Here is a 70,524-nt window from a genome sequence, read left to right on the forward strand (position 1 = left end):
GGTGGCACTCTAGTAAGGAAGCCTTACGCGCTAGGTTGCCCTAAGAGTGAGTGATAGCAGCGCTAAGGCACTCCCTAGTAAACCTAATTATGGTTAGCGGAAATAGTGGAAACCCTAGAGTATATAAAGGGTATTATCAAACCGAATAACCTTAGCCTACATTGACTTGAGCATCGGAGTGCAAACGACCTCTAGGGTGCCCCTTTGTCCTTGTGATTTCAGGTGTTTGATCGAAGAAGGGTACAAATGAAGGTAGGAATATTTGGGCGTGTGATCGTCGTAGGCGCACGAAGATAATCGGGTCAACCGGCAGGAACATTTGGCGCCCACCGTGGGGCATAATCTAAAATGCTGTCTCATCCACAAGAACAAGAAAGATCAAGAAAGATGAGAAACATGAGGCAAGGATCCGTTGCACCGAATGGAGGCGAAAGCCTCACTCTAAAACAGATCATGGAAACGATGCAGGCTCTCCAAGAAATGGTGGCTACATCAAGAGCATATCAAGAACCCATCCAGATTGATATGGCTACATCGTTGGTAAGGAATGAAGAATTGCAGAGAGCCAACGAGGAATTGCGTAAGGGGTTGCGGAACCAAGGGGGGGAACATGAGATAGAAGATCAAGAAGCCATGACACCACCCAGGGATTTCCCAATGCCATTTTCGCAGGCGACCATGGACGCCGTGGTTCATCAGCTTCCCTTATGGCCATATAACGTCATTCGCGCAGCTGTCCAAGTTGTTCAGGGAGCAGTACATCGCGAATCGGGCTCCCTCACCTATCTCTTACGATCTCTTTGACGTAAGACAATATCAGGGAGAGTCCTTGAATGAATTCCTCAACCGTTTTGGGGCACAGGTGGTGAGGTTAAACACTAAGGATGAAACAATGATGGTGCATGCATTCAGAAAGGGCATCGTTCCAGGGCCTTTCAGCGAATCACTCATCAGAAACCGCCCCAAAACTTTCATCGAGATAAGGCGTCGAGCGGTGGCTCACATTGCTACGGAGGGAGAAGTCAATGAGAAGCGCATGTGCGTTGTTCCCACGCGCCCACGAGAACCGGGTCGACCTCAACCCCTGAGGGTACATGAGGCAGCGACAGAGAAGAGGGCCCCGGTGAAGTAGCAGCCTTACGCTACCAGGAAGCCCCAAGTTAGGGAACGCACAAGGGAGAATGTACAACCAAGGCACAACTTTGTGGTGGAATTGAAGGACCTGATCGCTGTCCCCAATATAGCAGAGAGATTGAAGGTGCCCGCTAAGTCAGACAAAAAGCTAGAGCCTAACAAGAACGCTTGGTGCGAGTTCCACCAACCATTTGGCCACCTCATACGCAACTGCTTGGCGTTTGGGCACCAGTTAGATGAGCTGGTGAAGAACGGTTTCCTGAATGACTACTTGGCGGAGTCACAGGGAGCCCTGAACTCAACTGTATCAGGGGAGGATCAGGGGCACGACATACCGTGCATGGCGAGGTCCATACTATTGCGGGGGGTTTTTCAGGAGGAGGGTGCACCGCTTCTTAGCGAAAGAAGTATGCACGAGCAGTGATGTCGGTACAAGCGCAAGAGGCAGACGACGCCCTTGACATCGACCTTGTCTTCACCAAGGCCGACCTCCGAGATGTCGTCCCCCATGACAATGACCCGGTGGTGATCTCAGTAGTAACCGCTGCGACGAAGGTACACCGTGTACTGGTGGATCAAGGAAGCTCGACAGACGTGATGTTCTGGACGACTTTCAACAAACTGCAGTTGTCCCCTGACCTGCTAAGGCCTTATACCGGCTTCTTGTACAGTATCGCGGGAGACCAGGTGGAGGTGCGTGGGCATTTAGAGTTGAGGACCACCTTCACAGATGACGCTGCGCCCCGCACGGAGAACATCAGGTACCTCGTCGTCAATAACATACTGCTGGGTAGACCTACGCTGAACAGGCAGAGGGCGGTGGCGTCGACAAGGCACATGAAGATGAAGCTGCCCGACTTGGGAGGAAAGGTGAATACCATCAAGTCAGATCAAAAGGAGGCTAAAAGGTGTTATGAGAACAACCTCAAGACGAAGAGAGGGGTGTTCATGGTTACTTCCAGGGAACCAATTGAAGAAGGGGTCGCCCCATCAGAGATCGCCCGGGAGAGACGACCCGAACCAGCAGGGGAAGTCTTGGAGAGGAAGATTGGAGGTAAGACGTTCAAGCTTGTCAATTCGCTAAGCCAAGCATCACCGGACTAGATCGCCGAGGTCATAACACGACATCTGGATTCCTTCGCATAGTCCGCCTTGGACATGCCAGGCATAGACCCAGACTTCCTATGCCACCGCCTCACCATGTACCCCAAGGTCTGGCCCGTCCTCTAGAGAAGAAGGAAGTTCAACGGAGAGAGGTGGCAGGTCATAAAAGAAGAGACGAAGAAGCTGCTGAGCGTCGACCACATAAGGGAGATCCAGTACCCTGAGTGGTTGGCCAACGTGGTCTTGGTGAAGAAGGCCAACGGGAAGTGGAGGATGTGTGTCGACTTCACCAACCTCAACAAAGCATGCCCGAAGGACTCCTATCCTCTACTAAGCATAAACGCCTTGGTAGACAGTGCCTCGGGCTGCAAGATGCTCAACTTACTGGATGCTTTTTTCGGGTACAACCAAATCAAGATGCACCCTAGGGATGAGTGCAAGATAGCGTTCATGACCGAGTTGCCTTGCTACTATTACACAGTGATGCCCTTCGGGCTGAAGAACGCAGGCGCCACCTACCAGAGGTTGATGGACAGAGTGCTCGCGCCCATGATAGGGCGAAATGTGCAAGCCTACAGGACGACATGGTGGTGACCTCGCATGTGAAAGATCAACATGTGGCTGACTTGGAATAGCTATTTACGACAATAGCTAAGTACATACTAAAGCTGAACCCCGAGAAGTGCTTGTTTGAGGTGGAAGCAGGTAAATTCTTGGGTTTCTTACTTACCGGGCGTGGGATAGAGGTGAACCCCAAGAAGTGAGTCGCAATCCTTGCGATGAGAAGCCCAATCCCAGTGAAGGAGGTGCAGCAGTTGACAGGGCGGATGACCGCTCTCTCCAGATTTGTATCAGTTAGAGGAGACAAGGGTCACCCTTACTTCCAGTGTCTGAGGAGGAACAACAGGTTCATCTGGACTAGGGAGTGCGAAGAGGCGTTCCTCAAGATGAAGGAGTACCTAGCCAACCCCCAGTGTTGTGCAAACCGTAGCTGGGCACTCCGCTCAGCCTGTACTTCGCTGTGACGGAGTGGGCGATCAGTTCGGTACTTGTGCAGGAGCAGGACCAAGTTCAGAAGCCTATATACTTTGTGAGCAAAGTATTGCAGGGGCCTGAGGTGAGGTACCAGGCCCTAAAGATGGTGGCCTTTGCAGTGGTGTTCTCAGCTAGGAGACTTCACCATTATTTTCAAAGCTTTACAATGGTGGTGATGACAGACCTGCCTATCCGCAAGGTCCTGCAGAAATCGGATGTGGCGGGAAGGATGGTACATTGGGCAGTGGAACTCTCGGAGTTCGATGTCCAGTACGAGCCCCGAGGCCTTATCAAAGGCCAAGTGTACGCAGATTTCGTGGTAGAGCTCTCCTCGGCAGATGCACCCCAAGAGGAAGCCAACTTCCGGTGGGTGCTCTCTGTAGACAGGTCCTCTAACCAACAAGGCAGCGGGGCAGGTGTCATCTTGGAGGGACCAAACGGGACGCTAATCGAGCAGAATCTACGGTTTTCCTTCAAGGTCAACAACAATCAGGCAGAGTACGAAGCCCTCATCGCTGGCATGCTGCTAGCCAAGGAGATGGGTGCGCAAAGTCTGTTGTTGAAGAGTGACTCCCTCTTAGTCACAGGTCAGGTGACTGGAGAATACCAGGCCAAGGTCCCTTAGATGGCCGCATACCTAGGGTATGTCCAGGTCCTGAAAGGGTCATTCACGAGTTGGTGCACGTCCCAAGAGAGGAGAATGCCCGAGCTGACTTGCTAGCTAAGCTCGCTAGTTCAGGCAAAGGGGGCAGACAGAGGACGGTCATACAGGAAACCCTGAAGGCACCTCGAACTTTCACCGCAGATAACTAGGTGGGGGAGCACCAGGTCAGCACGACAAGAAGAGGGGCGAGGAGTCATCGGTCACTGACTCAAGAGACGCTGCGACCCCCAGGTAAGCCTATATCCAACCTTGGGGGAGGACTCAATGCAGGTTTGCCGGGTCGAAGGAGGAGATACCTGGATGACGCCCTACAAGCGCTACCTGGCTGATGGGATGCTCCCGTTGGAACCCACAAAATCCAGGAAAATCAAGAAAAATTCTGCGAAGTACACTCTCATTGGTGGAGAACTGTTCAGACATGGGTTCACTCACCCAATCTTGGTATGTGTAACCAGAGACCAATGCGCACGTATAATGGCAGAGCTCCACAAAAGGATATGTGGAAGTCATATCGGTGGTCGATCTCTAGCATCGAAAGTTGTTCCCGCCGGTTGAACAGGGTCGTCTTTATGCGTGGCTTGTCCTCACGAGCTAGGGCACCTTCGTTCTGCTCCGTCTGTGAGTACCTGAAACGAAGTGAACAAAGGGGCGCCCTCGCGGCCGTTTGCACTCTGACGATCAAGTCAGCTAGCGAGAAACATCAAAGGTGACACACCTCCGTATCGAACACCGTGACTGGATGTTCTGAAGGTGGTCAAAAATACTGGGTGACTAAAGCTGTGTTGCCCTAATTGTCTGTGCGTATAGTGGGTGCGCCAACAAGACAACTAGGGCGCACGGACAACTAAAGCTGTGTTGCCTTAGTTGTCTTGTTGCCGCACCCACTGTACGCACAGACAATTAGGGCAACACAGCTTTAGTCTCTCAGTATTTTTGACCACCTTCAGATCATCCAGTCACGGTGTTCGATACGGAGGTGTGTCACCTTTGATGTTTCTCGCTAGCTGACTTGATCTTCGGAGTACAAACGGTCGCGAGGGCGCTCCTTTGTTCACTTCTTTTCAGGTATCACAGACGGAGCATAACGAAGGTGCCTTAGCTCGCGAGGACGAGCCAATCGCAAAGATGACCCTGGTCAACCGGCGAGAACATTTGGCGCCCACCGTGGGGCTGATATAAAACATCAGTCCCACTACACAAGTTTTTCAGTTCCAGTTCTCAAAGCCCAAATAAGTTAAGAAGGTTTCCAGAAAGTCACGAAGATGAGACCTGCGCGCTCTAGGAGTGAAGAGATGACCATGCAAGAACTAGCGGGCATGATGCAAGGGCTGCAGGAAGCGATGGCAGCATCGAAAGCGGAGCAAGAGCGCATGCAGGCAGATCTCGCGGCTTCTCAGGCGAGAAACGATGAGGTCCACCGTGCCAACAAGGAGTTACACCGTGGATGGCGCGACGTAGACCAGCCCGAGACTGCCTCCCCGCCTAGAGAATTCACAACACCATTCTCACAGGCGATCCTAGAGACAGCGATCCCCAACACGTTCACGGGGCCCAAGGTAACCTTCACAGGGATGGAGGATCCTGAGGCGCACCTCACTGCGTTCCACACACAGATGATGTTGGTTGGCGGTTCTGATGCCGTAAGGTGCAAGCTCTTTATGAGCACTTTGACTGGGATGGCTATGGATTGGTTCATCTGCCTCCCGGAGGGTCACATCACGTCTTTCGCACAGCTCTCACGACTATTCAGAGAGCAGTATTTAGCCAACAGGGCCCCAGCCCCAGTTTCGTACGACCTTTTCGACGTGAAGCAATACCAAGGGGAAAACCTGAAAGAGTACATAAGCCGCTTTGGGGCACAGGTGGTGAAGGTGGGTACCACAAACGTGCCCTGGATCTTTTAGTAAATCGCTAAACCGCAGCCGCCCCAAGACCTTCGCTGAAGTAAGGCGTCGAGCGGTAGAACACATTGCCTCAGAGGGCGAGGTGATGGAGATCAAGCTCAAGAGGACATGGAGGCCAATCAACAAGATCAAGAAGAGGTAGAGGCACAAATGGAGGACGCCCATGGAGGTCAAAGCCCTCCTCAAAGGATTACAAGAAGCATGTTCAAAGCTTTAGGAGCTAGGGGACATTTATTTTCTCGTTTTGTAATTTCTTTAGTTGAAGGTGCTTAGAGGGAAACATTAGAAACCTCTTTTGTTATAGCATCTTTTAGGCTTTAGTTAGGAGCTTTAGGAGGGGTGTGTATTAGTAGATAGGTGTAGGAGTAGAATAGGAGGTGCCAAAGTGAAGGAAGAGGTCACACCTTCCTCATGCATGGTTTAGGCGCCGGTTTTAAATAGGTTTAGGAGGGAATTTTGAATTCTCTTAGCTTTGATTTTCAGCACCTTAGGCTATAAATAGAGGTGCTCTCTTTGTATTTTTCAGATTTGAATTTATCTAAAGAAACTATACTCAAAATTGGAGTGAGCATTGGAGAGCTTTTGAGCCTTCTTCTCTAGTCTTATCTTGAAGGATCATGGTTTCCTCAAGTGGCGGCTTGCACACTCATCTAGGAGCATCCATACTTCTAGTGGCGTGATCATCCAACCTTTCTTCCATCTTCATGAGCATTCTCTTCTCCTTCCTTTCTTCTCTTGTTAATTTCCTTGTCTTAGCTTGTTTCCTAGTTGTTTTGGTTCGGCAATTTCAGCTTGTTAATGTGTAGCTTTGGTTCATTTGTGTTCTTGGCTGTTCTTCATCTTTTCTTCTTCAATTCCAGCATTTTGATTCGGTACCTTGCTGTTTTGTTTTGTTAATTAGTGTTTTTGCCTTTCCTCCATTTATTTTGGTTCAATTTGACAATATGTGGAACATCCAAATGAGTTTGGGATTTGGTACTAGTTTTTGGTGAGTTCTTGTCTTAGAACATTGATCCAACTCTAAGAAAAGTGCCTAAATAATGTCCAGCTCAAGGTGATTCCTAAGAATGTCAAGAATCACTCTCTATATGGCTAGTGGAATCACATCACGAGGTGTACGACAAGTGCACGACTGCTGCACCTGCGCGACCAAGAGCGCAGATACGCACACAACTCGCTAGGGTCCACGAAGCTGCCACAGAGAGAAGGAACCCAGACAGGAAGTGCACCTACGAGACAAGGAGGACCCAGCCTAGGGGTCGGGCAGAAGGGAGGAAAGAGGGAAATAGACCACTAAGGCACAACTTTTTAGTGGAACACAAAGACCTCATCGTTGTGCCCAATATAAGTATGACAAGATACTGGGACCTCACAAGGAATCATGGTGCGAATTTCACGAAGCATTTGGGCACCATATTAACAACTGCTTAGCTCTGGGATATCAGTTGGATGAGCTCGTGAAGAATGATTTCTTGAAGAATTATCTCGCTGGATCCACTGTGACCCCAGACGCGGCAACACCAGAGGAAGGTCAAGCGCATGAAGTCCCAACTCATGGAGAAGTACACACCATCTCTGGCGGCTTTTCCGGGGGAGGACCCACTGCCTCTCAACGAAAGAAATACGTAAGGTCAGTAAATTTGGTTGCAGAAGAATTTTCGGACGACCCATGGGAGTCAGACCTCGTTTTCACGAGAGCTGACCTGCGGGACGTCGTCCCACATGACAATGACCTGGTGGTCATTTCGGTAGTCACAGCGGGAAGAAAGGTACATAGGGTCCTCGTCGACCAAGGCAGTTCTGCAGACGTCCTGTTTTGGTCGACCTTTAACAAGCTACAATTATCCCCTGACCCGTTGAGACCCTATACGGGGTGCTTGTATGGGTTTGCAGATAACCCAGTAGAAGTACGTGGCTATTTAGAAATGAGGACAACGTTCATTGATGGAGTGGCATCACGCACCGAGGGCATTCGATACTTAGTGGTTAAGGCCAACTCAGCTTACAACATTTTGTTAGGCAGACCCGCCTTGAACAGATTAAGGGCGGTGTCCTCCACACGCCACATGAAGATGAAGTTACCAGACCTTAGCGGCAAGGTGATAGTCATCAAGTCAGACCAAGAAGAGGCCCAAAAGTGCTATGAGAATAGTTTGAAAACAAAGAGAGGCGTAGTTATGGTGATTGAGCGACCACCTGTCTCAGATTCACCTACAGAATTAGAATCGTGGGAAGAGGCGACGCCCGCAGAGTCCACGCCAGTCGAAGCCACCTTAGGGGCGACACTTATAGAAGACACACATGCAGAAGGAAAAAACGGCGAGGCCTCGCCGATGGAAGAAGTACACGGAAAGGCCTCGCCCGCAGATGAGGTACCAAGGATTGTATGGGCTTACCACACCACGCCTCAATCCTCCACCATGGAGACGCCCTTCAGCTTAGTATATGGATCGGACGCCACGGTCCCAGTGGAGATCCACGAGAGCTCGCCTCGTTTCCTAGGTTTCGTGGCGAAAGAGCCCAACGAAGAAAGTAGGGTGAACCTGGACCTGATAGTTGAAGCTAGAGAAGAAGCGAAAATTAAGGCTAAGGCCGTGAAGAGAAGAATGGAGCGTTAGTGCAGCTCCTAGGTGAAGCTGCGACAGTTCCAGGTTGGTGATCTGGTCATGAGGAAGGCCCACCCCAAGTGGACTGGGCCGTTCAGGATAACCAAGGCCAAAGGGAATGGTTCGTGTAAGCTAGAGACTTTAGAAGGGGCCCCCATCCCACGTAGCTGGAATGCGGCGAATTTAAAGTTTTATTTCAGTTGAAGTTTGTAAAGGGGACACTCTTTTTCCCTCCCGAGGGTTTTTTTTAATGAGGTCACCCAAATAAAGAAAAGAGAAGTTTAAGATATTTTCGCTCTAGTTTTCTCTCGTTCGAATGTAAGATCAAAGGTTAAAGAAACAAAGACGAAAACTTGAGGCGCCACCAAGATGAGACGTCGCCAAGATCAGTCGTCACCAAAACCAGTCGTCGCCAAGATGAGGCGTCGCCCAGATGAGGCGATGCCAAGATAAGGCGTTGCCAAGATAAAGCGTTGCCAAGATAAGGCGTCGCTAAGACAAGGCGTCGCCAAGATAGCGATGCCAAGACAAGGTGTCACTAGAGCAGGGCGTCGCCACCAGATAATTGAGCAGAAGTCGAGTTCAGAGCAAGATAACAGGTATGTCTAGTATGAGTTAAAATCCGGGAGCCTAGTCCTTGAGCAGGGGTTAAGGGATTCCTTTGGAACGCCCCCTCCTCAGGTATGAACAGCTGGCCCCGGTGTCAGATACTAGGCATAAGTTAAAAGCTTGGGCACTTAGTCCCTGAGTAGGGGTCAAGGGATTCCTTCGGGACGCCCCCTCCTCAGGTATGAACAGCTGGCCCCGGTGTCAGATACTAGGCATAAGTTAAAAGCCCGGGCGCTTAGTCCCTGAGCAGGGGTCAAGGGATTCCTTCGGGACGCCCCCTCCTCAGGTATGAACAACTGGCCCAGTGTCAGATGCTAGACATAAGTTAAAACCCGTGTGCTTAGTCCTTGAGCAGGGGTTAAGGGATTCCTTCGGGACGCCCCCTCCTCATGTATGAATAGCTGGCCCTGGTATCAGATGATAGATACAAGCTAAAATTTGGGTGCCTAGTCCCTGAGCAAGGGTTAAGGGATTCCTTCGGGACGCCCCCTCCTTCGGTAGGAATAGCTAGCCCCAACGTCTGATGTTCAGAACATTTCGGCTTGGTGTTTTTAGACACCCTGAGCATGATACCGCGCTGCGGTAGCAGGCCTCTCCTCAGTCGTGGACACCAAACGCAAAAGGATAAGGGCGGAGTTGCCCTGGTGTTTTACACACTCCATGGACGATACGATACTATTGTTTAGATCTCTCCATGGGCGTGGGCACCAGAGCGTGACTTTTTCCCCAAAGTATTTAGACACACTGAGGACACCCAGAGCAGGTCCCTCCTTAAATGTAGACACCCAACACATGAACAGATATAGTCCTCCCTCGCCTTTGAGCGATGCTGAGGCCATAGTGGAGACCAAATCCTTCCTTGCCTTTGGAAAATGACGAGGCAGGCGACGTTTTCGTGGGGAAGATTCCTCGCAGATACGAAGGCCAAGTAAGTTTCTTGGTGGAAAGACCAAGGGAAGGGTACGCATCACGTCTCAAAAGGAGAGAGTAGGAGATGAGATCATGTACTACTTAAAGAGCTAAAGTCGAACACGATGAAGGGGAGTATCGAAGGTAACACATGCGATACGGAAAAGAAAGCAGAAGCAGACACAAGTATGCAAAGATAAAGCAGATAACATTTAAGCATAAATCAAGAGTAATAATTATAGGTAAGGTTCATGACAGTGGCAAGTTAAGCAAAAGGCAATTATATACACGTCAAATATTGGGTTGAAACTTGAAGTAAGACTATTCTTCGGGGGCCTCCATGGGCACTATTTTGCCATCAACCACTTCGCTCAGAGGGCTGCAACCAGAAACGTCAATACCAGGATTTGTGCAGGCAGCTTGGACCAGAGCCTCTGCGAACCCTTCGGTGAAACTGGTGGCGGCCTCCCTTAGCAGCTTCTCCTCCGCAACCTTGAAATCGGCGGCTTGAACGGTCATCTCTTGGTCTTTGGAGGCCAAGGCAGAAATCAACTCTTGGACCTTGGCTTGGAGGGAGGTATTCTTAGTGGTTAACCTGGAGCATTCGTCAGTCTTGTCCGCGAGGGCGACCTTAGTCTTTCCCAACGTCTGCTCCCGATCCACGCATTGGTCCTCGAGTTTCTTCTGGTACGTTTTATAGGTCTCTGCCGCCGCCTCAAGGTCAGCGATTTTTGAGCAAAGGGGGACCACTTCACCAAGGAGCTCTACTTGGGATTGAGCCACCTCGTGCAATCGTTTATTGACCTCCTCCCTCGCTTCCCTCGCCACCCTCAGTGAGGCTTTGTATGCTTCCTCCTGACGCCCCCAGTGGGTGGCTAGCCTCTCCTTCTCCTCCTTTAGCTTCTCCTTCTCCTCTTTTAGGGAAGCAACTTCCTTCTTCAGTGCTTGGAAGGCAGAGTTTTGAGCATCTTTGGCCCTGGACTATTTGTGCCAGGCGTAGGCGCAAGACATGAAGGCCCCCATGTAGTAGTATAAACTTTCTCTCTGGGCCCCTTCAGCTTGATTAGCCGGGGAGTCCCTGGCCAGGAACCCCCTCAACGAATCTTGCATAGGAATAGGGAGCTCTGGGGCAGGCGGAGGAATGGTCGTGGCCTCAGTCTCAACCTCCGGGTTCGCCGGTTTAGGAGGGGAAGTGGCACTAGGGGGATCCTCCCTCAAAGACTCGGCCCCATGAGAGGAAGAAGGGGCTGAGGTGACTTGTTGAGGGGCATGCTTAATTGTCCTTTGACGCTTGAAGACCTGCCCCTCAGCAGAATCTTCATCATCATCAGTGACCACCACCACCCTTTTCCCTTTGTCAAGAGGGGCTGAGGGAGCAGCAGCCTCGGCCAGCGCAAGAGGCATGGTCGCAATGGGAAGTGGGGAGCTTGGAGGCTGGTGGGGAGAAGCTTGGACTGATGGGGTTGACGAAGTCGTGGCAGATTGAGATTGGGGGTTGGGAGAAGCTGAGGGTGCAGCAGAAGTCGGAGGGGCAAATGCCAAGGCCCCGTCCTTCGGCCTCAGCAACTGAGCCATCCGCAACCGTCGCTGCCTATCCATCTTAGAATCTGCACCAAGGAGACAAACATGGCAGAGGTTAAGCACAAGCTAAAACTAAAGCACGAAAAGAGCAGACAAATCATGTATCAAGCAAGAATCCAACGGAGGCAGAGACTAGAAGGTCATAGGGAGAGACACTCATACTTATGTATTGTGCTAGAGCTTCAGCGTTGTACTCTAGGCATATTAGGGTGGCGGTGTCAAAACCCCCCACGCTGGTCAAAATTTTACAAGCCTCTCGGTCGTTTGAGGGCAGTTCGTCCAATGACTTGGGCTTCACAGTCTTTACCTCCTTCACTCAGTATAGAGGAAAGCCGTCGAGGGCAGAGGGGTCGTAATCGGAGCAACAAACCTTGAAGAATTTGCCTTTCCACCCCTTAAAGGATTGCTGGAATAGGGATAGAAGGACCCTTCCAGGGATATTGCTGAGGCTCACCCAGAGGCTCTTCCCCTGTTTCTTCACTACGAAGAAATGTAGGAAGACGTCAACAGAGGGTGCACACCCGAAGAACCCACACAACACACCAAAAGCCTCGATGAAGGACCAACTGTTGGGGTGCAGCTGGGCTGGGGCGATGTTGATCTCTGTCAGCAACTCCCTCTCAAATCGGGAGAAGGGAAAGCGCATCCCAATACGCTTGAAGACCACTTGATAAAAATAAAAAAGGGGACCCCGTTGTTAGCCCGTTCATCCCCGCACACGGGCTCCCCTAGAGTGCAAGGAAGGACTGTGATGTCGTTATCATGCCTTTTCGCGAAGGCGCGATGATCATAGGTGCTTGGCTCCCATATATGGTCCCTCCAAGCTTTGGTGGAGACCAAGTCCGAGCACTCGTCGAGCAGGTCGTCTGGAGCCCATGTATAGAGGGCCATATGGTTGACGAAGGGGGGTGGAGGGTTGGCCGTTGTTTTAGTGCGTGCCATTGAGGAACAAACTGAAGAATGAAGAAGAGGAAAGGTTCAGCAAATAAGGGCAGGAAGAAAAGGGGGAAGAAACCCTAAGGAAACCCCTACCCACGCGAGAAGTTCAAAAGGGAGGGGGGAGGGGGGAGAAGCAGAAAGGTCATACCTTTTTGGAAAATACAAGGAAAATAAACAGTCCCAGGCAGTTATATCAGTACGGAAGCTATAGGGAGAGCCAGTAAAGGAGAAAGGTCATACCTTTTTGGGTATCTGAAGATTCAAAGATCAAAAGTGCAAGAGAGAGCGAAGGTTGCAGAGAGAGTTGGGGAAGATGAACAGTGGAGAGAATGCGGAGAGTGAATGAAACAGTGGTTGGGAGCGCGCGTTTTGAAAGATGTAACGTTAACCTGAGGAGTGCGAAAGGCGCTAGGTGATGGCCGTGCGATGAAACTGCGTGTCAAAAGATTAAAGCGCAACTAAAGACGTCACATCTTTAACGCAGAAAACGTCACGTCAGACTCTCAGGGAGTGTCAAGTCAAACTAAACAAGGGAATGTCACGTCAGCAAGAATGCCACGTAGGTAATGGGCGAGGCCTTAGTCTTCTCGCTGAAACAAGTGTCAGCTCAAGACTGGGGGGCTTGTGTACCGTCCCGTCCCCGGGCGTTGACCAAAAGTCAAATTCAACGTGTGGTAGGACCCCTCGTGGGACCCAAGGAAGAAAGTCAACAGATTGACTGCCTGAGGCATCGCCGGGTTAATGCGTCGCCAATAGGGAGCGTCGCCTTGCTAAGGTGTCGCCTAAGAAAGGCGTCGCCAGGTTAAAGCATCGCCAAGTAAAGGCGTCGTCGGGTTAAGGCGTCGCCAAGACAAAAGCACCAAGCTAAGACACCACAAGGAGGCTTTGGGCCTCGGTAGTTCAGAACGGTAACAAAGAGAAGAGAAAGGTGGCCTCAGGGCCATAAGTTCTAGTACCAGAAGGGGGTAACCTGACTCATGAAGTATCCACGCCACTGTTGGGAGACCCTAGGACAAATACGACCCATGAGAGGGCCACGACCAGGGGAGAACCACGTGCGTGGTACGAGAGAAAGATAGATACACCCCTAGGGCAAGTGACTCGGGATTAGAGCGCATGAGTTGGCGCCCAGAAAGTCCCCTCACACGCCAGATGCACTTCAAGGAAGGAGGACTCACACAATGGATTAACCCTAAGCTGGGTTACGACGCTGTGAGGCCCTCCGCATAGAGTAACGATCAAGTCAGAAGGACACGTGGCAATTGGCACGTGCTCATTAAATGTTTCAGTGAAAGTTTGCCAAGGTACGGACTAATTCAGTTAAGATTCGAACGTTCCAAGGAATTTTTTTAGACGCTTTCAATGCGCTTTAACGCGTTTTAAATGCGAAAGGTGTATAAAAGGAGACCTTGGGACGTTTGAAAAGGGGGGAAGTTTTAACCTAATTCTCGCAAGTCTTACACAGAACACAACCCTAGTTGCTTTTGCTGCGCACCCACTGTGAGCACAAGACAATTAGGGCAACACAGTTTTGGTTATTCTTTCGACCACCTTGAGAGGGTGTGTCACCTTTGATGTTTCTCGCTAGCTGACTTGATCGTCGAAGTGCAAACGGCCACGAGGGCGCCCCTTTGTTCACTTCTTTTCAGGTATCACAGACGGAGCATAACGAATGTGCCTTAGCTCGCGAGGACGAGCCACTCGCAAAGACGACCCTGGTCAACCGGCGGGAACATTGGCGATGACCTAACCTGGCGACGCCTCACCTTGGCGACGCCTAACCTGGAGACGCCTTCCCTTGGCGATGCCTTAATCTGGCGACGCCTTGTCCTGGCGACGCCCACACCTTGTGACGCCTACACCTTGTGACGCCTACACCCTGGCGACGCCTCAAGCGGTCAATTCGTTGACTTTTTTCCTTGGGTCTTGTACCGTCCCTTCCCCGGGTATTGACCAAAGTCAAAGTCAACATATGGTGGGACCACTCGAGGGCCCCAAAGAAGGGAAGTCAACAGATTGACCACTGAAGGCGTCGCCAGGACAAGGCGTCGCCAAGATGAGGCGTCGCCCGGGCAAGGCGTCGCCAGGACAAGGCGTCGCCAAGACGAGGCGTCGCCCGGGAAAAGCGTCGCCAAGACGATTCGTCGCCCGGGCAAAGCATCACCAAGAGAAGGCGTTGCTTGAGTAAGGCGTCGCCAGGAGAAAGCGTCTCCAGGTTAAGGTGTAGCCTAGAACAGTAACAAAGAGAAGAGAAAGGTGGCTTGAAAGCCATAGTTCTGGTATCAGTAGGGAATAACCTGACTCGTGAAGTACCCACGCCACCTCAGGGAGACCCCCGGGATAGATGCGACCCATAAGAGGGTCACGCCCATGGGTGAACCAGGTGCATGGTGCGAGAGGAAGGTAGATACACTCCCAGGGCGAGTGACTAGAGGTTGGGGCGCGTGAGTTGGCACCCAGAAAATCACCCTATACACTAGAGGAACTTCGAGGAAAGAAGACTCACACAATGGAACAACCCTAAGTTGGGTTACGGCGCTGAGAGGCCCCCTGCGAAGAATAACGATCAAGTCAGAAGAACACGTGGCAATAAGCACGTGTTCATCAATATTTTGGTGAAAGTTTGCTAAGGTACGCGTTAATTTAGTTTACGTATCAAATGTTTCGAGGCACATTTTTATACGTTTTCAATGCGCTTTAACGCGCTTTAAATGTAGGAGGTGTATAAAAAGGGACCTCGGGACATTTGAAAAAGGATCCAAGTTTTGACCTAATTCTCGCAGTTTTACACACAGAGGAACCTAGTTGTCTTGTTGGCGCACCCACTGTACGCACGGGAAATTAGGGCAGAAAGCATTAGTTACTCAGTTATTTGACCACCTTCAGAGCATCTATTCACGGTGTCGATACGGGGGTGCGTGACCTTTGATGTTTCTCGCTAGCTGACTTGATCGTCGGAGTGCAAACGGCCGCGAGGGTGCCCCTTTGTTCACTTTTTTTTCAGGTACTCACAGACGGAGCAGAACGAAGGAGCCCTAGCTCGTGAGGATAAGTCACGCATAAAGATGACCCAGGTCAACCGGCGGGAACATTTAACGCCCACCGTGAGGCCGATATAAAACATCTGTCCCACCACACAGTTTTTCAGTTCCAGTTGAAGATTCCAACGCAGTCTCAGTCCTCAAATCACAGATAGTCAAGAAGGCTTCCAGAAACTACGAACATGAGACCCGCACGTGCTAGGAGTTAAGAGATGACCATGCAACAACTCATGGGCATGATGCAAGGGTTGAGAGAGGCAATGGAAGCATCAAAGGCGGAGCAAGAGCGCATGCAGGCGGATCTCACAGCATCTCAGGCGAGAAACGATGAGCTCCCTTGGCACCAACGAGGAGCTACGCCGTGGATGGCGCGACGTAGACGAGCCTGAGACCGCCACCCCACAGGCGATCCTAGAGACGGCAATTCCCAACACATTCACGGGGCCCAAAGTAACCTTCACAGGGATGGAGGGCCCTGAGGCGCACCTTATGCGTTCCACACGCAGATGATGCTGGTAGGCGGTTCTGATGTCGTAAGGTGCAAGATTTTCATGAGCACTTTGACGGGGATGGCCATGGATTGGCTCATCAGCCTCCCAGAGGGTCACATCACGTCTTTCACACAGCTCTCGAGGCTATTCAGAGAGCAGTATCTAGCCAACAGGGCCCCACCCCCAGTTTCATACGACCTATTCGACGTGAAGAAGTATCAAGGTGAGACCCTGAAAGAATACATAAACCGCTTCGGGGCGCAGGTGGTGAAGGTGGGTACCACAGACGAACCCATGATCGTGTACGCATTCAGGAAAGGGGTGTGTCCTGGGTCCTTCAGCAAGTCACTCAATCGCAGCCGCCCCAAGACTTTTGCTGAAGTAAGGCGTCGAGCGATAGAACACATTGCCTCTCAGGGTGAGGCACACGAGAAATGCACGACTGCTGCACCCACACGCCCAAGAGCGCAAATTCGCACACAACCTGCTAGGGTCCACGAAGCCTCTACAGAAAGAAAGAACCAAGATAGGAAGCGCACCTACGAGGCAAGGAGGACCCAGCCTAGGGGTCGAGCAGAAGGAAGGAGAGAGGGAAATAGACCTCTAAGGCACAATTTTGTGGTAGAACTTAAAGACCTCATCGTTGTGCCCAATATAGCTGACAGGTTGAGGCCACCGGTAAAGTCCGACAAAGTGCTGGGACCTCACATAGAATCATGGTGCGAATTTTACGAAGCATTCGGGCACCGTATTAACAATTGCTTAGCACTGGGCTATCAGTTGGATGAGCTTGTGAAGAATGGTTTCCTAAAAGATTATCTCGCTGGGCCTACCACAACCACAGCCACGACGACAACAGAGGAAGGTCAAGCGCACGAAGTACCGACTCACGGAGAAGTACACACCATTTCTGGTGGTTTTTCCGGAGGAGGACCCACTGCCTCTCAGTGTAAGAAATACGTGAGGTCAGTAAGTTCGATTGCTGAGGAGTTTCTGGATGACCCGTGGGAGTCAGACCTCGTTTTTACAAGGGCTGACCTGCGGGATGTCGTCCCACACAATAACGACCCCGTTGTCATTTCAGTAGTCACAGCGGGAAGGAAAGTACACAGGGTTGTCGTCGACCATGGCAGTTCTGCAGACGTCATGTTTTGGTCCACCTTCAACAAGTTACAGTTATCCCTTGATATGCAGAGACCCTACACTGGATGCTTGTATGGGTTTGCAGATAACCTAGTGGAGGTACCTGGTTACCTGGAACTGAGGACGACGTTCACTGATGGAGCGGCGTCGCGCACCGAGAATATCCGGTACTTGGTGGTTAACGCCAACTCAGCCTACAACATCTTGTTAGGCAGACCTGCCTTGAACAGATTAAGGGCAGTGTCCTCCACACGCCACATGAAGATGAAATTACCAGATCTTAGTGGCAAAGTAATCGTAATCAAGTCGGATCAGGAAGAGGCCCGGAAATGCTATGAAAATAGCCTAAAGACCAAAAGAGGCATGGTCATGGTGATTGAACGACCACCCGTTTCAAATTCGCGAGTGGAGTTAGAACCAGTACAAGAGGTGACGCCCGCGGAGTCCACGCCTGTCGAGGCCACGCTCATAGGTGCGACGCCTATAGAGGGTGTGCGCGTAGAAGAAAGTTATGGTGATGCCTCACCGATGGAAGAAGTATACCCAGAGGCCTCGCCCTCATAACAAGCATCGGAGGAGGTGATGCCCGATGCATCCGACAGGGCGACGCCTATAGAAAAAGACCGCAGGAGCGAGTCTCGTGCAGAGAGTGTGCAGGGTGAGCGATCCCAACCAATAGACAACGTGATGGAGAGGCAGATAGGAGGTAAGGTGTTCAAAGTAGGACGTTTCTTGAGCCAGAAAGAATAGGAAGAGGTAGCTGCGGTAATCTCACGCCACCTAGATGCATTCGCATGGACTGCGGCGGACATGCCAGGCATCGACCCAGATTTTTTGTGCCACCATCTTACCATGGACGCCAAGATTCGCCCTGTGCGACAGAGAAGGAGGAAGTTCAACGAGGAGCGATGCCTCGTCGTGAAGGAAGAGACGCAGAAGCTGCTAAGAGCTGGGCACATCAGAGAGATACAATACCCTGAGTGGCTGGCCAACGTGGTTCTAGTGAGGAAGGCGAATGGGAAATGGAGGATGTGCGTTGACTTCACAGATCTGAACAAGGCATGCCCCAAAGATTCGTACCCACTGCCCAACATCGACGCATTAGTGGATAGCGCCTCGGGCTGCAAGATGCTGAGTTTCTTGGACGCATTCTCAGGTTACAATCAGATCAAGATGCATCCCAGGTGATCCTGCCTGTTGACCAAGACGCTGGAGCCTTGCCTCGTCAAACCTAGATCGACTTCTGCGCCATGTTAGCCTCCGTCCTTCACCGCGATCCACCTCAAGAACCTGCAAAAGACAGAACGGCGCCGCTGCGGCCGATCACGCTCCGACGCCCAAGTCAGCGACTGAACCACCAAATACTAAGATAAAAGTCAAGAACTCTAAGGAACCGTGCAAAGTTCTCTCTCAGCGTACTCGAAACTCGCAAGCGTAAAGAAGCAATCTAAACGTGCGTACCTCAAAAGTTCGTTAGAATCTCTTATATACCTGCGCACTTTCTCTCTCCAGACAGTTACACTTCTGGACACGTGGCTCGCATCCAGCTGTACACGTGTCACCATCTGGAGCATCCTTGACTTGGGCGCCACTTCTTACTCTTCAGGTTTTTTGGCTAAGTTACTTATGCATGACACAACTCAGTGCATAGTTGCCTTGGAGCGTGATCTCTTCTGAATGGCGAGTTCGGGTGCCTTCGTACACACCTTCCCTGTGGTCTCGTCGGCCGCCTTCATGATCTACTCTACCTGCTTCACCGTGTATGTTCAGGTAAGCTGCCTCCTGAGCTCATCCTCTGGCTAGCTAGGAAATGACTATCTGACTTCATCTTCGGCGATGTCCTTGTTTCGGCGATCTCTAATCACTTGGTCGCCTGGGTTCACATCTGGCGACTTCATCTTCAACCCGGTGACCGCCGGTTTAGGTATGCTGGAGATCGGAGCACGCCAACTTAATAACCGACGACTACACGAGCCCCCTGACTTCCTTCCTTTCTGCCAGCCAGGTGTCCTGCTCAACACGCCTATATAATAGCTCGATGCCACATCATCACTTCCGACTACCAGGGCGGTACACCAGGGATGAGAGCAAAACGACGTTCATGACGGAGACGAATAGTTACTGTTACAAGGTGATGCCATTTGGGTTGAAAAATGCAGGCGCCACCTACCAGAGTTTGATGGACAAGGTCCTTGCACCCATGCTGGGAAGGAACGTGTAGGCCTACGTAGATGACATGGTGGTGACTTCACACGAGAGAGGGCAGCACGCAGCGGATCTGGAAGAGTTGTTTGCTACCATATCAAAGTATCACCTCAAATTAAACCCAAAAAAGTGTGTTTTTAGCGTGGAAGCAAGGAAGTTCTTGGGATTTATGCTCACTGAAAGGGGAATAGAGGCGAACCCTGATAAGTGTGCAGCTATTATAGCCATGAGGAGCCCAACTTCAGTTAAAGAAGTTCAGCAATGGACTGGAAGGACGGCAGCTTTGTGTAGGTTTGTGTCTGCTGGAGGGGAGAAAGGCCACCCTTATTTCCACAGCTTCACAGTGGTGGTGATGACAAACCTTCCCATCCAGAAAGTACTTCAAAAGCCAGATGTAGCAAGGAGGATGGTTCACTAGGCGGTAGAGCTGTCGAAGTTCGATATCCAGTATGAACCCAGGGGGTCCATCAAAGGGCAAGTCTATGTTGACTTCGTGGCAGAGCTCTCACCAGGAGGAGACCCTCGAGAAATGGAGTTAGGGTCACAGTGGATGCTCTCAGTGGATGGATCTTCCAATCAGCAAGGGAGTGGCGCCGGAATAATTTTTGAAGGGCCTAATGGAGTGTTGATCGAGCAAGCTTTACGCTTCGCCTTCAAAGCGAGCAACAACCAGGCGGAGTATGAGGCATTGATTGATGGGATGCTGTTGGCTAAAGAAATGGGTGCTCAGAGCCTCCTGGCAAAGAGTGACTCACAATTGGTCACAGGGCAAGTGACGGGGGAGTATCAGGCAAAGGATCCACAGATGGCCGCATACTTGAGGTACGTCGAGATGTTGAATAGAGCCTTCGCTGCCTTTGAGTTGGTGCATGTCCCTAGGGAGCAGAATGCCAGAGCTGACCTGCTTGCCAAGCTGGCCAGCTCAGGCAAGGGGGGAAGGCAAAGGACTGTAATCCAAGAGACCCTCAAAACGCCGCGAAAGTTTGTTGCGGACAACAGGGTGGATGTTCTTCACGTTAGTGCAGCAAGGGGAAAGCCAAGGAACCATCACTCTTTGAGTCAAGATACGGCAAGGGCACCCTGCATTAGTACTTACGCGACCTTGCTAGAAGAAGAAAAGGGTGTACAGGTATGTGCTTTGGAGGAAGGCGACACATGGATGACCCTTTACAGGCTATACCTAGCGGACGGAATCCTCACAGCGGAACCAGAAGAAGGCAAGAAGATTAAGAGGAACGCCGCAAGGTACACCTTAGTAGATGGGATATTATTCAGACACGTGTTTACGCACCCTATCTTGACGTGCGTAAGTGGCGACGAGTGCACCGTGATAATGGCTGAACTCCACGAAGGTATTTGTGGGAGCCACATGGGAGGAAGATCCTTGGCATCCAAGGTAATACTTGCAGGGTTTTTCTGGCCAACAGTAAGAGAGGACTGCGTACGATACGCCTAGCATTGCAAGCAGTGTCAGATGCACGCTGATTGGCACAAGGCGCCGCCAGAGGAACTGAGATCCATATACAGCCCATGGCCTTTCCATACTTGGGGAATTGATATCTTAGGCCCGTTCCCATTGGCGATAAGGCAGATGAAGTACTTGATTGTTGCCATCGAATACTTCACCAAGTGGATAGAGGCAGAACCAGCACAGATCACTGCGCACAAGGTACAACACTTTGTTTGGAAGAACATTGTGTGTCGTTTTGGGGTGCCAAGGCGTCTCATTTCAGACAACGTCACCCAGTTCGCGAGCCAACAGTTGGGGAAGCTATGTACAGAAGTAGGAATCAAGCAGGTGTTTGCATCAGTCGAACACCCCCAGACAAATGGGTAGGTCGAGTCAGCAAACAGAGTTTTGCTGAGGGGTTTGAAACATAGATTAGAGAAGGCTAAAGGGCGTGGGCAGAAGAAGTACCAAGGATCGTATGGGCTTACCACACCACACCTCAATCTTCCACCATGGAGACGCCGTTCAGCCTAGTGTATGGGTCGGATGCCATGATCCCAGTGGAGATCCACGAGAACTCTCCTCGTTTCCTAGGATTCGTGGCAGAAGAGTCCAACGAGGAAAGAAAGGTGAACCTATATCTGAAAGATGAAGCCAGAGAAGAGGCGAAAATCAAGGCCGAGGCTGTGAAAAGAATAGTGGAGCGTCAATACAGCTCTAAGGTGAAGCTGCGACAATTCCAGGTTGGTGACCTAGTCATGAGGAAGGCTCACCGTTACGAGTTAGAAAACAAATTGTCTCTCAAGTGGACTGGACCGTTCAGGGTAACCAAAGCCAAAGGGAATGGTTCGTATAAGTTAGAGACTCTAGAAGGGGGCCCCATCCCACGTAGTTGGAATGCGGCGAATTTAAAGTTTTATTTCAGTTGAAATTTTGTAAAGGGGACACTCTTTTTCCCTCCCAGGGGTTTTTTAACGAGGTCACCCAAATAAAGAAAAGTTTAAGATATTCCTGCCTTAGTTTTTCCCTTTCACGTAAGATCAAAGATCAAAGAAACAAAGACAAAGATGGGGCGTCACCAAGATGAGGCGTCGCCAAGATAAGGCGTCGCCAAGATAAGACGTCGCCAAGGCAAGGCGCCGTCAAAGATGAAGCGCCGCCAAGATAAGGCGTCGCCGGAACAAGGCGTCGCCAGATAAAGAAGCGGAGGTCAGATGCAAAGCAAGATAAAAGGTATGTTGAGTGTAGGTTAAAATTCCGGGTGCCTAGTCCTTGAGCAGGGGTTAAGGGATTCCGTCGGGACGCCCCCTCCTCAAGTATGAATAGCTAGCCCGGGTACCAGATGTCAGTGTAGGTTAAAAATCCGGGTGCCTAGTCCTTGAGCAGGGGTTAAGGGGTTCCTTCGAGACGCCCCCTCCTCAAGTATGAATAGCTAGCCCCGGTACCAAATGTCAGTGTAAGTTAAAAATCTAGGCGTCTAGCCCTTGAGCAGGGGTTAGGGGATTCCTTCGGGACGCCCCCTCCTCAGGTATGAATAGCTAGCCCCGGTGTCCGGTGTTTTAGACACCCTGAGGACGATACGGCGCTGCTGTAGTAGGCCTCTCCTCAGGTGTGGACACCAAACGCAAAGAGATAAGGGCTCAGGTGCCCTGGTATTTTAGACACTCCATGGATGATATGGTGTTGTCGTATGGGCATCTCCATGGGTGTGGGCACCAGAGCGCGACTCTTGTCCCAAGTGTCTAGATACGCTGAGGACACCCAGAGCAGGTCCCTCCTCGAGCATGGGCACCCAGTACAGTTGAGATAAGTCCTCCTCGCCCTCGAGCGATGTCGAGGCCACAGGAGAACAAATAAGCCCTCCTCGCCCTTAAGCAATGTCGAGGCCAGAAAGGAAAGATGAGACCCCTTTCATCCTAAATGATGGTAAAGCCAGCGATACCTTTAGTAGTAAGCGCTTGGGGGCTTAAGAACAAGTAAGTGAAGAGCAAGGAGGAGGTGAATGATGGAAGCACGAGTTACCGAAGATAGGAGAAGTATGCGAAGTTAAATCCCCCTTTACCTTTTGGCAGAGGCGTCGCCTTCATGGGGAGGATTCCTCGCAGATACGAAGACCAAATAAGTTTCTTAAATGGAGAGACCAAGGGAAAGGTACGCGTCACGACTTAGAAAGGGAGAGTAAAAGAGGAAGTCATGTGCTACCTAAAGGGTTAGAAGCAAAGTGGTGAATCACGCATTGAAAGTAGGTACCAATTACGCCTTTGACATGATAAAAGAAACAGAGACAGATAAAGAGTAAGAGAAGCTAAAAGATACAAGAGAAGTTAAAGCAAACAAGGATGCAAAAGTCGAATAAGTATTTAAACAAGAGCTAATTGTCGGAGTTACAAATAAATTCAAATATATATATACCAAGTTACAGGGAAGGGGTTCAAACTACGCAGAGTTTCACTCCCCAAGGTCGAGGGGGACGACCTTCCCATAGGGCTGCAGTTGGAGGTGTCAATCCCCGAGTTTTCGCAGGTGGCTTGAGCTAGGGCCTCCTTGAAACCCAATGCAAAGGTATTGGCCATATCGTCGATGAGTTTCCCTTTGGCTGCTCCAGCTTTTTGATTGTGGAGTCGTAAATCTCCCTCTCTGCAATAAGCCCTTTTTTGGCCCTCTCCAGCTCCTCGATCGCGGAGTCCTCGGAGGCTAGCTGCTTCTCAAGAACCTACTTCTCCACCTGGAGCCTGTTCAACTTGGTCTGGAACTGGCCATGCTCAGTTTGGAGAAGGTTGAGCTTTTCCATTTTTTTCAGCTAGCTCCCCCTCGGTCTTCTCCAACGGTTGCTCCCGGGCAGCACATTGGTCAGCAAGTCGTTTCTGTTGTGCCTCGGAAGTTCGCATCACCGCTTCAAGAACAGTGATTTTGGATTGGAGGGACGCCACCTAGGTAAGGAGCTCAGTGCCAGCTTGTCCTACGTCATGTAGACGTTTGCAGGTTTCTGCATTGATCTCTTTGGCACTCATCAAAGAGGCTTTATAGACCTCCTCTTGGCACGCCCAGCCTCGGGATAGGCTCTCTTTCTCCTCCTTCAGGGTAGCTACTTCCCGTTGGAGGGCTTGGATGGCGCCTGCCTCTTCGAATTTAGATTTGGCCTGAGCGCGCCACTCAAGGGCAATGGCCAAGAAGGCACCCAAGTAATAGGGCATGCCCTCCCTCCTTTCATTAAAGGAGCTCCCCGGTGACGACCTATCATTGAAGCCCCTCATCAGCTGCCTGATTAGCGGAGGGATCTCCAAGAGCTCTGGAGTGGACGCTGGGGCGGCGGGGGGCAGTGTTGGTGTTGGTAAGGGCGCGAACTCTACCACCCCCTCCTCTTGGACTGTTTGGCGTGGGGAGATGTGGCATTGGGGGGTTGTCCCTCATAGACCCCACATCCGAGTCGTCATCATTGGAGGAAACGGTAAGCACCCTCTTGCCTTTGTCAGGAGGGCCTATGGAAGGAACGCTAGCTACAGCCAGTGGGACTGCAGCGATGGGAAGGGGTGAGTGAGGTGTTTCGAGTGTTGGAGGAGAGTTGAACGTTTGGGCTGTGGAAGGTGTTTGCGACGTAAGAGGGGAGTTTGGTGTTTGGTGGGAATGGGGAGAGCTAGGTGTTTCGGTAGTATGGGGTAGTAGTGATGATGGCGATGGATTGGACTTGAGGGGGGAGGTGCTGGAGGCACCGGCCTTTGTGGACGTCGTGCCAAGACGAGCCTTCAAGGACCTGGCCAGCTCCATTGGTGTTGCGGAATCCATCACTCATGCTGCACCAAAACAAACCAAGCAACAAAAGCTAGTTAGGTGAGAAGTGTCAAATACGTATGGCCATGCATAGAAACATAGAGTTAAGGTTTGAACTCAGGGCCAAGTACAGGATGTCAACTCTGCTACTGAGGTAAATTCACAGAGCAACAACACGTGTGGAGATCAGAGCAGGTAAACATTGCTTGCGATAATTAGAGAAAGCACGACTAAGAATCAAATATGAAGAAGACAAACAAGGGGCGAGACTCCATACCAAAATATGCAGAAAGAGCATCGGCCTTAAATTCACGAGATATAAGTGTCGGGGTGTGGAAAACGATTTTCAGGACAGCTAACGCCACACACACCTCCCTATCAGCAGAGGATAACTCGTCCAAAGATTTGGGCTTAGTCGGATTGGGCTTCTCCGTCCAGTACAGAGGAAAGCCATCCAGGGCTGCAGGGTCGTGCTTGGCGCAACACACCCTGAAGAAATTACCTTTCCAACCTTTGAAGGAGTTCTGGAAGAGGGTGAGGAGAATTCTGCTAGTAACCCCGGAAAAGCTCACCCAGAGACTTTTCCCTTGCTTTTTCACTTCAAAGAAATGAAGGAAAACGTCCACTGACCGTGGGATGCCTAGGTACCCACACAGGATCTGGAAAGCCCTGACGAAGGCCCAGCCATTTGGGTGTAGTTGGGCAGGGGCTACATTGACCTCCGTGAGCAGTTCCATTTTGAAGGTCGTGAAGGGGAGGCGCAGACCGATGCGCTTAAATACCGCTTGGTAAAGGAAAAAGAAGGGTTTTCCCCCATTGGACTTGTCGTCCACGCAAACTGGCTCCCCAGGGGTGCCATGACGGATGGAGATATGAGAATCATGGGTTTTGCAGAAGGCGTTGAAGTTGTACAACCTCAAGTCACCCAAATGTTTCTCTATGTCTTCAACAGTAGTTAAAGTGGTGCATTCGTCCAAGAGCTCGTTAGAAGCCCATGAATAAAGGGCCTTGTAGTGAACCCTTGGGAGAGGGGGATTGGGCGTTGTTTTCGTACGCGCCATAGGTTGGTAGAGAAGCTGGAGAAGGAAGCAAAAGCAAAGGCTTAGTGAAGGAGTTTCTGAAGAAGCAAATGGGACAAGACCCTAAGAAAACCCCCACCCACGCAAGAAACCCAGAAAAAAGGGGGAGAGTGAAGAAATGCAGAGAGAAGGAGAAGAACACAGAGCAATACAAGAAAATGAACAGTCCCAGGCAGTTATGAGATAATACAGTAAAGTGTAAGGAGGGTCGGAGTAGAAAAACCATACCTTTGTTGATGGAAGTGGGGCTGCGAGCTTTCGTAGGGATGAAGAACGCAAGAGATGCAGAGGAGATGAACAGTAAGAGGAGATGCAAAGAGTGAATGAAACAGTAGTCGAAGCGCGGGATTTCGAAGACTTAAACGTTACGACTGAAGCGTAAGAGGCGCTAGATGGGGACCGTGTGATTGGGCCACGTGTCGAAGGATTAAGCGCTAACTTGAAGCGCAAGAGGCACCAAGCGCTGGCCGTGCGATTGAGCCACGTGCCAAGAGATTAGAGCATGACCCAAAGCGTCACCTTTCCCGCTCAGAGAATGTCACATCGTCAGAACACTCGAGGGAATGTCGCATCAGTGGTACGAAGAATGTCACATCAGCTGATCAGAGAATGACACGTCATCAAAGTGCCACGTAGACAGTAGGGCGAGGCCTTAGTCTTTTCGCTGAGAAGAAGTTATCAACTCAAGACTGGGGGGCTTGTGTACCGTCCCGTCCCCGGGTATTGACCAAAGTCAAAGTCAACATATGGTGGGACCACTCGAGGGCCCCAAAGAAGGGAAGTCAACAGATTGACCACTGAAGGCGTCGCCAGGACAAGGCGTCGCCAAGATGAGGTGTCGCCCAGGCAAGGCGTCGCCAGGACAAGGCGTCGCCAGGACAAGGCGTCGCCAAGACCAGGCGTCGCCCAGGCAAAGCTTCGCCAAGACGAGGCATCGCCCGGGCAAAGCATCGCCAAGAGAAGGCGTCGCCAGGAGAAAGCGTCGCCAGGTTAAGGTGTAGCCCAGAACAGTAACAAAGAGAAGAGAAATGTGGCTTCAAAGCCATAGTTATGGTATCAGTAGGGAATAACCTGACTCGTGAAGTACCCACGCCACCTCAGGGAGACCCCCGGGATAGATGCGACCCATAAGAGGGTCACGCCCAGGGGTGAACCAGGTGAATGGTGCGAGAGGAAAGTAGATACACTCCTAGGGCAAGTGACTAGAGGTTGGGGCGCGTGAGTTGGCACCCAGAAAATCACCCCACACGCCAGATGCACTTCGAGGAAAGAAGACTCACACAATGGAACAACCCTAAGTTGGGTTACGGCGCTGAGAGGTCCCCCTGCGAAGAATAACGATCAAGTCATAAAAACACGTGGCAATAAGCACGTGTTCATCAATATTTTGGTGAAAGTTTGATAAGGTACACGTTAATTTAGTTTACGTATCAAATGTTTCGAGGCACATTTTTATACCCTTTCAATGCGCTTTAACGCGCTTTAAATGCAGGAGGTGTATAAAAAGGGACCTCGGGACATTTGAAAAAGTATCCAAGTTTTGACCTAATTCTCGCAGTTTTACACACAGAGAAACCCTAGTTGTCTTGTTGGCGCACCCACTGTACGCACGGGCAATTAGGGCAGAAAGCACTAGTTACTTAGTTATTTGACCACCTTCAGAGCATATATTCACGGTGTTCGATACGGGGGTGCGTCACCTTTGATGTTTCTCGCTAGCTGACTTGATCGTCGGAGTGCAAACGGTCGCGAGGGCGCCCCTTTGTTCACTTCTTTTCAGGTACTCACAGACGGAGCAGAACGAAGGAGCCCTAGCTCGTGAGGATAAGTCACGCATAAAGACGACCCAGGTCAACCGGCGGGAACAGGTCCCTTGAGGGGCCCCAGCATACGTTGACTTTTTCTTTGACTTTGGTCAACGCCCGGGGACGGGACGATACACAAGCCCTCCAGTCTTTAGCTGACACTTGTTTTCAGCAAAAAGACTAAGGCCTCGCCCTATTGTCCACGTGGCACTTTGATGACGTGGCATTTCCTGAGTGGCTGACGTGACATTCCCTTGAGCGGCTGACGTGACATTCCCTGGAGCAGTGGACGTGACACTTCCTAGGCATCTGACGATGCAACATTCTCAGAGCGGGAAAAGTGACGCTTTGGGTCATGCTCTAATCTCTCGACACGTGGCTCAATCGTATGGCCAGAGCTTGGTGCCTCTTGCCCTTCAAGTTAACGCTTAATCTCTTGACACGTGGCTCAATCGCACGGTCCCAATCCACTCTTGCGCTTCAGTCGTAACGTTTAAGTCTTCGAAATCCCGCACTTCAACTACTGTTCTATTTTCCCTTGCGTTCTTCTCTACTGTTCATTCTTCTTTTCTCTGAAGCTCTCGCGATCCCTCCCCTCTTCGTTCACAAAGCTCATCCCTTTCCATTTCCAAATCACCAAAGGTATGGTTTTTCTACTCCGGTCTCCCTTGCACTTTATTGTATTGAATTCATGACTGTCTGGGCTTGTTTATTTCTTCTGCATTTCTGTGTTCTTCCCCTTTCCTCTGCTTTCTCGTTCTTCCCTCTTTTCTGGATTTCTCGCGTGGGTAGGGTTTTTTTAGGGTCTCTCTTCCCCTTTCTGTCTTAACGTCATTCGCTGAACCCTTCCTCTTCTTCATTTTTCAGCTCTTCTCATCAAACTATGGCGCGTACAAAAACAACACCCAATCCTCCCCCAAAGGTCGACTATAAGGCTCAGTACCCCTGGGCCTCAGAAGAGCTCTTGGCTGAGTGCACTAGCCAAACCACCGTAGAAGACGTGGTGAAGCACCAAGGTGACCCACATTTATACAACTTTAACGCCTTCTGTAGCACCCACGACTCCCACATCTCTGTTCGCCATGGCACCCCTGGGGAACCAGTCTGTGTGGACAACCAGTTTAATGGCAGGAAACCCTTCATCTTCATGTACCAAGCGGTTTTCAAACGCGTTGGTGTGCGCCTTCCTTTCACGTCCTTTGAGAGGGAGTTACTCACCGAGATTAACACATCCCCTGCCCAGCTACACCCCAACGGCTGAGCCTTCGTCAGGGCTTTTCAAATTCTATGTGGGCACCTGGGCGTCCCACCTTCAGTGGACGCTTTCCTTCATTTCTTTGAAGTGAAAAAGCAGGGGAAGAGTCTCTGGGTAAGCTTCTCTGGAATTGCCAGAAGAATCCTCCTAACCCTCTTCCAGAACTCTTCAAGGGTTGGAAAGGCCTCTTTTTCAGGGTGTGTGCGAACAAGCGCAACCCCACAGCTCTTGATGGGTTCCCCCTGTATTGGACGGAAAAGCCCAAACTGGTCAAACCCAAATCTTTGGACGAGCTGTCTTCCTCCGACAGGGGGGAGTGCGAGGCCTTGGTTGGCTTGAAGATCGTTTTCAACACGTTGAAGCTCTTAGCTTGTGAGTTCAATGCGCGCACCTTGTCTTCATACTTTGGTAGGGAAACTTCCCCCTTTCTTTGTCCTCCCTATCCTTGCCTCTTAATCGTGCTTTCTATGACTCATGCATGCGATGCTTGACTGTTTTAATTTCTATACTTGCTGTTGATCCGCAAATTTGCCTTAATAGTAGAGTTGGTATTCTGTACTCCAAATTTTCGCGTTAATATCAGCCCTAACCTTTGTTGCTTGATTTGTTTGGTGCAGCATCAGTGATGGATTCCGCCACGCGAATTGAACTGGCCAGGTCCTTGAAGGCTCGTTTTGAGGCAAAGGGCGGCGCCTCCAGCACCTCCCCTATCCAGTCCAATATGTTGCCACCATCTCCACTACCCCATATTGCCGAAACACCCAGCTCTCCCCATTCCCTACAAACACCAAACTCTCCTCTCACCCTCCAAACACCCAAATCACCCCCTCCCATTGCTGTAGTCCCACTGGCTGTAGCTGGAACTCCTCCTACAGCCCCCCTTGACAAAGGCAAGAGGGTGCTCACCATCTCCTCCGAGGATGAAGACTCGGATGTGGGACCTGCCTATAAGAGGAGGAGGACGAACCGTATTGTTTACTCACGTCTCCCTCGCCATCTCCTTCGCCACTAACAGTCCAGGAGGAGGGGGTGGTGGAGTCTGTCCCTTTATCAACACCAACACCAACACCAAATCCAACACCCGCCGCTCCAACACCTGCCCCAGAGCTTATAGCGATTCTCCCTCCCATCATGCAGCTGATGAGGGGTTTCAATAAGAGGCTGTCGCCAGGTGAATCTTCCGGAGTGCCACGGTCAGAGGGCATGCCTTATTATTTGGGGGCCTTCTTGGCCGTCACACTTGAGTGGCGCGCCCAAGCAAAGTCAAAGGTTGATGAGGCACGCACCCTCCAAACTCTCTGACAGGAAGTGGCTACCCTGAAGGAAGAAAAGGAGAGCCTGTGCCGAGGTTGGGCGTGCCAAGAGGAGGTTTACAAAGCCTCTTTGAGAAGTGCCCGAGAGGTCAATGCGGAAGCCGGCAAACGGCTACATGACGTAGGGCAAGCTGGCACTGAGCTTCTTGCACAGGTGGCGTCTCTCCAATCCAAAATTGTTGCTCTCGAAGTGACGATGCGAGCTTCCGAGGCACAATAGAAACGACTTGCTGACCAATGCGCTACCCGGGAGCAATTGCTGGAGAAGACCGAGGGGGAGCTAGCTGAAAAGATGGAGAAGCTCAACCTTCTCCAAACTGAGCATGGCCAGTTCCAAATTGAACAAGCTCCAGGTGGAGAAGGAAGTTCTTGAGAAGCAGCTAGCCTCTGGGGACTCTGCGATCGAGGAGCAGGAGAGGACCAAGAAAGAGCTTATTGCGGAGAGGGAGATTCAGGACTGCACAATCAAAGGACTGGAGCAGGCCAAAGGGAAACTTATCGATGATATGGCCGATACCTTTGCAGTGGGTTTCAAGGAGGCCCTAGCTCAAGCCGCCTGTGAAAACCCGGGGATTGACACCTCCAACTGCAGCCCTTCCAGCCATATTGTCGATGGGAAGGTTGTCCCCCTCGACCTTGGGGAGTGAACTTATGCATATCTTGAACCCTTTCCCTGTAACTTGGTATATACATTTGAATTTATTTGTAATTCTGACAATTGGCTCTTGTTTAAATACTTATTCGACCTTTGCCTTTACATCCTTGTTTGCTTTAATTTCTCTTGCACCTTTTATCTGTTTCTGTCTTCTTTACTACATCAAATGCATTTCCCTCGATACATCTCTTCATCGCTTCAGCTTTAACTCCTTAGGTAGCACGTGATTTCTTCTCTTGTTCTTTCTTTCTAAGTCGTACCGCCTACCCTTCTCCTGGTCTCTTCACTCAGAAACTGGCTTGGCCTTCGTATCTGCGAGGAGTCTTCCTCATGAAGGCGTCGCTTGCCACGCAAAGGAGGATTTAATTTCACGTACTTTCTGGCCTCTGGCACTTGTGCTTTCACGTTTCTTCTTCTTCTTGCTCTCATCTCTTCTCTGGCCTCGACATCGCTCAAGGGCGACGAGGACTTATCTTTACCTGTACTGGGTGTCCACGCTCGAGGAGAGACCTGCTCTGGGTGTCCTCATTGTATCTATACACTTTGGACAAAAGTCGTGCTCTGGTGCCCACGCCTATGGAGAGGCCTATACAATCAGCATCGTATCACCCATGGACTGTCTAAAACACCAGTGCAACTTAGCCTTTATCTCTTTGTGTTTGGCGCCCATGCTTGAAGAGAGGCCTACTACAGCAACGCCGTATCGTCCTCAGGGTGTCTAAAGCACCAGACACCGGGGCTAGCTATTCATACTTGAGGAGGGGGCGTCCCGAAGGAATCCCTTAACCCCTGCTCAGAGACTAGATATCCGGATTTTAACTTACACTGACATCTGGTACCGGGGCTAGCCATTCATACTTGAGGAGGGGGCGTTTCGAAGGAATCCCTTAACCCCTGCTCAAGGACTAGGCATCCGGGTTTTAACTTACACTGACATCTAGTACCAGGGCTAGCTATTCATACTTGAGGAGGGGGCGTCCCGAAGGAATCCCTTAACCCCTGCTCAAGGACTAGGCACCCGGGTTTTAACTTACACTCCACATACCTGTTATCTTGATTTGTGTCTGACCTCCGCCTCTTTATCTGGCGATGCCTACTTCTGGCGACGCGTTATCTTGGTGACGCCTCATCTTGGCGACACCTTATCTTGGCAACGCCTTATCTTGGTGACACCTTATCTTGGCGACGCCTTATCTTGGCGACGCCTCATCTTGGCGACGCCTCATCTTTGTCTATGTTCCTTTGATCTTACATGAAAGGGAAAAACTAAGGCAAGAATATCTTAAACTTTTCTTTTCTTTATTTGGGTGACCTCGTTAAAAAATCCCCGAGAGGGAAAAAGAGTGTCCCCTTTATAAAATTTCAACTGAAATAAAACTTTAAATTCGCCACATTCCAACTACGTGGGATGAGGCCTCCTTCTAGAGTCTCTAACTTATATGAACCATTCCCTTTTGCTTTGATTACTCTGAACGGTCCAGTCCACTTGGGAGACAACTTGTTTTCCAACTCGTAAGGGTGAGCCTTCCTCATGACCAGATCACCAACCTGAAATTGTCGCAGCTTCACCTTAGAGCTGTACTGACGCTCTACTCTTCTCTTCACAGCCTCGGCCTTAATTCTCGCCTCTTCTCTAGCTTCGTCTATCAGATCCAGGTGCACTTTCCTTTCTTCGTTGGACTCTTCTGCCACGAAACCTAGGAAACGAGGCGAGCTCTCGTGGATCTCTACTGGGATCATGGCGTCCGACCCATACACTAGGCTGAAAGGCGTCTCCATGGTGGAAGATTGGGGCGTGGTGTGGTAAGCCCATACGATCCTTGGTACTTCTTCCGCCCACGCCCCTTTAGCCTTCTTTAATCTGCGTTTCAAACCCCTCAACAAAACTCTGTTCGCTGACTCGATCTGCCTATTCGTCTGGGGTGTTCGACTGATGCAAACACCTGCTTAATTCCTACTTCTGTACATAGCTTCCCCGACTGTTGGCTCGCGAACTAGGTGCCATTGTCTGAAATGAGATGCCTCGGCACCCCAAAATGATACATAATGTTCTTCCAAACAAAGTGTTGTACCTTGTGCGCAGTGATCTGTGCCACTGGTTCTGCCTCTATCCACTTGGTGAAGTATTCGATGGCAACGATCAAGTACTTCATCTGCTTTATCGCCAATGGGAACGGGCCTAAGATATTAATTCCCCAAGTATGGAAAGGCCACGGGCTGTATATGGATCTCAGTTCCTCGGGCGGAGCCTTGTGCCAATCAGCGTGCATCTGACACTGCTTGCAACGCTGGGCGTATCGCACGCAGTCCTCTCTTACCGTTGGCCAGAAAAACCCTGCACGTATTACCTTGGATGCCAAGGATCTTCCTCCCACGTGGCTCCCACAAATACTGTTCCCGCCGGTTGACCTGGGTCGTCTTTATGCGTGGCTTGTCCTCACGAGCTAGGGCACCTTCGTTCTGCTTCGTCTGTGAGTACCTAAAAAGAAGTGAACAAAGGGGCGCCCTCGTGACCGTTTGACTCCGACGATCAAGTCAGCTAGCGAGAAACAAAGGTGACGCACCCCGTGTCGAACACTGTGACTGAATGCTCTGAGGGTGGTCGAAAACTATACTGAATGCCTAAAGTTGTGTTGCCCTAATCGTCTTGTGCACCCAATGGGTGCGCAGCGAAAATAACTAGGGTTTGTGCTCTGTGTAACACTGCGAGAATTGGGTAAAAAATATCGGATCCTTTCAAATGTCCTCCTGCATTTAAAGCGCGTTAAAGCGCATTGAAAGCGTATAAAAATGTGCCTTGGAACGTTCGAATCTTAACTGAGTTAACGCGTACCTTAGCGAACTTTTAGGAAAGCCTTGATGTTTTCAGTGCTTATTGCCATGTGTTCTTCTGACTTGATCGCGACTCTTCGTGGAGGGCCCTAGAGCGCCGTAACCTAACTTAGGGTTAATCCATCGTGCAAACCCTCCTTTCTCGAAGTGCATTTGGCGCAAGGGGGTGACTTTTTGGGTGCCAACTCATACGCCCCAACTTCTAGTCACTCACCTTGGGAGTGTATCTACCTTTCTCTCGTACCATGCACGTGGTCTTTCCCTGGGAATGCCCCCTCATGGGTCCTATCTGTCCCAGGGTTTCCCAGCGGTGGCGTGGGTACTTCACGAGTTAGGTTACTCCCTACTGGTACTAGGACTGTGGCCTTGAAGCCACCTTTTTCTTTCTCTTTGTCGCCATTCTGAGCTGTCAAGGAGGCTCGCGCCCTCCTTATGATGTCTTAACTCGGCTATGTCTTATCTTGGTGATGCCTTTCCCTGGCGACGCCTTTCTTGGGCGACGCCTTTGCGAGGCGACGCCTTAACCTAGTGATGCCCCAAGCGGTCAACCTGTTGACTTTCTTTCCCTTCTTTGGGGCCCTCGAGCGGTCCCACCTTGTGTTGACTTTGACTTTGACTTTTGGTCAACGCCCGGGGACGGGACGGTACACAAGCCCGCCAGTCTTGAGTTGATAACTTGTTTTCAGGGAAAAGACTAAGGCCTCGCCCTATTGTCCATGTGGCATTCTGATGACGTGTAATTCTCTGATCAGCTGACGTGACATTCTCTGTACCGCTGATGTGACGTACCTTCGAGTGCTCTGACGATGTGACATTCTCTGAGCGAGAAAGGTGACGCTTTGGGTCATGCTCTAATCTTGTCACACGTGGCTCAATCGCACGGTCAGCGCTTGGTGCCCTTTGCGCTTCAAGTTAACGTTATATCCCTTCGAATTTGCACGCTCAAGGAACTGTTCCATCACCCTTCGTATTTCCTTGCACTGTTCATCTTCTCAAAGTCTCCTCTGCAATTTCTGCTTTCTCTCTACGCGTTTTTGCCTTTTACCAACCAAAACTCAAAGGTATGATTTTTCTTCTTTGCTTATTCTTGCCTATTAATGCATTAATCTCGTATCTGCCTGGGTTTGTTTATGTTTCTGTATCTCTCGTATTCCCTTTTCCATTTCCCTGTTCCTTCTTCCCTGGACTTCTCGCGTGGGTTGGGGCTTTTTTAGGGTTTCGCTCCCCTTTTCTACTTGATCTTACTTGCTGAACCCTTTTCTCTTCTTCATTCTTCAGTTTCTTCGTCAATGGCACGTACCAAAATGACGGCCAACCCTCCACCCCCAGAGTCAAACATAGGGCCCTTTACCCATGGGCTCCAGACGAACTGCTCGACGAGCACTCGAGCTTGGTCTCTACAAAAGCTTGGAGGGATCATGTAGGAGATCCAAGCACCTACGATCATCGTGTATTCGCGAAAAGGCATGATGACGATATCGCAGTGCTCCCTTGCACCTTAGGAGAGCCCGTGTGTGGGAATGAGTGGGCCAACAACGAGGTCCCCTTCTTCTACTTCTATCAAGTGGTCTTTAAGCGTATAGGGATGCGCTTGCCCTTCTCTAGGTTTGAGAGGGAATTGCTAACGGAGATCAACATTGCTCCAGCCCAGCTGCACCCCAACGGCTGGGCCTTCGTCAAGGCCTTTGGCGTATTGTGCGGGTTCTTCGGGTGCGAACCCTCTGTCAACATCTTCCTACATTTCTTCGAAGTGAAGAAACAAGGGAAAAGCCTCTGGGTGAGTCTCAGCAATGTCCCTGGAAGGGTTCTCCTGACTCTATTCCAGCAATCCTTCAAGGGGTGGAAAGGCAAATTCTTCAAGGTTTGCTGCTCCGACTACGACCCCTCCGCCCTTGACGGCTTTCCTCTGTATTGGGTGAAGGAGGTAAAGACCATGAAGCCCAAGTCGCTGGACGAATTTCCCTCGAACTATCGAGAGGCTTGTCAAATTTTGACTAGCGTGGGGGGCTTCGACACCGCCACCCTGATAAGTCTAGAGTTCAACGCTGAAGCTCTAGCACAATACATAAGTATGAGAGCTTCCCCCCATAACCTTCTATTCCTTGCCTCTGTTGGATTCTTTCTTGATGCATGATTTATCTGCTCTTTTTGTGTTTCAACTTTTACCTTGTGCCTAGACTATGTTTGTCTTCTTGGTGTAGATTCTAAGATGGATTCTGCAACACGAGCTGATTTGGCTAGGTCTTTGAAGGCTCGTCTTGGCGCGAAGTCTGCAAAGGGCAGCGCCTCCAGCATCTCCCCCTTAAGTCCAATCCATCGCCACCATCACTACCATCTCATTCTACCGAAACACCCGATTCCCCCCATTCCCACCAAACACCAAACTCCCCTCTCACATCGCAAACACCTTCCACAGCCCAAACACCCAACTCTCCTCCAACACTTCAAACACCTAGCTCACCTCTTCCCATTGCTGCAGTCCCACTGGCTGCAGCTAGCACTCCCTCCATAGCCCCTCCCGACAAAGGCAAGAGGGTGCTTGTTGTTTCTTCCGAGGATGACGACTCGGATGTGGGGCCTGCTTATAAGAGAAGGAGGACCAATCGAGTCGTCCACTCGCGCTTTTCTTCGCCTCCACACGGGAGGTCCATGAGGGACAACCCCCCTAGCGCCACATCTCCCCCACGCCAAATAGTCCAAGATGAGGGGGTGGTGGAGTCTATGCCTTCATCAGTACCAATACCAACACCAATTCCAACATCAACAACAACACCAACACCAACCGCTCCAACAACCACCCCAGAACTTATAACAATTCCCCCTCCCATCATGCAGTTGATGAGGGGCTTTAATGAGAAGTTTTCGCCAGGCGAACCTTCCGGGGTGCCACGGTCAGAGGGCATGCCTTACTACCTGGTTGCCTTCTTGGCCGCTGCCCTTGAGTGGCGCGCCCAAGCGAAGTCCAAAGCTGTCGAGGCGTGCACGCTCCAAACCCTCCGACAGGAAGTGGCTGCCCTGAAGGAAGAGAAGGAGAGCCTGTGCCGCAGCTGGGCGTGCCAAGAGGAGGTCTACAAAGCCTCCTTGAGAGATGCCCGAGAGTCCAACGCGGAAGCCTGCAAACGGCTCACTGAGCTCCTTGAACAGGTAGCGTCTCTTCAGTCCAAGATCGTCGCCCTTGAAGCGGAGATGCGAACTTCTGAGGCACAACAGAAACTACTTGCTGATCAATGTGCTGCCTGGAAGCAATCACTGGAGAAGACCGATGGGGAGCTAGCTGAAACGATGGAAAGGCTCAACCTTCTCCAAACTGAGCATGGCCAATTCCAAACCGATTTGAACAGGCTCCAGATGGAGAAGGAGGTTCTTCAAAAGCAGCTAGCCTCTGGGAACTTCGCAATTGAGGAGATGGAGAGGGCCAAGAAAGAGCTTATTGCAGAGAGGGAAACCCGGGACTCCACCATTAAAGAATTGGAGAAGGCCAAGGGGAAGCTCATTGACAATATGGCCGATACCTTTGTGTACCGTCCCGTCCCCGGGCGTGGACCAAAAGTCAAAGTCAACATGTGGTAGGACCCCTCGTGGGACCCAAGGAAGAAAGTCAACAGATTGGCCGCTTGAGGCATCGCCTGGTTAATGCGTCGCAAATAGAGGGCGTCGCCTTGACAAGGCATTGCCTGAGAGAGGCGTCGCGGGGTTAAAGCATCGCCAAGTAACGGCGTTGCCGGGTTAAGGCGTCGCCAAGACAAGGCACCAACTAAGACATCGCCCAAGTAAGACATCGCCTAAGCAAAGACATCGCCCAAGAGAGACATCGGGCCTTGACAGTTCAGAACAGTAGCAAGGAGAAGCGAAAGGTGGGTACCAGTAGGGGGTAAACCTGACTCGTAAAGTATCCACGCCACTGCTGGGAGACCCTGCGACAGATACGACCCATGAGAGGGCCATGACCAGGGGAGAACCACGTGCATGATACGAGAGAAAGGTAGATACACCCCCAAGGCGAGTGACTAGTGATTGGTGCGCATGAGTTGGCACCCAGAAAGGTAGATACACCCTATGCGCCAGATGCACTTTAAGGAAGGAGGACTCATACAATGGATTAACCCTAAGTTGGGTTACGGCGTTGTGAGACCCTCCGCACATAATGACGATCAAGTCAAAAGGACACGTGGCAATTAGCACGTGCTCATTAAATGTTTCAGTGAATGTTTGCCAAGGTACGCACTAATTCAGTTAAGATTCGAGCGTTCCAAGGAACATTTTTATACGCTTTCAATGCGCTTCAACGCGCTTTAAATACAGAAGGTATATAAAAAGGGGCTTGGGTCATTTGAAAGGAGGCCAAGTTTTAACCTAGTTCTCGCAGTTTTACATAGAGCAATAACTCTAGTTGTTCTTGCTGCGCACCCACTGTGAGCACAAGGCAATTAGGGCAACACAGTTTAGTGATTCAGTGATTTCTGACCACCTTCAGAGGGTGTGTCACCTTTTATGTTTCTCGCTAGCTGACTTGATCGTCGAAGTGCAAACGGCCGCGAGGGCGCCCGTTGTTCACTTCTTTTCAGGTATCGCAGATGGAGCATAACGAAGGTGCCCTAGCTCGCGAGGACAAGCCACGCACAAAGACGATCCCGGTCAGTCGGCCGGAACATTTGGCGCCCACCGTGGGGCCGATATAAAACATCAGTCCCACTACACAAGTTTTTCAGTTCCAGTTCTCAAAGCCTAGATAAGTTAAGAGGATTTCCAGAAAGCCATGACCACCAGACCTGCACGTTCTAGGAGTGAGGAGATGACCATGCAACAGCTGGTGGGCATGATGCAGGGGTTGCAAGAGGCAATGGCAACATCAAGAGCGGAGCAAGAACGCATGCAGGCTGATCTCATAGCATCTCAGGCGAGAAACGACGAGCTCCACCGCGCCAATGAGGAGTTACGCCGTGGCTGGCGCGATGTAGACGAACCTGAGACTGCCTCCCCACCCAGAGAATTCACAACACCGTTCTCACAGGCGATCCTAGAGACAGCAATCCCCAATACATTCACGGGGCCCAAGGTAACCTTCACAGGGATGGAGGATCCTGAGGCGCACCTCACACAGATGATGTTGGTTGGCGGTTCTGATGCCGTAAGGTGCAAGCTTTTTATGAGCAGATTGACTGGAATGGCTATGGATGTGTTCATTAGCCTCCCAGAGGGTCACATCACGTCCTTTGCACAGCTCTCACGACTATTCAGGGAGTAGTATCTAGCCAACAGGGCCCCAGCCCCAGTTTCATACGACCTTTTCTATGTGAAGCAGTATCAAGGGGAGACTCTAAAAGAGTACATCAGCCGTTTCGGGGTAGAAGTGGTGAAGGTGGGTACCACTGACGAGGCCATGATCGTGTACGCATTCAGGAAAGGAGTGCGCCCTGGGTCTTTTATCAAGTCACTCAATCGCGCCCGCCCCAAGACCTTCGCTGAAATAAGGAGTCGGGCAGTGGAACACATTGCCTCGGAAGGCGAAGCATATGAGAAGTGCATAACAGCTGCGCCTACGCGCCCTAGAGCGTAGATGCGTGCACAACCCGCCAGAGTCCAAGAAGCTACTACAGAGAGAAAGAATCAGGACAGGAGGCGCACCTTCGAGACAAGGAGAGCTCAACCTAAGGGTCGACCAGAAGGACGGAGAGATAACAACAGACCTCTAAGGCACAACTTTGTAGTAGAACTCAAAGATCTCATCGTTGTGCCCAATATAGCTTATAGGTTGAGGCCACCAGTGAAGTCCGACAAAATACTGGGACCTCACAAAGAATTATGGTGTGAATTTCACAAGGCATTTGGGCACCACATTAACAACTGCTTCGCGCTGGGATACCAGTTGGATGAGCTTGTGAAGAATGGTTTCTTGAAGGATTATCTCGCTGGATCCACGACGACTCCAGACGCGGCGGTGCCAGAGGAAGGTCCAGCGCACGAAGCCCCAACTCACAGAGAAGTGCACACCATCGCTGCCGGCTTTTCCGGGGGAGGACCCACTGCCTCTCAACGAAAGAAATACGTAAGGCCAGTAAACTTGGTTGCAGAAGAATTTCCGGACGACCCGTGGGAGTCGGACCTCGTTTTCACAAGAGCTGACCTGCGGGATGCGTCCCACGTGACAATGACCCGGTGGTCATTTCGGTAGTCACAGCGGGAAGAAAGGTACATAGGGTTCTCGTCGACCAAGGCAGTTCCGCAGATGTCATGTTCTGGACGACCTTCAACAAGCTACAGTTATCCCCTGAGCTCTTGAGACCCTATACTGGATGCTTGTATGGATTTGCAGATAACCTGATAGAGGTACGTGGCTACTTGGAGCTGAGGACGACGTTCACTGATGGAACGGCGTCACGTACCGAAAGCATTCGATACTTGGTGGTGAACGCCAACTCAGCTTACAACATTCTGCTAGGCAGACCTGCCTTGAACAGATTAAGGGCAGTGTCCTCCACGCGCCACATGAAGATGAAGTTACCAGACCTTAGCGGCAAGGTGATAGTCATCAAGTCAGACCAAGAAGAGGCCCGAAGGTGCTATGAGAATAGTTTGAAAACAAAGAGAGGCGTAGTTATGGTGATTGAGCGACCGCCTGTCTCAGATTTACCTACAGAATTAGAATCAGGGGATGGCGTGGCGCCCGCAGAGTTCACACCAGCCGAAGTCACCTTAGGGGCGACGCCTATGGAAGGCGCACATACAGCAGGAAAAGACGGCGAGGCCTCGCCAATAGAAGGAGCACACGGAAAGGCCTCGCTCGCAGAGGAAGCACCAAGGATCGTACGAGCTTACCCCGCCACGCCTCAATCCTCTACCATGGAGACACTTTTATGCTTGATGCGTGGATCGGACACCATAATCCCAGTGGGGATCCACGAGGGTTCGCCCCGTCTCCTGGGTTTCGTGGCGGAAGAGTCCGACAAAGAAAGGAAGGTGAACATGGACCTGATAGATAAAGCCAGAAAAGAAGCGAAAATCAAGGCTGAGGCCGTGGGAAGAAGGGCGGAGCGTCAGTACAGCTCCAAGGTGAAACAACGACAGTTCCAGGTCGGTGATCTGGTCAGGAGGAAGGCCCACCCCCACGAATTAGAAAACAAGTTGCACCCAAGTGGACTGGACCGTTCAGGATAACCAAGGCCAAAGGGAATGGTTCGCATGAGCTAGAGACTTTAGAAGAGGGCCCCATCCCACGTGGCTGGAGTGCGGCGAATGTAAAGTTTTATTTTAGTTGATGTTATTCCAGTTAAAGTTTGTAAAGGGGACACTCTTTTTCCCTCCTGGGGTTTTTTTAATGAGGTCACCCCAAATAAAGAAAAGAGAAGTTTAAGATATTGTTGCCCTAGTTTTTCTCTCATTCGAATGTAAGATCAAAGGTTAAAGAAACAAAGACGACAAGGTGAGGTGTCGCCAAGATGAGTCGTCGCCAAATCCAGTCGTCGCCAAGAAGAGGCGTCGCCCAGATCAGGCGATGCCAATGTAAGGCGCTGCCAAGATAAAGCGTCGCCAAGATAAGGCGTCGCTAAGACAAGGTGCCGCCGAGATAACGATGCCGAGACAAGGTGTCACTAGAACAGGGCGTCGCCACCAGATAATCAAGCGGAGGTCAAAATACTAGGTATGTCTAGTATGAGTTAAAAATCGGGCGCTTAGTCCTTGATCAGGGGTTAAGGGATTCCTTCGGGGCACCCCCTCCTCAAGTATGAACAGCTAGCCCCAGCATCAAATGTCAGTATGAGTTAAAAACCAGGCGCTTAGTCCTTGATCAGGGGTTAAGGGATTCTTTCGGGGCACCCCCTCCTCAAGTATGAACAACTAGCCCTGGTATCAGATATCAGTACAAGTTAAAATCCGGGAGCCTAGTCCTTGATCAGGGGTTGAGAGATTCCTTCGGGATTGCCCCTCCTCAAGTATGAACAGCTGGCCCCGGTATCAGATGCTAGACATAAGTTAAAAACCCGGGCGCTTAGTCCTTAAGCAGGGGTTAAGGGATTCCTTCGGGACGCCCCCTCCTTAAGTATGAATTGTTGGCCCTGGTATCGGACGATAGATATAAGCTAAAATCTGGGGGCCTAGTCCCTGAGCAAGGGTCGAAGGATCCCTTCGGGACGCCCCCTCCTCAGGTAGGAACAGCTAGCCCCAGCGTCTGATGTTCAGAACTTTCGCCTTGGTGTTTTTAGACACCCTGAGGAGGATACGGCGTTGCAGTAGCAGACCTCTCCTCAGGCGTGGGCACCAAGCGCAAAAAGATAAGGGCTAAGCTGCCCTGGTGTTTTAAACACTCCATGAACAATACGGTACCATTGTTTAGATCTCTCCATGGGCGTGGGCACCAGAGTGTGACTTTTGTCCCAAAGTATTCAGGCGCCCTGAGGACACCCAGCACAGGTGAGATAAGCCCTCCTCGCCCTTGAGCGACGTTGAGGCACCAAAGACGAACAGATAAGTCCTCCTCGCCTTTGAGCGATGTTGAGGCCATAGTAGAGGCCAAATTCTTCCTTGCCTTTGGGCAATGACGAGGCAAGCGACGTTTCAATGAGGGAGATTCCTCGCAAATACGAAAGCCAAGTAAGTTCATTGGTGGAGAGACCTAGGGAAGGGTACGCATCACAACTTAAAAAGGGAGAATAGGAGAGGAAACCACGCGCTACCTAAAGAGTTAAAGTCGAACGCGATGAAGGGGAGTATTGAAGTTAGCGCACGCAATGTAGCAAAGAAAGTAGAAGCAGACACAAGTATACAAAGATAAAGCAAATGGACATTTAAGCATAAACCAAGAGTTATAATTACAGATGAAAGTTCACAATAGTTACAAATTTAAGCGAAGGAAACTATGAACAAAGTACGGGGTAAGGGCTATTCTTCGGAGGCCTCCAAAGGCACCAGCTTGCCGTCGACCACTTCGTTCAAGGGGCTGCACCCAGAAACGTTGATGTCTGGGTTCACACAAGCCGCCTGAACAAGGGCCTCTGCAAACCCCTCAGCGAAACTAGTGGCAGACTCCCCTACCAGTTTCTCTTCAACAACTTTGGAATTGGCAGCTTGAGCTACCATTTCTTGGTCCTTGGAGACCAAGGCAGAAGTCAACTCTTGGACTTTGGCTTGAAGAGAGTTGTTCTCAGCGGTTAACCGGGAGCATTCATCAGTTTTGTTCGCAAGTGCGACCTCAGTCTTTCCCAGTGACTGCTCCCGATTCACACACTGGTCCTCAGGTTTCTTCTGGTATACCTTAGAGGTCTCCGCAGCCGCCTCGAGATCAGCAATCTTTTTCCGAAGAGGCACCACTTCATTAAGGAGCCCAGCTTAGGCTTGAGCCGTCTCATGTAGCCATTTGTTGGCCTCTTCCCTTGCTTTCTGCACCACCCCTAGCGAGGCTTTGTATGCTTCCTCCTGACGCCCCCAGTGGGTGGCTAGCCTCTCCTTCTCCTCTTTTAACTTCTCCTTCTCTTATTTTAAGGAAGCAACTTCCTTCTTCAGTGCTTGGAAGGAAAAGTTTTGAGCAGTTTTGACCCTGGACTGTTTGTGCCAGGCGTAGGCGCAAGACATGAAGGCCCCCATGTAGTAATATAAGCTTTCTCGCTGGGCCCCTTCAGCCTGACTGTCTGAGGACTCCCTGGCCAGGAACCCCCTCAACGAATCTTGCACAGGAGGAGGGAGCTCTGGGGCAGGCGGAAGAATGGTCATGGCCTCAGTCTCAACCTCCGGGTTCGTCGGATGAGGAGGGGAAGTGGCACTAAGGGGATCCTCCCTCAAAGACTCGGCCCCCGTGAGAGGAAGAAGTGGCCGAGGTGACCTGTTGAGGGGCATGCTGAATTGTCCTTTGACGCTTGAAGACTTGCCCCTCAGCAGAATCTTCATCATCATCAGTGACCACCACCACCCTAAACCCTGTGGTTGTAGTAGACCCAGCAAGATAATCTTTTAGGAAACCATTCTTCACAAGCTCATCCAACTGATAGCCCAGCGTTAAGCAGTTGTTAATATGTTGCCCAAATGCTTCGTGAAATTCGCACCATGATTCTTTGTGAGGTCCCAACACTTTTTTAGACTTCACCGGTGGCCTCAACCTGTCAGCTACGTTGGGCACAACGATGAGGTCTTTAAGTTCCACCACAAAAATTGTGCCTCAGAGGTCTATTTCCCTCTCTCCTTCCTTCTGCTCGACCCCTAGGTTGGGTCTTCCTTGCCTCGTAGGTGCGCTTCCTGTCTTGGTTCTTTCTCTCTGTGGCGGCTTCGTGAACCCTAACAGGTTGTGTGCGCACTTGCGCTCTTGGGTGTGTGGGTGCAGCAGTCGTGCACTTCTCGTATGCCTCACCCTCAGAGGCAATGTGTTCTACCGCCCAACGCCTTACTTCAGCAAAAGTCTTGGGTCGGCTGCGATTGAGTGACTTGCTGAAAGACCCAGGACACACCCCTTTCCTGAATGCGTACACGATCATCGGTTCGTCTGTGGTACCCACTTTTACCACTTGTGCCCCGAAGCGGCTTATGTACTCTTTCAGGGTCTCACCTTGATACTGCTTCACATCGAATAGGTCGTATGAAACTGGGGTTGGGGCCCTGTTGGCTACTTACTGCTCTCTGAATAGCCGCGAGAGCTGCGTGAAAGACGTGATGTGACCCTCTGGGAGGCTGATGAACCAATCCATGGCCATTCCAGTCAAAGTGCTCATGAAGAGCTTGCACCTTACGGCATCAGAACCGCCTACCAGCATCATCTGCGTGTGGAACGCAGCGAGGTGCGCCTCAAGGTCCTCCATCCATGTGAAGGTTACTTTGGGCCCCGTGAATGTGTTGGGGATTGCTGTCTCTAGAATCGCCTGTGAGAATGGCGTTGAGAATTCTCTGGGTAAGGTGGCGGTCTCAGGCTCGTCTACGTCGCGCCATCCGCAGCGTAGTTCCTCGTTGGCGGGGTGGAGCTCATCGTTTCTCGCCTGAGACACTGTGAGATTCCCCTGCATGCGCTCTTGCTCCGCTATTGATGCTGCCATTGCTTCTTGCAACCCTTGCATCATGCCCATGAGTTGTTGCTTGGTAATCTCTTCACTCCTAGAGCGCGCGGGTCTCATGTTCGTGGTTCCTGGAAGCCTTCTTTACTATCTGCGATTTGAGACCTGGAATTGGGTTGGAAACTGCAACTGAAATTGGAACACTGTGTGATGGGACTGACGTTTTATATCAGCCCCACGGTGGGAGCCAAATGTTCCCGCCGGTTGACCAGGGTCGTCTTTATGCGTGGCTTGTCCTCACGAGCTAGGGCACCTTCGTTCTGCTCCGTCTGTGAGTACCTGAAAAGAAGTGAACAAAGGGGCGCCCTCGCGACCGTTTGCACTCCGACGATCAAGTCAGCTAGCGATAAACATCAAAGGTGACACACCTCCGTATCGAACACCGTGACTGGATGTTCTGAAGGTGGTCGAAAATACTTAGTGACTAAAGCTGTGTTGCCCTAATTGTCTGTGCGTACAGTGGGTGCGCCAACAAGACAACTAGGGTTTCTCTGGGTGTGTAAAATTGTGAGAATTAGGTCAAAACTTCGCTCCTTTTCAAATGTCCCAAGGCCCCTTTTTATACACCTCCTGCATTTAAAGTGCGTTAAAACGCATTGAAAGCGTATAAAAATGTGCCTGGAAACACTTGATACGTAAACTAAATTAACGCGTACCATAGCAAACTTCCACTAAAACATTGATGAACACGTGCTTATTGCCATGTGTTCTTCTGACTTGATCGTTGTTCTACGCAGAGGGCCTCACAGCGTCGTAACCAAACTTAGGGTTATTCCATTGTGTGAGTCCTCTTTCCTCGAAGTGCATCTGGAGCGTGGGGTGACTTTATGGGTGCCAACTCATGCGCCCCAACCTCTAGTCACTCGCCCTGGGAGTGTATCTACCTTCCTCTCGCACCATGCACCTGGTTCACCCTTGGGCATGACCCTCTCATGGGTCGTATCTATCCCGAGGGTCTCCCTAAGGTGACGTGGGTACTTCACGAGTCAGGTTACTCCCTACTGGTACTAGAACTATGGGCTTGAAGCCACCTTTCTCTTCTCTTTGTTACTGTTCTGAGTTGTCGGACCTGAGACCCCCGAGCGGTGTTGCCTCCTCCATGGTCTTTCCTACCCATGGGTATCCGGGGGTAACACTGTCGACGTCTCACCTTGGCTATGTCTTATCTTGGCGACGCCTTCCCTTGGCGATGCCTTAATCTGGCGACGCTTCAACCTGGCGACGCCTTCCCTTGGCGATGCCTTAATCTGGCGATGCCTTGTCCTGGCGACGCCCACACCTGGCGACGCCTCAAGCGGTCAATTCGTTGACTTTCTTCCTTGGGTCCCTTGAGAGGCCCCAGCATACGTTGACTTTGACTTTGACTTTGACTTTGGTCAACTCCCGGGGACGGGACGATACAAAAGCCATTCGTGCAAGATATTATTGGCCAACTGTAAGGGAAGACTGCACGAGGTATGCACAACAATGCAAGCAGTGTCAGTAGCACACTGACTGGCACAAGGCGCCGCCAGAGGACCTCAGGTCGATTTACAGCCCTTGGCCATTTCATACGTGGGGAATTGACATCCTGAGACCTTTTCCTTTTGCAATAAGGAAGATGAAGTACCTCGTGGTCGCCATAGAGTACTTCACAAAGTGGATTGAGGCTGAGCCGGTGGCACAGATCACGACTCACAAGATCACGCACTTCGTGTGGAAGAACATAGTGTGCCGTTTCGAGGTGCCGAAGCGCTTGGTGTTCGACAACGACACACAGTGCGCAAGCCAACAATTGGGTAAGCTATGCCCAGAAGTTGGAATAAAATAGGTGTTCGTGTTGGTCGAGCACCTTCAGACGAATGAGCAGGTCGAGTCTGCCAACAGAGTCCTGCTCAGAGGTCTGAAGAGAAGGGTCGAGAAGGCCAAAGGAATTTGGGCAGAGGAGATTCCTAGAATTGTGTGGGCTTACCACACCACTCCCCAGTCCACCACCAGAGAGACACCTTTCAGCTTGGTGTATGGGTCGGATGCGATGTTTCCAGTGGAGATCAAGGAAAGTTCGCCACGCTTCCAAAATTTTATGGGTGAAGAGTCTAACGAAGAGAGGAAGGTGAACCTGGACCTACTGGACAAGGTCATGGAGGAAGTAAGAATTAAAGCTAAAGCATTGAAGAGAAGGGTGGAGCAAAAGTACAGCTCGAGATACAACAGTTAACAGTCGAAGACAAAGAGCACAATGCGCAGAGTTCAAACAGGTCAAGGTTGAGAAAGTTAAAGCAGTTGAAGATTTAAAGCAGGTAAACAGCTCAAATAATTGAAAGAAAATAATGCATTCATACATATAAGAGGAATTGTTCGTTGGGAAACCATATATAACTTATGATGGTGGTACCCTGGGCACGATCTGCCCATCCACCACACGGTTCGATGTTGCGAAGGGTGAGGCGTCCATCTCAGGGTGCGCACAGGCAACCTGAGCAAGGGCATCCTCGATCAGCTCGACCTCAGCCTTCTTGAAGTTTTCAGCCTGTTGAGTGAGCTCAGCCTCCACATCACCAAGCTGCACTTCCTTATTAGTAGCTCTCTCTTCAAGTTTAGCCATCTTGGCCTTAGTCACCTCAGCCTCTTTCTCCAGCTCCACTGCCCTGGTGCGCAAGGCAAGACCTTTGACTCGAGATCAGTGTACTCTTGACCTTTGTCGTAGAGTCGTTTCTTGATCTCTTTCTCAGTCTGGTGGAGACTGCTTATCTCCTAGTCCAAGGCGGTTTCCTGATTGGAGAAAATCAGGACCAGCTGGGCCAGTTCTTCTTTTTTCTTTTCTTCCGCCAAAGCCAAGTCTTCTTTGGCCTTCGCCTCCACCAATTTCAGTTGCTCCTTCATCGCCTCAGCCTTGTCGATGTAGGCAGTTGCATGGGCAAGGAGCTCGTCGAAGCCAAGTCCCAAGCGTTCCCTGGCCATGTCCTCGCCAGCCTCCACCACCGCCCCTCGTTGGAAACCCTTGAGGGTATGTTGAAGGACAACAGGAAGCTCGGGTGCAGGTGGGGTTTGCCCATCACCAGGGGCGCTCTCACTGCCACCTTCAAGAGCGATAGGGCCACGAGGTGAAGAGGCACTCAACAAGTGCTCCTTAAAAGAGGCAGGGGGACCCTCGGTTGTGGAGTGTGAGGTTGCAGCTATCATCGACATGTGTCTTTTAAAGACAGGCCGCTCCACGGAGTCCTCGTCAGATGCGATCTCCACCACCCCTTTGCCTTTCTCAAAGGGGGTTGGAACAGATGACGCTTGGACGGCGGCGAGGGGGACCGCGACGATGGGAGAGGAAGGAGTGAGGGAAGGCGCGACAGCAGCAGAGATGGGGGCGGGAGCAGCAGAGGCACCCACGGCCCCAGGTGCCCCCGGGCGACGAGCAAGGGCGTTGGCTAGCCTAGCTCGCTTTTCTTCGTTCAGCACTATACCTACGCCAAGGTCAGAATCCAAAAGGTCAGTGAAGCAATTCAAAATGCAAGAGTAAATGACCATGAGAAGGTAGAGTATGCATGTATAGCAGTATGCTGATAGAGGTGGTAAGAAGTAAAGACAAAACTTAAGATGTGCAAGCTAACCAAAAACAAGCAAAATGGGGTGAGAAAGGTGTAGAGACAAGTATCGATATAGCCCTTGAGATCAGAACGGCTGAACTCATGCTTAATCAGTTGGGCAGTGTTGAACACCGCCCCTAGGCTTGCGAGGACTTGGCAGAGCTCGCGATCGTGAGGAGTCAGTTCCTTAAGAGTCCTCGGCTTCTTTTACTCTAGCTTCTTCACCCAATAAAGTGGGAAGCCATCCAGAAGGGTGCGATCGTAGTCGTTACAACACACTTTGAAGAACTTCCCTTTGAAGCCCTCATACAATTGTTGAAACAGGGTGAGGAGAACTCTCCCTACCACCCCGTTAAAGCTTACCGAAAGGTTTTTCCGTAGACTCTTGGCCTCGAAGAAGTAGAGGAAGACGTCCACAGAGGGGGTGTGCCCAAAGTGGTTGCAGAGGATACCAAATGCCCTCACGAAGGCCCAGCTGTTGCGATGCAGCTGTGCAGGGGCCACGTTGATCTTTGTCAATAAAGCCCGCTCGAACCCCGTGAGCGGCAAACGAAGTTTGATCCGTTTGAAGATGGTGGCATAAAGAAAGAAGAAGGATTCCCCGTTGTTTGCATGTTCATCAGCGCACACGGGTTCACCCACAGTGTAGGGTTGGACGGATACGTAAGCATCACACTCTCGCCCGAACACATGAAACATATGGGCAACCTCATCCACCCTATGTTTCATCACATCCTTACTAGAGGTGAGAGCGGAGGTCTCAACAAGGAGGTCCTCGAAGGCCCAAGGGTAGAGGGCTCTGTAATCTACTTGGGGAGGAGGGTTGGATTTTGTTTTCATTTGAGCCATCTTGAAGAAAGCTAAAACGCAAGAAAAAGAAAGAAGAAAACAAGGGTTTAGAAGAGGGTGATGGCATAACACAACAAAACTAGGAAAACCCCACACTCGAAGAAAACCCAGAAAAATAGAGGAACGGGGAAAAAATAGGGAAAGCTTAAAATGCAAGAATTTAAACAAGCCCATGCAATTATCAAGCAGCAAAATCGAATAACAAGGGCGATCAATGGATAATGTACCGATCAGGTCGTCGGGTGTGATGACGTGGATAGTAAGTGACTACGTGGGGCGTGCTTAGCGGGACGCGTGGACAAGAGAAAGATGAATGGCCCAGAAGTGAGCGTAGTCGCCGTTTGTGGAAGTGGCGTTCTGTAGTGTACATAGTCGGTTGTCGCCAGGTTTTCGTGTCATCGCGGTGTTAGATAATCACTAGTGCAAAAAGAAGAAAAGGATACGCTTTATTTAGTGCGGCTTTTGCGCTACCCGCTTTCGTAAAAAACGCGGTGGCATTTTTGAAATTATTTTGATTTACGAATGCGGTTATTTGAATAGCCGCATTCGTAAATCAAAGCGCTTGATTTACGAATGCGGTTATTTGAATAACCGCATTCGTAAATCAAAATTCTTTGATTTACAAATGCGGTTTTACCTTTAACCGCATTCGTAAATCCTTTTTTACCCTAAATTTTGAAGCGCGCCACACACAATTTCAAACTTTATTTCTCGTCTTTGCCTTCGTTTCGCGTTTGCACTCTGAGTTCGTCTCCTTCTGTTGCATTTGCATTCCATTTGTGCAATGTAAGTTTCTTGAACTCTCTTTCTTCCTCTTCATCTTCACAAATATATGCATAAATGTTTTTCATTTTTCTTATATATGTTTTTTTCCTTGTGTTCCGTCCGGTTGACTGGGACGTCTTCGTGCGCGACATCAACCGTCAGCTAGGGACTCCTTCCCACTGGTCACCTGTGGATTCCTGCAAAAAAGAGGACAAAAGGGGCGCTCTAGCGGCCGTTTGCACTCCGACGCTCAAGTCAGCCAGCAAGAAACACCAAAACTATGCACCTCCGTCTCTGAGCACCGTGTATGGCACTCTGAAGGTGGTAAAAAGAACTGTGTATTGTGTGTATGTTTTCTCCCTCAGGCAAAGATCTTTTCCCAGTCCCTTGTACGTAACCTCAAGATACGAGCAAGCAACTAGAGAGTTCTGGTAAATTTGCCAAAAGTTCGAACCCCGTTCCCAACATTCCCAGCGCTATTTAAACTACCCAAGCATTTAAAGCGCCTTAAAGCGCCTTTAATTACAAATGTAACGCACTCAATCAGCATGTCTAATTAGAAAATGTAGCGCATTTAAGACGTTGAAACGCTTGGGAGCCATTATAGTACCTGAACGCTCGAAACAGAAACTGTATTGAATGACTTTAATTACTTGGCACCTGACTAAAGGGTGTTTCTATTCTGACCTGGCTGTCGTACACGTGGAGGGCCTCACGACGCCATGACCCCATCTGGGGGCGTTTCTGCCCATCTGGGGACGTTTCTACGTGTGAGTCCTCTTGCCTGGGAGTGCTACTGCGCTAGGGGTGACTTTTTGGGTGCCAACTCATGCCCCCAATCATCTAGTCACTCACTTTGAGAGCGTATCTTCCTTCCTCTTGTACCCTGCACCCGGCTACCCTGGGCGTGACCTTCCTCTTGAGTCGTATCTGTCCCAAAGGCGTTTCTGGGGCGGCAGGGGTACTTCACGAGTCAGGCTGCCCTACACTGGTGTTGTTACTATGGCCTTGAAGCCACCTTTCTCTCCTCTTTATTACTGTTCCCTGGTTATGCAGGGTTTGGGGCCTTCCCACGGCGTCGCCCACTCCATGGTCTTTCCTACCCATGGGTATCAGGGAGCAGCGCTGTGGTCACCTTGCCCTTGTGTTGTTCCATCTTGGCGACACCCAGTTGGGCGGCGCCCTATCTCGGCGACGCCTTACTCGGGCGACGCCTTACCTTGGCGACACTTTACGTTGACTTTGACCTTGACTTCGTCAACGCCCGGGTACGGGACGGTACACCTTGCATTGGTGGTCTAGAAGCACTGTTTCGTTGGCTGACATTCGTTTTTCTTACATTGTTTGGTTTCTCGCATTGCTCAATACTCTTTCATTGTCTTCGTGGTTTCTTGTGGACTTTTTGGTTTGCTCCGTTGCTGCTTCCCTGTCCGCCGTCGCTTCTGCTGCCGCCACCGTTGTTCGCTCCCGTGACTCTTCATCAACGTTGGCTTCACACAAGATTGACGATGTTTTAAAATTTTAATTTTTTTTAATGATTTGGCATATACAAGTGCGGTTAAAGAAAATAACGGCACTTGTAAATGGTATTTATAAATGCGGCTATATAACCGCATTTATATTTCTTGATTTACAAGTGCGTGTTGATCAAATGCGGTTATAAAGCCGCATTTATAAATTCGAAATAGCCGCATTTGTTTTATGTTTCTGCACTAGTGAATGGAAGATCAGGTGGTCTGACATCACCTCAAGAAGCACATCACCGGGTTTCCCAGTAAACTTAGTTGAAGCTGTTGGAGGTTCAGGCAAGTAAGTTCAAGCGTGTAAGTTCAAGCGTGTAAGTTCAGTAAAGATGATTGTTACGTCAGCATGAAGCGTGAAGGTTAAGTGAGTTGGAGGAAACAGCTTGCCCATCGATGACGGGATTCCCAGAGTGCACATTCGTCGATGGCGAGGTTTCCTCCGCTAGAACATGCATGGCGTAGCAAAGAGGAGGGTAGCACTTGCGAAAAACGATATCACAGAGACGGTGTACTTTGTTGCATCCGATACTCGCCTTGTCGGGTGGTGTTCCAGAGCGTGTTACGTGCTAGATTACACCTCGAATAGGAGGCTTGGCCACGCAACTGGATGCTACATAGAAATGACGCTCAAGTTACCCCAGCCCAGATGATGACACGTGTAGGGCTGGGTACTACCAGTTACCCCAGCCCAGATTATGACATGTGTAGGGCTGGATGCTACATAGAAATGACGCTCAAGTTACCCTGCCCAGATGATGACACGTGTAGGCCTGGGTACTACCAGTTACCCAGCCCAGATGATGACACGTGCAGGGTTGGATGCGAGCCACGCGTCCAAAGCGTAACTGCCTGGAGAGAAAAAAAACCTAGGTATAAAAGGTAAACTTAACAGAATTTGCAGAGGTACGTTCATTACGGCTCATTATTTTTTGGGTTGAGAGCACTTTAGTACGGTTCTACAGCACTTAGTTTTTCTCTCAGTTTTTGGGTGTTCCTATTACTAAATTGAGCATTGGAGTGCCACCGGCCGCAGAGGCGCCATACTATGTTTTCAGGTTCTCAGAAAGACAATTTGTAGCGTGGACTTGAAGTACACGTGGTGTTGAAGCTGGTGAGGAGAGATCGTGACGAGGTATCTTTCTTGCACTTAGTCAACCGGCAGGATCATCTGGCGCCCATCGTGGGGCCGTGTAAAAGGTGATTCTCAACCACAGTTCGATTTTATTGAAGTTTTGGTGATTTCTTTTCGACTGCTTGCTGTTGTTGTCGGTTTTCTGGAGTTTCACCGTTTGTTTGGAGTTTCTTTGAGTTGTTGAGTTTACTGAGAAAGGATGAGGGCAACGCGATCCAGTTCAGTCGCACCGTCAACCGAAGAGGACGCTGTATCTATGGCGCAGGTGATGGAAATGATGAGGACGTTGCAGGAGAATGTGGCTGCATCACATTCTGAACAAGAGAGAATCCACGAGGCACTAGTGGCCTCACAGGCTAGGAATGAAGAGCTTAACAGAGTCAATGAGGAGCTACGTAAAGCCCTTCAGGGACGGGAGGAGCGTGCGACTGAGGACAAATCTGCACCCCCGTCCCCACCGCGTAATTTTCCCATGCCGTTTTCTCAGGAGATCATGGACACGGTGGTCCCTACAAATGCGGTAGCAGTGAAAGCATCTTTCACCGGGGTGGAAGATCCTGAGGCTCATATCACGGTGTTTCACACGCAGATGATGCTCTCAGGCGGTTCAGATGTAGTCTACTGCAAGGTGTTCATGAGTACTCTTAGTGGAACAGCGTTGGACTGGTTCGGCAGTCTACCTACCGGCCATATTACCACTTTCCAGCAGTTCTCCAAGATGTTCGTTGAGCAGTACATAGTAAACAAGGCACCGCCGTTGGTGTCTTACGATCTGTTCGATGTGAGGCAGTATCAAAGGGAGTCTCTGAAGGATTTTTTGAACAGATTCGGAGCTCAGATTGTTCGCTTGCCGGGTAAGGATGAAGATATGCTTGTGCATCCCTTCAAAAAGGGCGTGTTGCCTGAGCCATTTAGTGAATCGTTGATCAGGAGCCACCCCGCCACGTTCGCTGAAATCTGGCAACGTGCCATGGCTCACATCGCCGCTGAGAGTGAAGTCTCCAAGAAGAGAGGAAATGTGGCCCCAGCTAAGCTACGCGCTCAGACGAAGATTCAGCCGCAGAGGGTGATGGAGGCGGCGGCAGGGAAGAAGGATCAAAGGATGCATCATCCTTATGATCCAAAGAAGAGGATGGGGAAGGGGCCAGGGCGGCCTAGAGAGTCTAATCGCCCGCCGAGGTACGAGTTTGTGATGGGATTGGCTGACCTGATCGCCATCCCGAACATTGCTGCCAGGCTCAAAGTACCTGAGAAGACAACGGATAAGGTGTTGGGGCCAAAACCAGACGCGTGGTTTGAGTTCCACAAGGGCTTTGGCCACTCCATCAATTCGTGTTTGGCTTTGGGATACCAACTCGCCGAGTTGGTCAAGTGTGGGTTCTTGAAGGACTACTTGCTGGAGAAGCAAACGGGGCAATCGTCAGGTTCACAACTGGCGAGCAGTGAGGGACAGCAGCACGAAGTACCCATTCACGGCGAGATCCACACCATAGCTGGTGGATTCTCGGGTGGTGGGTGTACTGCATCACAGCGGAAGAAATATGCAAGGTCCGTGATGTCAGTGGAGGCTTTTGAGGATCACTCACCCGACGTGGACATCACATTCACCAAAGAAGATCTTAAGGATGTTGTGCCTCATGACAATGATCCCATTGTAATCTCGCTTGCTACGGCGGGGAGGATGGTTCATCGGGTGTTGGTCGATCAAGGAAGCTCGATAGATGTGATGTTTTGGCCGACTTTCGAAAAGTTACAGTTATCCTCTGACCAGCTGAGGCCATGTGGGGGCTGCTTATACGGTTTTGCTGGTGATAAAGTGGAGGTCAGGGGTACATTGAGTCAAGAACGATGTTCACAGATGGGTTGGCCTCGCGCACAGAGAAGATCAGGTACCTTGTTGTGAACGCTCATTCGGCATATAATATCCTGTTGGGAAGGCCAACACTCAACAGGATAGGAGTTGTGCCTTGAACGAGACACATGAAGGTCAAGTTACCTTCAATGGAGGGGGTGGTCATCACCATCCGCTCTGATCAAAAGGAGGCAAAGAAGTGCTATGAAAACAGCCTCAAGAACAAGAGATCAGTATGCCATGTAACCACAACGCCGCCCCCTGGTGTGGAGCCTAAGCAGGAAAATCGGCGAGTTGTGGATACAACATTTGAGGTGGCCTCCGAAAGGGATGTGGTGATGGTGGATGTTGAGGCGAGGTGCGAGAATGCCGCTCGGGTTGAGGAACAAAAAGACTGCCCGGAGGTCGCCAGGGAGTCAGGAATTGCGAGAGCGCTAATCGCTAATGAGAAGAGGCCTCAGCCGATCGAGGATTGGTTTGAGAAGAAGATTGGCAACAAAACGTTTAAGCTGGGGAAGACCTTAGATGGCGAGACACAAGACCAGATCGCCAAAGTGATAAATAGGCATCTGGACGCGTTTAAATGGTCTGCTTCAGACATGCCAGGAATTGACCCCGATTTCTTTTGTCATCGCTTAGCAATGGATCCTCAAGTCAAGCCAATCCGACAAAGAAGAAGAAAGTTCAACGAAGAAAAGAGACAGGCGATCAGGGACGAGACGCAGAAACTCCTCGCGGCAGGTCATATCAGGGAAATTCAATATCCGGAATGGCTTGCCAATGTCGTTCTGGTCAAGAAGAGCAATGGGAAATGGCGGATGTGCGTTGATTTTACAAATTTAAACAAAACCTGTCCAAAGGATTCTTATCCTCTGCCAAGTATAGATGCCTTGGTGGACAGTGCGTCGGGGTGTAAATTGCTCAGTTTCTTGGACGCCTTCTGGGGATATAACCAGATTAAGATGCATCCGATGGATGAGGAAAAGACTGCTTTCATGACGGAAAGGTCGTGCTATTTCTACAAGGTGATGCCATTTGGGCTGAAGAATGCGGGAGCCACGTTCCAGAGGCTAATGGATAAGGTGTTTGCGCCTATGCTTGGGAAGAATGTACAAGCATATGTTGACAATATGGTCGTGACATCTCTGGAAAAGAGCAGGCACGTTACTGATCTGGAAGAGTTGTTCGTTACAATAGCCAAGTACAAGCTGAAATTGAATCCCGAGAAGTGCATTTTCGGCGTGGAGGCAGGGAAGTTTCTGGGATTTCTCTTGACTAAGAGGGGAATCGAGGCAAATCCCGACAAGTGTGCCGCCATTTTGGCAATGAGGAGTCCTGCCACTGTAAAGGAGGTGCAACAGCTCACAGGCCGGATGGCTGCCCTGACTGAGAAGGCGATAAGTGCGGTACTCGTCCAGGATCAAGATCAAGTCCAGAAACCTATCTAGTTTGTTAGTAAGGTGTTGCAGGGCCCAGAAGTGAGATATCAGGCCTTAGAGAAAGCAACACTAGCGGTTGTGTTTTCGGCGAGGAGGTTGCATCATTACTTCCAGAGCTTTACAGTGTTAGTAATGACTGATTTACCCATCCAGAAGGTTTTGAAGAAACCGGATGTAGCTGGGAAGATGGTAAAATGGGCAGTGGAGTTGTCAGAATTCGATATCAAGTATGAGCCCCGAGGACCGATCAAGGGGCAAATCTTCACTGACTTTGTGGTCGATGATTTTCGTTGGGTGCTCTCGGTGGATGGGTCGTCTAACCAGCTGGGTAGCGGAGCCGGAGTTATTTTGGAGGGAGCCAACGGTGTGTTGATAGAACAATCTCTGAGGTTTGCCTTCAAAGCCAGCAATAATCAAGCGGAGTATGAGGCTTTGATCGCCGGAATTTTGTTGGCAAAGGAGATGGGAGCAAAGGTGCTGATGACCAAGAGTGATTCGTTGTTGGTTACTGGGCAGGTAACTGGCAAGTTTCAGGCCAAAGATCCGCAAATGGCGGCTTACCTGGAGTATGTGCAAGAGTTAAAGAGGTCTTTCGTTTTGTTTGACGTGGTACACGTGCCGAGGGAGCAGAATGCCCGAGCTGACTTGCTAGCCAAGCTCGCCAGTTCGGGCAAGGGGGGCAGGCAGAGGACCGTCATACAAGAAACTTTGAAGACACCTCGAGCATTTGTGGCAGATCACCAGGTTCTTCAAATTTGCAAGTCAATGGAAGGGATGGCGAGGAGTCATAGATCCTTGACTCAGGAGACTTTGAGGACGCCGAGAGTTAGAGCACATCCAGTGGGGGAGGTAAAGATGACGCAAGTTTCTGCTATCCATGAGCCAAATACATGGATAACGCATACCAGCGCTATATGGCGGATGGCGTGCTCCCAATGGACCCGACAGAAGCTAGAAAGATAAAGAAGAACTCCAGCAGGTTCACTCTCGTTGATGGCAAGTTGTACAGGTTTGGGTTTACACATCCTCTTTTAGTATGTGTACATGGAGAGAAGTGCATGAGAATTATGGCTGAGCTCCAAGAGGGGATTTGTGGGAGTCACATCGGAGGTCGAGCTTTGGCAACAAGAACTCTTCGTGCAGGTTATTATTGGCCCACAATGAAGGAAGATTGCAAGAAATATGCCCAGTGTTGCAAGCAATGCCAGCAGCACGCCAATTGGCACAAGGCGCTCCCAGAAGAGCTAAAGTCAATTTACAGCCCCTGGCCGTTCCATACGTGGGGAACTGATATTCTGGGACCCTTTCCATTGGCGATCAGACAAATGAAGTATTGTTGAGAGGCTTGAAGAAGTTCCACGTATAGTGTGGGCATATCATACCACAGAGCAATCAGGAACCCATGAAACCCCGTTTAGTTTGGTGTATGGGTGTGATGCAATGATTCCAGTTGAAATCCAGGAAAGCTCGCCGAGATTCTAGAACTTTGTGGCGGAAGACTCGAATGAAGAAAGGAGAATGAATTTGGATTTGCAGGATGAAGTCAGGGAGGAAGCACGGGTGAAAGCTGATGCAGTGAAGAGAAGAGTTGAACGCAGGTACAACTCTAGAATAAAACCAAGGCGATTCAGAGATGGCGATCTGGTGATGAGGAAGGCCCACCAGTATGAGATGGAGAACAAATTGTCGCCGAAGTGGATAGGACCGTTCAGAATAACCGAAGCACTCGGAAACGACGCCTACCGCTTGGAGACGTTGGAAGGAGGCGCAATTCCGCGTACTTGGAACGCCACCCATCTCAAGTTTTATTACAGTTAAAGCATTGTAAGTAGTGATTAACTTGAACAGTTTAAAGCAGTTTCAGTTAAAACAGTTTTTCAAGGGGGCACTCTTTTTTCCCTAAGGAGGGTTTTTAACAAGGCCACCCAATAAAGAAGGTTTCGAAGTTTATCAAAGTTTCCAAGTTCATTAAGTTTGCATGCTTATCGTTTTTAAGTTTTCGGAAAAGAGACCTTGTCGCCCTTGCGTGATTTAAGGCAACGGTAAACTCAGATCGCATGCATTCAGTACAAAGTTTTAAGTCCTCATCGCCATATGGCGATCGGAGGCACGAGTATAAAGTTTTAAGTCCTCATCGCCATCTGGCGATCGGAGGCACCAGTGTAAAGTATTAAGTCCTCGTCGCCCTCGTGCGATCGGAGGCATCAGAACAAATTAAAGAGACCTCCTCGCCGTGAGCGAGTGTAGGTGAGAAGAGATTGAAAGGATCTCCTCGCCTTGAGCGGGTGCAGGCCAGAATAGATTACAAGAGCTCTTGGCGTAAGCAAATTGAGGCAAGTTGAAAGTCCTCAGTGCATCCAGGGGGAGGAGGAGATGTAACCCCTGGGCAAGTTAAGGCACCAGGAAAAGTCCTTCTCACCTTCGAGTGAGTTCAGGCAAGATAAAACTGAAAAGTCAGGGGTGTTAATGATCTTAAGTATGGGGAACGAAGGTTGATGGAAAACGCCTTTTCCCTTAAGTGAGACATCAATATTGACTTAGTAAGACCAGTTAGAAAAGAAGTTAAAGGATGGCTGGGGAAGGTTCGCAGAGGACACCTCACCACCTAGATCATTGTTCTAAAACTCATGATGGCATTTCATGAAGGTCTTCTTGAATCATGTAAGAAAAAGTGGTGCGGAAGCTATGAAGGTGTGTGAGCAAGATCCTCCTAAGAGTGGTGTTGATCTTGAAGGTGCATGATGAGTATGAAGCTAGGGAGGTTCGGCCAACCCAAGGAGAGGTGAAGGAGATGAAGTTTAGAGCCTAGAATTCTAGGGAGAAGCAAAGCTTGGCACAAAATGGCAGCATAACTTTACTCACAATAAACTTGCAAATACAAGGTGTAGGCCTCCCTATTTATAAGCTACTTGGCCGTAAGTTTTAAGCTAATGCCTAATGAAATGAAAACTGATCCTGCCTGTTGACCGGAACGCTGGAAACTGCCTCGTCAAAGGATCGACGTGCGCACCGCTTCAAACCTCCGTTCTTCTTCGAGATCCACCTCAAGAACCTACAAAGGAACAGAACGGCGCCGCTGCGGCCGATCGCACTCCAACGCCCAAGTCAGTGACCGAATCACCAAATACTAAGAGAACAGGAACCGTGCAAATTCTCTCTCACAGTAAGCTCTATAACTCGCAAGCGTAAAGAGTGTAATCTGAACGCGCGTACCTCAGAAAGTTCGTTGAGAACTCTTATATACCTGGTTACTTTCTCTCTCCTGGAAGTTACAGACTTGGACACGTGGCTCGCATCTAGTCGTACACGTTCCTTCATCTGGAGCCTCCTTGACTTGGGCGCTGCTTCTACTCTCATTTTGCTAAGTTACTTATGCATGGTACTGCCCAGTGCATAGCTAACTTGGGAGCACGATCTCTACTGGAATTGGCGAGTTAGGGTGCCTTCGTACACCTTTCCCTGTGGTCTCGTCGGCCGCCTTCATAATCTGCACCACCTTCATCTCTGGCGATGTGCTTGCTCTGGCGATCTCCAATCACTAGGTCGCCTGAGTTTACATCTGGCGACTTCATCTTTAACCCGGTGATCGCCGATTCTGGTATGCTGGAGATCGGAACACGCCAACTTAATAACTGGCGACTTCACGAGCCCCCCGACTTCCTTCCCTTCTGCCAACCTGGCGCCTTGTCAACACGCCTATACTGTAGCTGGATGCCACGTCATCACTTCCAACTACCAGGGCGGTACACAAGCCCCCCAGTCTTAAGCGAAGACTTGTCCAGCGAAAAGACTAGAAGAGTCACGTCAACACCGGTCTACGTGGCACTGACGCAGAATTCCAAGCGATTGTACCTTCTGCTTCTCTGACGCTCCACCAAACCCCTCACCCATCGTTCGACACGTGGCTTCATCAACGGTCACCTTTAGTTACCGTTTGCGCTTCCCAAACCCATTTCGAAAAAACTCTTAAACCCATTTTCTCTCCACACTGTTCCATCACTTTTCTTCATATTCACAAACGCTCTAACTTCCTCCTGCAAAAAACTCTCAGCGCTCTCCAACATTCTGAATCACCATCATCCTTCGTCGTCTTCCTGATCATCAAAAGGTACCTACTTTCCTTCTTCTACTGGTTTTTCTTGCATTTTAACCGTTTCGCATCATCCTGTAACTGTCTGGTGCATACGTTGTGGGTTGCTTTTTCCATTTCTCCTTCTGCGTAACTTAGGGCTTCGTCAATCGTCGCAATGAACCTTCGTTCGTTCGCTTTTCACCCTTCTCCCACGATCGAGTCAGCCTCTGCGAACCCTGATCATTTTTCCTTTTCTTCTTCCTTTGCAGCTTCGAGAATGACCCGCTCAAAGATCACCCCGAATCCTCCTCCTTCATCGCGACACCCCTCTTCTCAAGCACTCATCCCACCGCGAGCACGCGGTGCTTCATCTTCCCAGGCTGAGAGGCCTGCACCTTCCCGAGCGTTTCAGGTACTATAATGGCTCCCGAGCGTTTCAACGTCTTAAATGCGCTACGTTTCTAATTAAGCGCTTTAATGAGTGCGTTACGTTTGTAATTAAAAGCGCTTTAAGGCGCTTTAAATGCTTGGGTAGTTTAAATAGCGCAGAGAATGTTGGAAAAAGGGTTGGAACCTTCGGCAAATTTACCATAGAACTCTCTAGTTGCTTGCTCGTGCTTTAAGGTTACGTACAAGTGACTGGGGAAATATTTTTGCCTGAAGGAGACAACACACAAATATACACAGTTCTTTTACCACCTTCAGAGTACCACACGCGGTGCTCAGACACGTAGGTGGACAGTTTTTGGTGTTTCTTGCTGGCTGACTTGAGCGTCGGAGTGCAAACGGCCGCTAGGGCGCCTCTTTGTCCTCTTTTTTGCAGGAATCCACAGGCAATCAGTGGGAAGGAGTCCCTAGCTGACGGTTGAGGTCGTGCATGAAGACGTCCCGGTCAACCGGACGGAACATTTGGCGCCCACCGTGGGGCCGATATAAAACATCAGTCCCATCACAAGTTCGAGAAAATCTACCAAGTTACAGTAACGTTGAAGGAGGTTGGAGTGACAATGGCCCCCACCAGACGAAGAGCAGCACGCGCAGCCCCAGCAGACCTATCCATGCAGCAGGTCCTGGAAATAATGAGGGGGCTGCAGCAGGACATGGCGGATTCGAAAATGGATCAGGAACGCATGCAGGCAGACCTTGACGCCTCGCATGGGCGGAATGAAGAGCTCCACCGTGCGAATGAGGAGTTGCGCCAGGGCCTGAGAAACGATAGGAGACGACCTGGGCATGACGAGACGGAGAACCATTCCCCACCAAGGGAGTTTTCCACTCCTTTCTCACAGGAGATCCTAGACGCAGCGATCCCGAACACGTTCGCGGGACCCAAGGTGATCTTCACTGGGATGGAGGACCCGGAGACGCACCTGGCTGCATTTCACACGCAGATGATCCTGATAGGCGGTTCTGATGCTGCCAAGTGCAAGCTCTTCATGAGCACCCTGACCGGGATGGCTATGGACTGGTTCATTAGCCTCCCAGAAGGTCATATCACATCTTTCCGCCAATTGTCGCGATTGTTCCGAGAACAGTACTTAGCCAACAAGGCCCCGCCGCCGGTCTCCTACGACCTGTTCGATGTGAAGCAGTATCAGGGAGAGACCCTGAAGGAGTATATCAATCGCTTCGGGGCCCAGGTCGTGAAGGTTGGCACAACAGAGGAGCCTATGATCGTGTACGCATTTGTAAAAGGCGTGTGCCCCGGCCCCTTCGGAGAATCCATTATCCGTAATCGCCCTAGGACTTTCGCTGAATTACGGCGCAGGGCGGTAGAGCATATTGCTTCGGAAGGGGAGGTATGTGTGAAGCGCACCAGCGCCGTGCCCTCACGCCCGAGGGGATCGGCGCGGGTTCAACCCGTCAGAGTCAATGAGACCATGACGGGGAGAAAGAAGCCAGAGGCGAGACGCCCCTACGAGGCCAGAAAGCCCCAGCCCCAGGGCCCAGCAGGAGGCGAACGCCCCGCCAGAGAAAGAGCAAGACCGGCGAGGTACAACTTCGTGGTTGAGTTGAAGGATTTAATCGCCGTGCCCAACATAGCTGAGAGGCTGAGGCGACCGGCGAAGACCGACAAGGTGTTAGGGCCCCGTAAAGACTCTTGGTGCGAATTCCACGAGGCTTTCGGGCACCAAATCGATAATTGCCTGTCGTTGGGTTACCAGCTAGATGAGCTGGTGAGGATTGGGTTTTTGAAAGATTATGTCGCAGATTCCACAACGACCGCCACCTTGCCGCCGCCGGCAGAGGAGCCAGCACACGAGATGCCAGTGCTTGGCGAGGTCCACACTATTGCTGGAGGTATTTCCGGCGGAGGACCCACCGCCTCCCAGCGGAAGAAATACGCGAGGGGGGTGAATTCAGTCGAAGAGAGGCTCTCGGGGGAGCCTTGGGAGTCAGATATTGTGTTCACGAGAAGAGACCTCCGGGATGTGGTACCCCATGACAACGACCCCGTTGTCATCTCAGTCGTCACAGCTGGAAGGAAGGTCCACAGAGTGCTCGTTGACCAAGGGAGCTCGGCAGACGTCATGTTTCTGTCGACCTTTAATAAGTTACGGTTGTCCCTCGATCTACTGAGTCCCTATACGGGATGTTTGTATGGGTTCGGGGATAACCAGGTAGAAGTCCGGGGGTACCAGGAGTTGAGGACTACGTTCACAGACGGAGAGGCCTCCCGTACCGAGAGCATCCGGTACCTCGTCGTGAACGCTAATTCCGCCTACAATATTTTGCTCGGCAGACCGGCGTTAAACCGTCTGAGCGCGGTGTCCTCCACCCGTCACATGAAGATGAAGCTGCCGGACCTCAGTGGTCGGGTGATAGTCATCAGGTCAGACCAGGAGGAGGCGAGGAAATGCTATGAAAACAGCCTGAAAACGAAGAGAGGCGTATTCATGGTGTATGAACGTCCGCCGAGCGCGGACGCGACGATGATTGAGGCGCGCCCGCTGGGCTGACGCCTGAAGAGGCCATAGCAGAGAGGGCGATGCCCGAAGCAGATGTGCCAATGGAGGGCATCGACGCGACGCCCGTAGAAGAGGCGGCGCCCGTCGAGGATGATAGCAGGGAGCAACCTGCAGCTAACGCCCTAGAAAGGGAGATTGGCGGCAAGACTTTCAAGTTAGGAAGTTCGCTAAGCCCAGAAGAACAGGAAGGGGTGGCAGAAGTGATTTCACGCCACCTGGATGCCTTCGCATGGTCCGCCTCGGATATGCCAGGCATCGACCCCGATTTCCTGTGTCACCACCTTAGCATGGACGCCACGGTCCGCCCCGTGCGTCAGAGAAGGAGGAAGTTCAATGAGGAACGACAACAGGTGGTGAAAGAAGAAACGCGGAAGCTGCTGAGTGCTGGCCACATTAGGGAGATTCAGTACCCTGAGTGGCTCGCCAACGTCGTCTTGGTGAAAAAGGCGAACGGAAAGTGCAGGATGTGCGTTGACTTCACGGACCTGAACAAGGCATGCCCGAAGGACTCGTATCCGCTGCCCAGCATCGACGCCTTGGTAGACAGTGCGTCCGCCAGCAAGGTGCTAAGTTTCCTAGACGCCTTTTCAGGGTATAACCAAATCAAGATGCACCCAAGAGACGAGAGCAAGACTGCATTCATGATGGAGACATGCAGTTACTGCTATAAGGTGATGCCCTTCGGGCTGAAAATTGCGGGCGCCACGTACCAGAGGCTAATGGACAAGGTCCTGGCGCCGATGCTTGGGAGGAATGTGTACGCTTATGTAGACGACATGGTGGTGGCGTCGCAGAATAGGGTGCAGCACATGGCGGACCTGGAGGAGTTGTTCCACACAATATCCAAGTACCGCCTCAAGTTGAACCCCGAGAAGTGTGTTTTCGGGGTAGAGGCCGGCAAGTTCTTGGGTTTTTTGCTCACCGAGAGGGGGATAGAGGCGAACCCCGACAAATGTGCGGCTATTATCGCCATGCGTAGCCCGACATCGGTAAAGGAGGTGCAACAGTTGACAGGGCGGATGGCGGCGCTCTCGAGGTTTGTTTCCGCCGGAGGAGAAAGGGGCCACCCGTACTTCCAGTGCCTCAAGAGAAACAGTCGCTTTGCATGGACTGATGAATGCGAAGCGGCTTTCATTAAGCTGAAGGAGTACCTGGCGACGCCACCGGTCCTCTGCAAGTCGGTAACGGGCGTGCCCCTCCGGTTGTATTTTACTGTAACGGAGCGGGCCATCAGTTCTGTGTTGGTCCAAGAGCAGGACCAGAGTCAGAAGCCCATCTACTTTGTAAGCAAGGCCTTACAGGGGGCTGAGACGAGGTACCAAGCACTAGAGAAGGCGGTCCTGGCGGTAGTGTTCTCTGCTAGGAGGCTCCATCATTACTTCCACAGCTTTACAGTGGTGGTGATGACCAACCTCCCTATACAGAAAGTGCTGCAGAAACCTGATGTGGCAGGAAGAATGATACGCTGGGCAGTGGAACTGTCAGAATTCGACATCCAGTACGAGCCCAGAGGATCCATCAAAGGGCAGGTGTACGCGGATTTTGTAGCAGAACTTTCGCCCGGAGGTGAGCAAGAGGTGGAAGCGAGTTCGCAGTGGCTGCTCTCGGTTGATGGCTCTTCAAACCAACAAGGGAGCGGTGCGGGAATAGTGTTGGAAGGACCCGACGGCATACTGATCGAGCAGGCCTTGCGTTTTGCCTTTAAGGCAAGTAACAATCAGGAAGAATATGAAGCCCTGATAGCAGGAATGCTCTTGGCCAAGGAGATGGGCGCACAGAACCTCCTGGTGAAGAGCGATTCTCAGTTGATTACGGGGCAGGTGTCGGGTGAATTCCAGGCGAAGGACCCACAGATGGCGGCGTATCTGAGATACGTCCAGTTATTGAAAGGGGCGTTCGACGCTCTGGAGCTGATACATGTCCCGAGGGAGCAGAATGCCAGAGCTGACCTGCTCGCAAAGCTGGCCAGCTCAGGCAAGGGGGGTAGACAGAGGACAGTGATCCAGGAGACTCTCAAAGCTCCGCGTCGATTCGTGGAAGACAACAGGGTGGATGTCCTCCAGATTTATACATCAAGGGGAAGGCCGAGGAGTCATTCCTCTTTGACCTAAGATACGCAGAGGGCGCCCCGCATTAGCGTATACGCGAGTGTGCCTGAGGAAGAGCGGATGCAGGTCTGTGTTTTGTCCAAGGGAGACACCTGGATGACGCCCTATAAACGATACCTGGCGGATGGGGCTCTTCCAGTGGACCCTGAAGAGGGTAAAAAAGTCAAAAGAAATGCTGCAAGATATACTTTGGTGGATGGGGTGCTGTTCAGGCACGGCTTCACTCACCCTATCCTAACATGCGTCAGTGGCGATGAGTGCACCAGGATAATGGCGGAGCTACACGAGGGCATCTGCGGAAGCCATGTAGGAGGAAGATCCTTAGCCTCCAAGGTAATACGCGCAGGTTTCTTCTGGCCAACAGTAAAAGAGGATTGCGCACGGCACGCCCAGCGGTGTAAGCAATGCCAAAAGCACGCCGACTGGCACAAGGCACCGCCAGAAGAGTTGCGGTCCATATACAGCCCGTGGCCTTTCCATACATGGGGAATTGACATCCTGGGCCCTTTCCCACTGGCAATCAGGCAGATGAAGTATCTGATCGTCGCTATTGAATACTTCACTAAGTGGATAGAGGCAGAGCCTGTGGCACAGATCACTGCGCATAAGGTACAGCATTTCGTGTGGAGAAACATTGTGTGTCGCTTTGGCGTACCTAGGCGCCTGATATCTGACAACGGGACCCAGTTTGCCAGTCAGCAGTTGAAAAATCTGTGTGCTGAAGTAGGAATCAAACAAGTGTTCGCGTCGGTCGAACACCCCCAGACTAATGGGCAAGTAGAGTCGGCGAACAGAGTTCTGCTGAGGGGGTTAAAAAGAAGGTTAGAGAAAGCCAAAGGGGCGTGGGCGGAAGAGGTGCCAAGGATTGTATGGGCATACCACACCACGCCCCAATCCTCTACTATGGAGACGCCTTTCAGTTTGGTGTACGGGTCGGACGCAATGATTCCAGTAGAAATACATGAAAGCTCACCACGTTTTCAAAACTTTGTGGTGGAGGAGTCCAATGAAGAGAGGCGGGTAAACCTCGATCTGCTAGAAGAGGCCAGGGAAGAAGCTAGAATAAAAGCTGAAGCGATGAAGAGAAGGGTAGAGCGGCAATATAGCTCTAAGGTAAAGTCGCGACAGTTTCAGGTGGGCGACCTAGTGATGAGGAAAGCCCACCCATACGAGTTGGAGAATAAGCTGTCTCCCAAGTGGACCGGGCCCTTCAGGGTTACTGAGGCTAAGGGCAATGGTTCGTACAACCTGGAGACTTTAGATGGAGGCCCTATCCCGCGCAGTTGGAATGCAGCCAACTTAAAATTTTATTTCAGTTGACTTATGTAAGCAGTATGTAACAATTTAGTTGAAGGGGACGCTCTTTTTCCCTTTCGAGGGTTTTTTAACGAGGTCACCCTAATAAAAGGAAAAACCAGTTGAGAAAAAGAAATGCCTTGGTTTTCAGCCTTTATCTTTCCTTGTTAGAAGTAATGTGATGCGCCGCCTAGGCCATGGCGTCGCCCAGAAAGAAGGCGTCACCTAGATAAGGGCGTCGCCCAAGTGAAGTGAAGGCATGCATCGTTGGAAGAGCAAGACGAAAAGAAAGCACGCAGTACATGAAGCATATGCAAAGTAAAGTAGCGTTACAAAAATCAAGTATGGCAGTGAAAAGTCATTGTTACAAGCAATGTTCAATACAATGGGAGCAGCACAAACGACACAAACGCTACAAATCATGCAAAAACACGAACAAGCCATTTCTCAGCGCTCATCAGAGTCATCACTGGAGGAAGGCGAAGCCCCTTTTCCAGCCCGCAGAGCTCGAGTAAGTCGTGTCCTCTTTTCTTGGTTTAGTTTCGAACCTACACCAGGGGAAAAGACGTGTTAGAGGCACCATGAAGAAAGGCAGGCACAGTTAGAAAGTAACGAAGGCCAAGTCTCCTAAGGCAGTGGTTCTTACATATGTACTTCTCAAGAGTCCCAGCGTTGAACTCCAGGCTGATCACCGTAGCAGAGTCAAAACCTCCCGCCTCAGCAAGAATCCGGCAAGCTATTTGATCACTTGGAGCCAGATTCTTGAGGGGTTTGGCTTTGAGGACCTTTTCCTCCCTCACCCAGTACAGCGGAAACCCATCCAGAGCGTCGGGGACAAGGTCAGTACGACAGATCTTGAAGAACTGACCTTTCCACCCGGTGAACGAGCTCTGGAAGGGTGTGAAGAGAACTCTCCCGGGTACATTACTGAGAGTTACCCAGAGGTTGTGTCTCTGCCTCTTCACCTCAAAGAAGTGAAGAAAGAGGTCAACCGAGGGTGCACAACCCAGAAACCCGAAGAGAATGTCGAAGGCTTTGACAAAGGCCCAGCTGTTGGGATACAACTGGGCCGGAGCCACGTTGATCTCTGTCAGCAGTTCCTTCTCGAACCAAGAAAAGGGTAAGCACACTCCGATGGTCTTGAACACCACCTGGTAAAAGTAAAAGAAAGGGACCCCTTCGTTGGCCCGTTCGTCTCCACATACTGGCTCCCCTAGAGTGCAAGGGAGCACAGCGATGTCGTCGTCATGCCTCCTCGCAAAGGCCCGGTGGTCATAGGAACACGAATCCCCTTATGGCCCTGGTAGAAAGCAAGCATGAACACTCATCAAGAAGTTCACTCGAAGCCCAAGGGTACAAATCTTTGGGACGAACCCTGGAGGAAGCAGCGTGAGAAGACATTCTGTAACACTATCGGGACTGTTAGAAACGCAAGAGTTGAGTGAGGGAAACGAAGGCTGGAACGGCCCTTCGTAAGAAGCGAAAGGGTGCAAGAAGAAAGAATGCAAGTAGGTTATGAAGAGTGAGAAATGATGAGGATAGTTCCAGAGTTTGAAGAGTTAAATAAAGCGGTTAGAGCGCCAAACGACGTGAATGGATGCACCGCACGATTGATACACGTGGCGGAAGATGAAAGGATGACGCTGGCACCACTGGATTAAATCAGAAAACGTCGTATCAGCAGAATGTCCAGTGGTACGATGCGCCGTCGAGAGTGAGTCAGGGGTACAGCAGGAGTCAGAAAATGGAATGACTAGATGCCCCATCAACCATACAAGCAGCGCCACGTGGATCAAGTCGAATGACAGGACGTCCCATCAGCCATACAGGAGGTGCCACGCGGATGGCACAGACAAAACCTTGAGCTCTTCGCTGTTATCAGGGGTTGACCAAGGCAAGAGTTAAAGTCAATGTCGAAGTAAAGGTAACGCCTGAGGCGTCGCCCGGAAGGACGTAAAGGGCGACGACAGCGCGAGACGTCGCGGGCGTCGCCAACCCAAATACCAACAGGCGTCGCCTCCCCGATACCCACAGGTAGGAAAGACTGCGGAGGGAGACGAAATCAAAGAAAGCAAGGTTAGTCATAGGCGTCGCCTCCCCGATACCCACAGGTAGGAAAGACTGCGGAGGGAGACGAAATCAAAGAAGGCAAGGTTAGTCATAGGCGTCACCTCCCCGATACCCACAGGTAGGAAAGACTGTGGAGGGAGATAAGACCGCCAAACGCCAGCGAATCATTGGCAGGGCGTTCCCCGATACCTATGGGAAGGAAAGACCATGGAGGGAACAGACCCCCCCATAGCATTCAGCGTTTTAGACACCCGGGGACGATACGGTGCTGCTGTAGCAGGCCTCTCCTTAGGCGTGGGCGCCGAGCGTTAAGGATCAGAGAAAGGACCTTTCGGTATCAGAGACGTCCCGTGGACGATGTGGCGTCACTAAGTGAGCCTCTCCATGGGCGTGAGGGTTGACGTGCAACCTTTCCCGATCATACAAAACCGCCCAACGAAGTGAAAGAAATGGGCAGAACACAGATAAAATAATTGAAGCGCGTGAAGGGAAAAGATGAGAATGAGATCGCATAAGCAGAATCGTATGTGGCAAGAACATAAAGGCAATCATACGAACATCCCAAATCAGTAACAAGAGTACGGATAGTTCAAAGAATTACAATTTTTAACAGATAAAATCAAAAAACGAAGGTAAAGAATAAAGGAGTTAAGCTCGAAGGGAAGGTGGCGGGTGAGAGGCAGCGGTTTAGTCATCCAAGTCCATGGGCACGACCTTCCCGTCGACGACGTGGTGTGTGGGGTCGCAGTTCGAAAGGTTGATGCCAGGATTCTCGCAGGACGCCTGGGTCAGGGCCTCTTGGAACCCCTCCTCGAAAGTACCCGCCATCTCCCTAGATCAGCTTTTTCTCCTCCTCTAGCTCCTAATCCGGATCCTTGGAGTCACTGCTTCTCCAGGAATTCCTTCTCCACGCGGAGCTGCTAGCCTCGGCTTGGAGAAGGCTCAAGCTCAACCTTCGCAGAAGGCGTCCTCTTCTCACCCTACTTCTGCCTCCAAGCAGCATCCAACTCATCAAGTTTTCTCCGCTGGCACCTCGGATGTAAGAGCCGCCTCCTGGAGGCAATGTTTGGATTTGATAGGAGTGAGCTGGGCTAGTTGAGCGCATGCCCTGTCCAGTTCTCGCGCGTACGCCTCACTCCTCCTGCCTCATGGGCAGTTTAGCAGAGATTGGAAGCTTCCTCCTTGAGTCCCCAGTTGCTTCTCCTCCTTCACCCACCACCTCTTGTCTCAGCTGCGCAGAGCCTCCTCCCTTTGATAGCATTTCGAGCCTGATGCGCCACTTGATTGCCACCGCCAGGAAGGCCCCCATATAATAAGGCATGCCCTCCCCCCTTTTGAGGATCAGTCGGCGACATTCCTTCGGTGAAGCCCTGCGTCAACTCCCTATGAATGGAGCGAGGAATCCGGGGTTTGCGCCGAAGTCGAGCCAGGGACTGATACAGGAGGGCGGAGCCGAGGCCTCAGCTGCGTCACGATGCGGCAACGGCGAAGGCGGGGGAACTGAGTCAATCCTTCCTCTCGCTCCTCGTTGGCTGTGGAGGTGGCGGTGAGGTGCACTAGGAGGATCGTCCCTGAGAGAGTTCCCATCGCCGGGGGGCGCGGCGGGTGAGGCAGGGAGACCCGTAGCCCTCCTCTTATAGGAACCAGGGCAGTACCCGAGTCTTCGCTGTCAGAATCTACTATCAACACCCTTTTCCCTTTGTTAGGGCGCGCTGAGGCAGGGGTCGACGCCATGGCTAATGGAACCGCAGCAATAGGAGGAGGAGAAGCAGACGGTGGAGGAATCGGTAGGGAAGCGACGGTGGGCACGTCAGAAGCGACGACGTCCCCACCTCTTGGTAGATTTGCCTTTTTCAAAAATTTGGCAGAGCAAGCCGCCTCGAGGAAGTCATCACTGAACCTGCAGCAGCGAAAAATAGTAGAGTAAAGGTTGGTTCAGATGAAGCAGAAGGGAAATTTTATGGCCAAACACACGCAGATAACCACAACAGCTAATGCATCATAAACAATCAAGGGCAGATACCAAAGTAGGTAGAAAGCCCATGGGCGTTGAATTCGTTCGCGATGAGTTTGGCGGTATCGAAGACTACCCCCAGTCCCGCCAAGGCTTTGCACACGTCCCGGTCGGAGGGGTAAGCTCATCCAAAGCCAGGGCCTTCATGGTTATGGGCTTATCCGTCCAGTATAGGGGAAAGCCCTCTAGGATGGTAGGATCGCGCTTGGTCGCATGCACTTTGAAGAATTTCCCTTTCCATCCTTTGAACGAATTTTGGAAGAGCGTAAGGATGATGCGCCCGGCGATGCCAGAAAAGCTCATCCATAGGCTCTTCCCCTGTT

At 50.8% G+C, this 70,524-nt stretch overlaps 4 protein-coding genes across 4 annotated transcripts; 3 read left to right on the forward strand and 1 right to left on the reverse strand.

The window, feature by feature from the left end:
* The first annotated feature begins 16,095 nt into the window (after positions 1 to 16,095).
* LOC137835544 (uncharacterized) lies at positions 16,096 to 17,724 on the forward strand. Its single transcript, XM_068644098.1, has one exon. It carries the CDS (start codon positions 16,096 to 16,098, stop codon positions 17,722 to 17,724), a length of 1,629 nt encoding a protein of 542 aa, XP_068500199.1.
* Positions 17,725 to 21,327: 3,603 nt separating this feature from the next.
* Positions 21,328 to 23,596, forward strand: LOC137835551 (uncharacterized). Its single transcript, XM_068644111.1, has 2 exons — positions 21,328 to 21,661; positions 23,484 to 23,596. Exons 1-2 carry the CDS (start codon positions 21,328 to 21,330, stop codon positions 23,594 to 23,596), a joined length of 447 nt encoding a protein of 148 aa, XP_068500212.1.
* Positions 23,597 to 32,052: 8,456 nt separating this feature from the next.
* On the reverse strand, positions 32,053 to 32,430 carry LOC137835559 (uncharacterized). Its single transcript, XM_068644123.1, has one exon. The coding sequence runs from the start codon at positions 32,428 to 32,430 to the stop codon at positions 32,053 to 32,055; it is 378 nt and encodes a 125-aa protein (XP_068500224.1).
* Positions 32,431 to 52,637: 20,207 nt separating this feature from the next.
* On the forward strand, positions 52,638 to 54,284 carry LOC137835568 (uncharacterized). Its single transcript, XM_068644135.1, has one exon. It carries the CDS (start codon positions 52,638 to 52,640, stop codon positions 54,282 to 54,284), a length of 1,647 nt encoding a protein of 548 aa, XP_068500236.1.
* The last annotated feature ends 16,240 nt before the right edge of the window (positions 54,285 to 70,524 follow it).

The sequence above is a fragment of the Phaseolus vulgaris genome, chromosome 11, assembly GCF_000499845.2.
Source record: "Phaseolus vulgaris cultivar G19833 chromosome 11, P. vulgaris v2.0, whole genome shotgun sequence".
In the NCBI taxonomy this organism is placed as follows: domain Eukaryota; kingdom Viridiplantae; phylum Streptophyta; class Magnoliopsida; order Fabales; family Fabaceae; genus Phaseolus; species Phaseolus vulgaris.

Coding starts and splice junctions, on each gene's coding strand:
- LOC137835544 (XM_068644098.1), top strand. CDS start 16,096: ATGGCCATGGATTGGCTCATCAGCCTCCCAGAGGGTCACATCACGTCT.
- LOC137835551 (XM_068644111.1), top strand. CDS start 21,328: ATGGAGACGCCGTTCAGCCTAGTGTATGGGTCGGATGCCATGATCCCA. Junction 21,662..23,483: donor AACCAAAGCCAAAGGGAATG/GTTCGTATAAGT, acceptor GGCCCTCTCCAG/CTCCTCGATCGCGGAGTCCT.
- LOC137835559 (XM_068644123.1), bottom strand. CDS start 32,430: ATGATCCCAGTAGAGATCCACGAGAGCTCGCCTCGTTTCCTAGGTTTC.
- LOC137835568 (XM_068644135.1), top strand. CDS start 52,638: ATGGCGCAGGTGATGGAAATGATGAGGACGTTGCAGGAGAATGTGGCT.